The 71,927-nt window shown below is 46.8% G+C and overlaps 2 protein-coding genes and 1 long non-coding RNA gene across 3 annotated transcripts; all 3 read right to left on the bottom strand.

Annotated features, from left to right (window-relative positions):
• Positions 1-21,057: 21,057 nt before the first annotated feature.
• On the bottom strand, positions 21,058-25,170 carry LOC124699111. The gene is made up of 3 exons (XR_007001273.1): positions 24,991-25,170; positions 22,442-22,593; positions 21,058-21,440 (listed from the first exon to the last, which is right to left on the bottom strand). It is a non-coding gene; the product is annotated as an uncharacterized LOC124699111 (long non-coding RNA).
• A 907-nt stretch (positions 25,171-26,077) lies between these two features.
• Positions 26,078-28,812, bottom strand: LOC124696182 (probable beta-D-xylosidase 2). The gene is made up of 5 exons (XM_047228945.1): positions 28,339-28,812; positions 27,280-28,240; positions 26,806-27,150; positions 26,511-26,718; positions 26,078-26,309 (listed from the first exon to the last, which is right to left on the bottom strand). The coding sequence occupies exons 1-5, from the start codon at positions 28,810-28,812 to the stop codon at positions 26,078-26,080; spliced, it is 2,220 nt and encodes a 739-aa protein (XP_047084901.1).
• Positions 28,813-65,726: 36,914 nt separating this feature from the next.
• LOC124703138 (ATP-citrate synthase alpha chain protein 2) lies at positions 65,727-69,335 on the bottom strand. The gene is made up of 11 exons (XM_047235352.1): positions 69,085-69,335; positions 68,029-68,205; positions 67,703-67,945; positions 67,557-67,608; positions 67,355-67,469; positions 67,200-67,281; positions 66,913-67,008; positions 66,698-66,799; positions 66,501-66,617; positions 66,300-66,416; positions 65,727-66,098 (listed from the first exon to the last, which is right to left on the bottom strand). Exons 1-11 carry the CDS (start codon positions 69,181-69,183, stop codon positions 66,027-66,029), a joined length of 1,272 nt encoding a protein of 423 aa, XP_047091308.1. The 5' UTR covers positions 69,184-69,335; the 3' UTR covers positions 65,727-66,026.
• Positions 69,336-71,927: the final 2,592 nt, after the last annotated feature.

The following is a 71,927-nucleotide window of genomic DNA, read 5'->3' as shown; positions in this document are numbered from 1 at the left end:
GCAAGCCCAAGAGGCCACAACCCTGACAAACAGAAATAGCGTCAGTATGCAGCAGAAAGGATGGGTAAGCCAAACGAAAGGAGTATACCTCTCCTGAGACCAGGGGACAGCCGATGATGAGGTAATCGGCTCTTGTGTTTCTGCTGGGGACTTGGCCAAATTGGCGACCTTGTCAACGACACCTTTAGGGATTACTGGATCCAGGCTTGCGGAGGGCATCAGTACTTCCTCGACTCCCCCACTAGAAGCTGTCATCGGTACGCAAAGGAGGTGGTTAGCCGATGCGAGCAGCAATGGATTAGCATGAAAGATGAGCCGGGGAGAGTATGGAGGGTAATTACATTTGAAGCCTCTTGGTTTGATGAAGGGGCTCGCGGTTCCTTTCGAGTCCTCTTGGTGCATCGGCTCTTTGTGCGTAGACCGCCTTGCCCCGCTTTGATTGGAGCTTGGGGGACAACAGGTTCGGGAACGGCCTTTTCCTGGAAGCCGATGGTGGCAAATCTGGCTGGCTCTGCGTGGTGATTTTCCCAGAGTTACCTGAGCTCGAATCCCCTCGACTGGATTGTGTTTCCTCGCTGGAGTTGTCTTCGGTGGAGGCCTATAAAAGAAGAGTTAGTAAGCACAAGCATGTTTGCAGAAGCCCATAAGGATAGATGAAATCAGTCAAGGCATGGATCAACGTACGTGCAAGCTCTCTTGATCTGGAGAAGGGCTCCGGCGCTTCAAAGTTTTCCTGACGGCTACTTTCCTCACCGTGGTTCTCGCCTTGGTTGAGGCTCGGGGGGCAGCTGGCCCGGGAGATACTTTGCTCTTGGAAGCCGATTTTGGTGAGATCGGCTGGCTGCGCATCAAAACCTTTTTCAAGGGTGGCGAGCTTTTGCGGAAGAGGACCACGGGAGCCGGTGGGAAGAATTCAAAGGGGAGCCGTCATCATGTGTAGGTTACTGGACCATCTTGTTGCTGCAAGGAGACAGAGCAAGGTTATAAAAATCATTGTAAGCCACTTCAAGAAAATTTGCGAGTGGTAGTACCTGTTTTGCGGGAATATTGTATTCAGCATCGAGTTGTTTCAGCAACGGTCCCAGAGCTCTCCTGAAGGCATGAGTTTTCCACATTGACCACCAGGTCTCAAAACCATCGGTCGACGAGGTGAAAGAGAGGTTGTTAGGGACTGGGATGGCTAGAGCATCAAAGAAAGAGTAACACCTCTGACCGGTGAGGAGATCGGGCAAATCAGCTGCTGCTCTACGTTAAGTGGTGGATGAAGAAATGGGGAGACACCTGCCCAAGACCAAAGCTGCCGGGCTGCTACGACCGGGTGATATGACTCATAACCAGGTTTGATTATTCTGTTTGATGTGCTCATGCCAACTGGAAGGAAGCAGGGACGGATCATGGTGGAATACAATTGCCGGCTGCTGGTATCATCGGCAAAGCTGTGTAGCCTGAAGGAGACTGGATTTTCAAAAAATTTAGATTCCGTGTAAGGAAAAAAGAGAGGATTGTCCAGGCCTTGGAAGAAAATGATGAACCACTTTGATGCTTCCTTGGGGATCAATTTGCTACCTGGAAGGCTATACAAGGCTTGGCCGTAGCTAGTGCATCGGATCTGCTTCCCGTTAGCATACGGAAAGGTGCAAGTGGCCAAAAGTGGGAAGTTTGGGACATGGTTCGGGAAATACAGGCTGAGCCCATAGCTGAATAAACCACCGGGGACCTCCTGTTTTGGCTGTTTGTTGGGAGAATAATTTGACGGACATTAGTTGGAGATATCGATAGACCTCTCCAAGGAACGGTTTGCCGAGGCCAAGGCTGGGTGCCTGCGGCAAGTTCATAGGCCAAGGAAAGATAATTCTTGGTCGGAGCAAGTGAAGGGCCACAGAATATGAAGTGTTCCAACCAAAAATTGAGGAAGGCCGTGTGTTCTTTCTCTGTTACAGGGCCTTTATTTTTCATGTGGCGTCGAAGGTAAGCACCCCAGTTTGTGCACTCTGTTTTGGAAGAGAGTTTGAAAGGAACCCTTGGCAGCATAAAAGCGGAGGAGGTGGGAGATGTAATGTCTAGGCCGGTGATCATTACCACATCTAGCAGAGTTGGTGTCATGGGGCCGTGGCCAAACATGAAGCAGTCCAGAGCATCAGACCAGAAGTAGCCGATGGTTTTTAGAAGGTTTTCATGCTTCTCAAGGGGAGATAATGATAAGGACAGAGCATCGGCTATTCCTGTGGTTTCCCATGTGGGTTGGTAAGTTTTGGATATTCTACTATACCAGGAAACCCAATCTTCAGGAGGGTTAGGCCAGGCTCGTAAGCAGTCGGCCCAAGAAGTTAGATCTAAATTTTGGCTCACGAAGGGGATCCTATTGGCCTCGCAAGAAATCGGATGGGCAGGACTCTCGACGGTACGGGGGCCAAGACAAAGAGAGTTTGGAAGAGAAGGATGCGGCAACGGAATGTACGATACCTAAAATTAATGGTGGAATAGAGCATTAATTCGGATGTTTGCTATTAATTCTAACACTATGCTCGGATGGCGAGGGCGGTTAGAGGATTACCTTCAGGCCAGAGACCGTTGCGTTGGCATTGGATGATTCCGCCATCTGATTCGCCGGCGGAGATGAATCTGCGCAGTTGGGGATCTGGGATTCGCGTTGCCGCGAGTTGAATCTGTTTGATGGGCAATTGGAGATCTGAGACAAGGGTCACAGGTTACCGTTTGAAATTTGGGGAATGACCGCTTGGATCGGTCTAAATGGGTAGCGAGTACGGCCTTGCTGGCGTTTTTTGGTAAAAGACCGATGCGTTGCTATCGGCTCTTTGTGCGTTGACCTATTTTGACAATCGGGAAAATCAGACGTAGAAGCATTCTTCATTGATTAAAAGAGGATTTTTACAATAAGAGCCGATTGCTCACAAAAGGAAGATCTGCTACCTAATGTACTACTACTAGCCCTATTCTAGTAGTCCCTAATCTAGGGGCCGGCGCCGTCGCTGCCCTCGTCGTCGCCGTCTTCGCCGCTATCGGCGCTGCTGCCGGCGATGCCTTCGTCGCTGCTGCTGGAGCTGTCGGTAGGGGCTTCTTCTTCGTTGTCGTCGTCGTCGTCGTCCTCCGACCCTGCGGAGAAGCGCTTCGCCGGCGGGTAGTCATAGGAGGAGGTGTCGTCCTCCGCTTCATCCTCTCCGTCGGAGGAGAGGTCCTCGCCCCAGGAGAAGGCGTCGTCGTCGCTCTCTTCCTCCAGCTCCCCGTCCACGAGGAACTGGAGGTTATCCTCCCCGTCGGTCAAGGATTCGTCATACTCGACCCGACGGCGAAGTCCCAATCCACCTCGTCCCACCATTGTGGGGCGCGGGCCTCGTACGCCGCTGTCGGGTCGTACTCCGGCGTCGGCTCGCGGGAGGAGGAGGATTGGAAGGAGAGACCCGAAGAGGCAGAGGAGGAGTCCATGGTTGCAGAGGAGGGTTTTTTCGATTGCTAATGCAGAGCAAGAAGATGAGGAAGCGAACTGCTCGGATGAGATTAAATAAAGGGGATATAGTGGGAGATGATTCAATGCTAGGGGCAGTTTTCGAGGATGCGGTGCCAAAACTGTCAAATCATGCAGTGCGGAGAAGTTGAGAAGGCAAGGCATCATGATGGAAGGGTACTGTAGCGGTTCTGCTCTGCAGCGCGTAACCCGATGAAGGAAAACAGAGTGGTTTTGGAATTATTATTGCCAAAACCAGGGGGCATGTGTTATCGCCGGATTTTAGCCAAAGGAGGAGATGGGCCGTGATTGAGATGGGCTTAGAGGATATGCACATAAAGTGTTTCTGAATCGGCCTCGTGCGAGAAGTTTGGGCTAGATTGCCCGTATATTTGTACATTATGGTAGATCACGTTTCAGTTTAGAATTAAGAGATAGAGTTTGGTTCGTACACAATTAGGTTTATTCCAAAGATAGAAAGTCTACGGACTATAAATATGTACCTAGGGTTATTGAGAAAGGAGGACGATCACGTTCACAACAAACACAATCTAGGCGCATCGCCACCCCTCGTTTCGAGGGTTTCTTCCGAGTAAGCGTCATGCTGCCTAGATCGCATCTTGCGATCTAGGCAGTATCGGTTTATTCGTTGTTTTGTGTTGCTCGTACTGAAGCCTTGTTGATGGCGAGTAATACCGTTATCATAAATGTTTTGGGGCTAACATCGATACTTTTCTGATATGCTTGCTTAGTTATGCTGCCCCTAAATATCTAGCTACCTTTGCACCTATCTTGGGTGTAAGGGCAGTGTCTTGCTTGGTCTTTATTTAGTAGATCTGATCTGTTATGGTTGTTCCTTGTTCTCCAAGGATTAGTTTGATATCCGCATGGTTAGGCCTTGTAAACGGGTTGAACGATCCAGTAGTGCGTAAGGTATGGTTTGCCGATCCTAGAGGGATTGTTCGGGAATCGACTTTGTGTTGGTTTTTAGGCCTCTTCTAGGACTAGTTTTCTATTATCTTTCGTATCTGCCAGGCTCAACTACGCGTAGGATGTTCCGATTATGCGGTGAAAGCCCTAGACTCTCGTAGATTGATTTAACTTGGTTTTGATAAAGCAGGATCCCCATGTGCTCGTAGATCCAATACGAACCATGGGTCAATCGGCTCTTTGAGCCGATTCACAGGGTAACCTGAGAGCCGATCGAGGCTCGGATTTAATGTTTACGTGTACGCCATGCAGGAAACTAATCGAAGCAATCCGTCACCTTCCTGACTAGGTATAGGTCAGGTGGCACGCCCTCGCAACAACCAGGACGTGTGCCGGAGTTTGCGGGCCGTCGCCCGAGGGACCAGGACCCGCCAGCAGTTCTGGGAGCCTCCCGGCTCTTCGTGTTGCTCGTCGCTGCTCGCCGGTGGGTTTTGGCAGGCAACACGATGATGCTATTTCAGAATTTGGAGTTATTGCGTATCGAAGACCTTGTCTGCATAATCTTGCAGTCAAGAAAGGCAAGTTCATCACTTGCTCATGTCATTTGAGTATTTTTACCAAATTACTTACAAAGTACTATGTTTAACACTATTGCATAAAAAGCAAAACCACTATTTTCATAACTATGAATATGACTAAGTGGTGGGTGATGTCTACGGGAGCTTCTATTCTTGTAGACAGTGTTGGGCCTCCAAGAGCAGAGGTTTGTAGAACAGCAGCAAGTTTCCCTTAAGTGGATCACCCAAGGTTTATCGATCTCAGGGAGGAAGAGGTCAAAGATATCCCTCTCATGCAACCCTGCAACCACAAAGCAAGAAGTCTCTTGTGTCCCCAACACACCTAATAGGTGCACTAGTTCGGCGAAGAGATAGTAAAATACGAGGTGGTATGAATAAGTAGTAGCAACGGCACCGAGAAAAGTGCTTTGCCCGGGACGATAAACAAGCGGTAGTAACGCAGCGATAGTAACGCAGCGGTAGTAACGCGAGTAAAACGAGTAAACAAGCAGCGATAGCGATATTTAGGAACAAGGCCTAGGGATTAGACTTTCACTAGTGGACACTCTCAACATTGATCACATAACAGAATAGATAAATGCATACTCTACACTCTTGTTGGATGATGAACACATTGCGTAGGATTACACGAACCCTCAATGCCGGAGTTAACAAGCTCCACAATTCAATGTTCATATTTAAATAACCTTAGAGTGCAAGAAAGATCGACACGACTAAACCAAGTACTAACACAGGCATGCACTACTGTCACCTTCACACTATGTAGGAGGAATAGATCACATCAATACTATCATAATGATAATTAACTCCACAATCTACAAGAGATCATGATCATAGCATATGCCAAGTACTAACACGGATGCACACCACTGTCACCATTACACCGTGCGGGAGGAATAAACTACTTTAATAACATCACTAGAGTAGCACATAGATAAATTGTGATACAAAACACATTGCAATCATAAAGAGATATAAATAAGCACTTCACTACCCCATTCATAACGGTGAGTAAGTATTACGTGAAATATAGCCTAAGAGACCCACACGGTGCACACACTTGTCACCTTTACACACGTGGGACAAGGAGTCTCCGGAGATCACATAAGTAAAATTCACTTGACTAGCACAATGACATCTAGATTACAAGCATCATCATATGAATCTCAATCATGTAAGGCAGCTCATGAGATTATTGTATTGAAGCACATAGGAGAGAGATTAACCACATAGCTACCGGTACAGCCCCGAGCCTCGATGGAGAACTACTCCCTCCTCATGGGAGCAGCAGCGGTGATGAAGATGGATGTGGAGATGGCAGCGGTGTCGATGGAGAAGCCTTCCGGGGGCACTTCCCCGCTCCGGCAGGGTGCCGGAACAGAGACTCCTGTCCCCCAGATCTTGGCTTCGCGATGGCGGCGGCTCTGGAAGGTTTTCCGTATCGTGGTTTTTCGTATCAGGGTTTTCGCGACGGAGGCTTTAAATAGGTGGAAGGGCATCCTCGGAGGGGGCCTGGGGGGCCCACACCATAGGGCGGCGCGGCCCCCTCTCGGCCGCGCCGGGTGTGGTGTGGGGCCCCCGAGGCTCCCTACGGCGGCTCTCGGGTGTTCCGGAAGGCTCCGGGAAAAATAGGACCCCGGGTCTTGATTTCGTCCAATTCCGAGAATATTTCGTTACTAGGATTTCGAAACCAAAAACAGCGAGAAAACAGCAAGCGACACTTCGGCATCTTGTTAATAGGTTAGTTCCAGAAAATGCACGAATATGACATAAAGTGTGCATAAAACATGTAGGTATCATCAATAATATGGCATGGAACATAAGAAATTATCGATACGTCGGAGACGTATCAGTGGGCAATGAAACCATGGATTGTGTTGATATGGTGGAGGTTCCATTGCAAGGGTTTATATCCATCTAGGATTAAACAAAAAATGTCGTCCAGTGATTCTTGTGCCGTAATACCCGTGTTAACCATAAGATCTGAAGTGGGACGGAATAGTCAATCGTATTTCCACCTCTTGTACATCAACGGACGCGCTTTACCGTAGACACTTGTACTCCTAGGGGGCAAGCGGTAGGCTGGGGAAGCCATAAGTTCCCCACGGCATAGTCCGTAGACACTTGTCGCCCGAAGACTAAGCGGTAGGCTGGGGAAGCCATAAGTTCCCCACGGTATTGCGGTCTATTATGGGTTGCATCTACCGGCGAAGGAGTTTGGTTAACTAGTCTCAGACTGTCGTCGTGGTCGGGGTCCATCCTTAATTGGTATAAGAGGACCGGCGAGGACCCAGGCTCGGGGATTGCAACAAAGGGTGGGTGTGCGAGGTAGCGGAGGAATATGATTGGCTATGACCTTATACCGGGCCTCACACCAAAGGAAGTGTGGACGAGCTTGCAGCTCGGTTGGCACCAAGGTTAAGATCTCTTATGGGTAAAGCAACACACCTCTGCAGAGTGTAATGAATCGTGACCTGTCACTCTCTGTTCCGGGTTTTGGAACTGCGAACGCTGCCGGAAAGGAACTCCATGAAGTTCTAGTAAACCGGTGAAGGCTGACGGACATAGTTCTTCTGAATAAAAGCAACCTCTTGAAGAAATGATTATGAAAACCTGCATTGGTATTAGACTTTCTGGTCTAATGCTGTAGCTAGTGCATTAAACACATCTTTCCTATAATGAACTTGTTGAGTACGCTCGTACTCATCCCACTCTTAAATCCCCTGCTTAGATATGGAGGCATCAAAGGAGGATCTACAGTGCAACTCGAAGGCCGAGGAGTCAATAACTACTTCAAGAGACAGGACCCTGCTAGAGGAGTTAGATACCACATCCAACAAGGAGAAAACCTAGATTAGCAATAGAAAGGAACTAGCTTCCTAAACCTAGCTCCTATTTAGCTAGAATCTATTCATAGCCCCTATAGCTAGTCAAATACTCTACAAATAGAGTTCGTGATAGGATTAGACTACGAGTCATTCTTCTGGAGTTTATTTACAGATTTACCTCATTGTACAGTAGGAGGCTGTGCTGATCTTATGTAACACAGTCTGTATGTAATTCTATAGACATGCCTTGGACCCGCATATGTTTCTGTTGTACCACTCTGAGCGATATAATACTAGTGGAACGGTGTTTCATTGGTGTTATATCAGACTTGCATACTACACCATGCAGTGGTATGCCGGGTCACCACACGGAGCCAGGGGACGCAGAGAGGGCGCCCAGGGGTACGTCTCCGACGACGCCATGCACGCCTCCTGCTCGACCAATGGCCGGGGCGAGCGCAAGAAAGGTACAGCACCATCAATTCTTGCATCAATCGCTTCATTCATTTGGTCTGAACGTTTCAATGAAATGCGTTGCTGATCGAGCGCGCGGTAGAACTTCTCCTCGCCTGAATGGTCTTCTCCTTGCCGATTTACCGCGACGAGCGAGCGAGGAGGCTGGCGTCTTTGCTGCCATTAGCGATTCAGTTTCTGCCTAACCCAGTTTCATTACCGACAGGGTTATCTTCTTTTCTCGCCATCACAGAGTGCCACCATACGGTCGATCTCTGGCGGCCGGCGCCACTAACCTCCTCCGACGGGATGAACGGAACCCCCGTACTTTGGTACCTCTCGACGTTGCAGCAGGAGGTCGTCTACTACATCTCCATCTGACTCCATCCAGCTCCTCCCCGCGCCCGGCTGCCTCGAGCACGGCATCCCCTTGGCATCTGCAACACGAGCGTGTTCCTGCCCCATATTCTGTGGGATGTTGACGGCAGTCGGCACTGCGTCGTCTCCGTCTACGAGCTACGGCCTTGACTGCCTCTCACGGATCTAGGGAGCGGCATACCTACGGCCTTGATTGTGGCGGCGTGAGTGCCTGACTGGTGTGGCTTTGCTTCCTTGCCGGCCCTTCCATGATGGCGTCGGTACAAAATTTTCTCCTGAACTGTGTGTCCGTGTTTGCATGTTTGCTATCTTTTTTATTTGCTTTTGACTAGCTTCTGGCACATGAATTCTTGAGTTTGCTACTTCAGTATCCTAAAGGTGTTTGATTGAGTGCCCATGTGATGTCTCCGTGGTGTGTTCCAAGCTGTATAGGTTTATTTTAGCAGTTCGTTTCAACAACAACCATGTGGTGGCGTGATTCTGACTAAAGCCTTTGTCCATTCAGGCAAATCAGGTACAAAGCATTACTCAATTCCAAAATAATCATATCAGTTGTACAACTAATTACTATTAGAAGAATTGTTTATTTAAACCGTGTAGATTGCAGCATGCTAAGTAATTACATAGCACTTCATATGAGCTAAGTACTTCAGAACCTTGCGTACAAAAGTACTAATGACCAGAACTGCTAATTAGAGAGCAGCGAGGAAGTTTGAAAATGATGTAAGTATTGTAAGTATTGTATAAAAGTGAAGGTGACATGGATTCAGCTGGGATTTATAAGTGTTGATGTTAGTATTGTATAAAAGTGAAGTTGTATGCATCAAATTTATTGAATGCTGCAGAGAATTAATTTGCAAGGTTTTGCTTCATCAGATTTCTCTTCTTTGCAAGTACTTGGGATATGTACATAGTACTTGATGAAGAATACATGTTGGTAGTCGTTGGTTAACTCCTGCTTTTCATTTTGTGCAGTGAGGTTGTTATGGTATAATGTTCACCTATTCTCTAATGGATTCAAGAGTACAAGAAGCATTAACGCATGGGCAAAATCCATAATTCTACTGCAGCACCTTTATTCACTAGCCATTTTTTGCAAACAATTAAATTTATTGCAGCTTCCAAATACTTCCTGCAGATCATGGTAATTTTATAAACATCTAGATTCCGTTTCTGCATCTATTGTAGTTTCGTTTCAGATGCAACCTTCAATCAACTATAAATGTTTTAGTTTGTCATGGCCGGTTTCTTCTTTGACAGTCTTTCTCTTGTGTTTGTTCAAAATAAGGTGTACATTGCCTATTGTCTATTGTATCAATGTAGTATCCACCGTGTTCAATGGATGTTTCTGAATGAGAGAACGCCTTTGCATGGCAGGAAACAGGTAAGCAATTAACTGACCGTGAACTTTGTATGTTTCCTCTGCTGCAAATACTGACTTCTTTTCTGCATTCTTGTTCTTCCAATTCACGAAGTATACATTCCCATGCTTGACCCCATTAGCTCAGTTCAGTTAAAACATCCGATATCTCATGTGTTTGTTTTGAGAAATATTATTTCCATCCTCTGATAGGTAAGTGATACTGATATGCATTTTTCTTAACTTCGAACTTTAAAATCTTGTAGAGTTCTGTTGATGATTTTTTGTTCTATAAGAGCAAATATCATTTTTGTTTGGTCACGGAGCCTGAGTTCTCTTAGAACCTGATTACGCCTACATGTTTTATCGATCTGTATACTCACTCATCCTTGTAAATTGTAAGGCATGTCTAATTTTGGAAATCCACCTTATTATCCATTTTATTAGAAAGCCAACACGTTCTTTGTGGCACCAACAATGGCATGGCAATGTGGCTAGGGGGGAGGGAGGGCTAGGATGGAGGCTTTACCATGTAGGTGTCCTTGGAGATACTAATTTAGTGCCTAAATTTAAAAACTTGCAGCGGCTAGAAAGAACACTTCTTCTAACCTAACTTATGATTGAATAGACTAGGCCCTGATCACTAATGGTATTCGTTAGCCAGATCAAGTTTATAATTATAAATACAAGTCAAGTTTACACTGGATCTGGAAAAACATGCATCTTTCTCACGGTACAACGCTACAACTTTTATTATGCCCAATTATTTCAAGTAGCAATCTATATTTGGGACTCATTTGAGTTTGCAGTTAATATTTCTTCACTTTTTTTATACAATTTCTCATAATTGATTTTTTCTATCTTTGTCCTCCCGCCAGAAACTGTGGAACAGTATGAACTGGCTGCCATTTGTGATATGCAATCTTCCAGCAATTCCGGGGCTGCCGCAGCCAACGCTCTGCTCTCGACTGCCCATCTACCGACCCACGATTCACTATGCCGGATGAGAAACACTCCGATTAGTACTGTTGTTGCTTATGTTCGAAGATATTGTCTCATGCTATGTCTAATTTGCATACTATTCAGAAACGTACCGAGTTAACCAGTAAACTCTTGAAGTCTTTTTACATAGTTATTATATAAACAGAAGTTTATCTTATAGTATATGATTTCTAGGGTAGAATTTGTCGTGTGCAGGGGCTCAGACTTCTCCAAGGACTACGAAGGGGCCTCCCTGTAAATGCTGATGTCCTACAACCCTGCCGTGCACTTTTTCCTCATCCTCAAGCAGTGGACCGACTGCATCCTCGCCGGTGCTCTCAGCCTCCTTAGGATCCTCATCTTCAAGTTTCTGTCTTGGTTTCGTTTCAACATGATGTCCTTTGGTGATTTCGCCTGGATTCTCAACTAATCCAACATGAACCTATGCTTTGGTTAGTTCTGTGTGCAGGTTTATGCGGATGGAACTGCCATCATGTACACTCACAAATGGTAAAGCCGGCATTAGGGAATTATACGGTAAAAATCAATACCATTTGTACATAGCTGAACTGAAAGATGGATTATTTCGCTCAGGATTGTCTGGTGTTTGGACTTGTGATAATGATACACATTGTTTGCATCTGTGTTATTTCGTTGGAGCAGTTGCAGGATGTAATCAGGGATGCTGATGACCAAGACAGAAGGCAGTCTGCTCAGAGGGGTAAAGGTGGAGACACGAAGCAGAGAAGAGCAAGATGCTGATTGATACAAAGCAGAGGAGAGCAAGATGCTCAGAGGGGTAAAGGAGGAGACAGGAAGCACATGAGAGCAAGATGCTGATAGATGAGGAGTGCGGGATCTGCATGGAACTGAACAACAATGTCGTATTGCCCAACTGCAGTCACGCCATGTGCTAATGCTTGCTGCAAGTTAGTAGTAATCTCTGGTCCCAAAGGATGGTGCTAATGCTTGTACAAGTTTGGTTCAGTTTAGTTATAGCTTGTAAGATTTTTTTATCCTAATGTCTTTTGCACAAACAATATTTCTTTTACTCTTAGTGCATTTTACTACAATACAAATATCAGATAGGTCCTACTCATATATTTCTTATTTCTGTAGTGTGACGCCTTAAGATTTAGAAGACAACTTTGTCTAGAAAAACTCACTTTTGCTATTGCATCTAAATGGTGTCAATGTATGTCGAACTGTAACCATGGAAATCTAATGTTTAGGTCACAATTGTCTGGCTAGGCATGTTGCCGTGATAACTTCAGATTTTCATTTGGATTTATTGTTTGGGGTGGCGGAGCAGATACTACAATACAATTTTACATCATCAGCGGTGGTGGTGCCTTTTTTTTGTTCCTAAGGCTTGTTGAGTTCGGTGTTGGTGAAACATGTAATGTTGTAATTCATGTGTTGGTGAATAATCGGATGCCTTGAATTATAGGATTTCTTTTCCGTTGTGAACCATGCAAGACACTTATTCTTTGTAATTCTTGTGTTGGTGAATAAAGCTGGAACTTCTATGAGAACTTAGTAAGTTCATCAATGTTGGTGTTCTGGTATTTATTCCGGATAACCTGCAGAATTGTACTGTAGTTAATTAGGACTTGTAGTTGATGAGATTTTGCAGTAAAAGGAAAGATGATAAAAGCTTTTTTTGAACGCTTGTTCCGCAATGCAATTTCTGTGTTTCAATTAGATAGCCACATGAACAATAACAAGATCTGAGGTGTTAAAATAGGGTTTCTGTGGGCCATCAAACATGAAGTGTAGTTAACAAGAACGGTTCACATGAGCTAGACTATCTGGGGCTTATCCCAACATCTCTCGATGCAGATGATTGAGGATGGCCATATCATTCCACCACCGAAGTGTTCAATACACACCTGAAATTTGGAAGGAGGGATTCGTAGTGGGATTTATATTCCCAATGCCGCTCATTCCTAAGGCATAGTTGTCGTGCCATGATAGCAGTTGCAGCAGCTCAAAGATGTGAGGTTTGTATGAATTAAGATGCATATGGAATTATCAGGACTTAAAAATGCAGGCGAAGCGATGCTAATAAGGATGGTTACTTAGCAGGGTAACAACAACATGGCAAATTGTGTGTGTGTTGTGGGGCTACTTGGTGAGTTCACCTAGCGGGAACTTCAGCCGCAGAGATTTAAGGTTAGGAAAATGCACGTTCAATAAAGCAAAAAATGGGAGATGAAGCAATTAATGGGATGCTACTGGTTGGAAATAGAAACACATTGGCTTTGTAACTGACAAGAAGTCGATAGACAGTCTCGGAGAGAGAAATATATCAATATAGGAGAACGAAAGACATCAATATAGTAAACTAATAGTTTTATATACTATATTGTCTCCCGTGGTAACGCACGGGCATTTGTCCTAGTCTATAATCAAATTGATGTCCTACAACTATAGCCTGCAGACAAAACCTCTATTTCTTGTGGTGCTGGGTCTTTCTGAACATTCATATGCTTTAAGCAACAATATACTCTATAGCTAGACCTTCTACGGCTAGCATCCTAATTCAGATAATGCAACTACTGTTTATTACATGATAAATTCAAATTCAACCATCTCAAAGATGTATTTATTTACATTATAAAATAATGAGTCTAATAACTTTCAGTGCTTATATATCACTTATATTTATTCACCTTGAGTCTAAAGCTCAGTTTATGAATAGATAATTTATATTACTGCATAAATCATGAACCTGCAGCATGCAAAATTTATCAAACATCAGATAGATTCACAACCAATGCGGGCTCATGAAGTTTTCATACCCAGCAGAGATTCAACAGAGATTCCATATCCCAAAATACCCATAAAAATAAAATGCAATTTCATGAATAAAGATAAACAATATCTGTTTATTTCAGCGCACCTTGATTCCACCTAGAAGCAAGTTCCCAATGTATCAATAAGAAATATGCAGTAGAGGCACGATAAATACACTGTTAAACTTCGTTTTCACTATTTATCATACAACCAAAGTTTGATGCACTCATGCACATCCCTTTATGTACATACTACCTGCAAAGTAGTATATATACTTCCAAAATAGTTTTATATACTTCATACTACATGTACATACTATCCGGTATGATAGATACTCTCTAGATTATGAGAAACACGCGTGGGTGTAACTACACCCGGGTGTAGGACATATTCATACTACACCCGGGTGTAGTTACACCCACGCGTGTTTCTCATAATCTAGAGAGTATCTATCATACCGGATAGTATGTACATGTAGTATGAAGTATATAAGACTATTTTGGTAGTATATACAATACTTTGTAGGCAGTATGTACATTTTTTTACGTAGACTCATTTTTTACGTGTACATATGCATGTATTTCAGATACGTAGTGCAAACTACATGTTCAAATACATTTTTTTCACCAAACTTGATTTGGAGTATCTTAGATATGTTGTATGAACATACTCAAATAGATGAAGTATCGTACATACTTCAATATGGTAGTATATTAGACATGGGTGTAGTTACACCCAGGGGTAGGAAGCATTTATCCTATATATATATATATATATATATATATATATATTAGAGTGTAAACCTGTATATTTTTCTCAATCTAGAGGGTCTTCTTTTCCAGCACAACCATCTAGTTTCCATTCATGGCTAATGTTCATATCAGAATGTAAATATAAGTCTTTCTGGCAAGCTTCCAACCATTTTAACAACTGGGCAAGAAATCTCTCTCGCATTCATTTTGGTTTATATGAGGTTGTTTTGAGTCGGCTACATAAATCAATACTATCATAAAATGAACAGAGACGAACATCGTGGTTGTTTTCCGAGGGAAGGAAAAAGGCCCACATCGACCATCACATCTGATATGTTGATATATGTATCTATTATTCAGTTATGTTTATCAGTACAAAACAAACCTGATATTTGTATATATTAACCTCCGATATGCTGCACATAACTCACTTATGTTTATCAGTACAAAACAACCTGATATCTTTATCTATTATTCGGTTATAGAAGCTAACTACATAATGATGGCTGAACTTGATCTCACATTCTCTTCCTGATAGATATAAAACCAACTTCAAAGATTTGGGGATATAAAACAAAGAAAAAAGCCTAAAGAGATTCCTTTCATAAATCAAAAGGTGTCAGCCGAGGCAGTGTTACCTGAATTCCCCATAGGCCATAGATGTTCAGTATACACCGGTACTTACTCATGATCATGTGGTTGATACCCGTGGCCAGCTACATGAAAAAAGAAAATGGTGCAATTAACCTACAGCTACACCTTATGTGATGATACTCCCTCCGTTCTATAAAACTTGTCTTAACTTTGTCTAAATTTAGATATATCTAGACACTATTTAGAATCTAGATACAACAATCGGTGAGACGGCGGTAGTACAACAATCGGTGTATATTTCTTTCTTGATCATAACTGGCTAAATTAGTATAGGATGTAAGAGCTCAAATTCTGGGTGTCTCGATGGAAACACCGATTTCTCCTTAACAGATAATAAGTAGCACCAAATACCTCACTATACATTTATGAATGAACTTGACATACAAAGGGTGAAAAGAGCACTGAACAATGGCATGAATCAATTCCGTCATAGCTTATGTTTTCATGTACATTAAATTGGTAGCCTTAATACTGTAATATATCATATAAAGTGAAATCATTGTAGCGTGGATAATTGTATTAGCAAAGTGCTTGTCTGATTATAGTAAAATTAGGATTTATACCTCTCACTGAATGAAAAAATCCCCCACTCTGTCCGCTAATCCTGCTCCCGTCCCTGGTCGACCTTGGTCTCTTGTTCGCCCTCATCCTGGAATCGCCAGCCACGAGATCTGCAGAGATGAGAAATAGAAGATGTGGTATGAGATACGGGTTAGAGAGCGAGCAGCCACAAATTTTCACGCATTAACAAATTCTTCACAGATGCATTATTATTTGTATGCCTTACGACATTCACTTCATATGGCAGTTGCAGGGATTTCCGAACTTTGCTCAATGAGAGCTCTGTAACATGAGTTTGGAGCAACATGGTGTTAGATAGATAGTCCATAATATTTTCATAACCGAGTGAATGCAAAGTGGTAAAACAGACGATTCTGTATGACATTTGGGATTGAAAGGATGATGACGACATTGATTAGCAGGTTGAGAGATTCGTGGATTTCCCAATCGCAGCCTGCCATTAAAGGTTTCATCGCTATCACTGAATCAGCTTGCAAGATTTTGGTCAAAAAACGAAAAGCGGGAGATATCACCATCTATTACCTCAATTGTGCTGTCGGTCGGTGACATCCAGCAAATACGGTGAGGCGCCGAGCGTGCTCCCGCTTGAGCTCCAGGAGCTCAACGGCGGATTCCTAGGCGCGGAACGTTGCGACAAGACGGCCTAGGTGGTTCCTACGTAGCAGCTGCCTCACTGTATGTCGTGGCACGTGGCCGCCAGCGGCACCAGGGCCTTGTTATCGTCGCCCTGGAGGCCTCGATGGAACATGGACCGATCTCCTCCTCGCCAACCTCTGTGAGGAAGTTGGAGGAGGAAGTGGCGCAGGATCACGGGCTCAATGGTGCCCCAGCCGAGCCCTTCTTGTCGACATATGTGACGGCGTTGGAGAAGGAGATGACGCTCAGCCGTGGAGGCACGGAGAAGGACGATAGGGGCGGCGAAGCAGGCCTTTGAGTGCATGGTCACCGTCGCCGCCTGGGAGCCCGAGAGGAGGCGAGCCCACCACACCAACCTGCGCATCCCATATCCAGTCCGGGAGGAGCTCTTCATCTGTAGATCCGAAGCCTCGGATGCCCAGAGCAGGAGGCCGAGATGGAGGGGAGAGGTAGGGGATCTGGGGTCGGCGGCCTACGAGCTGGGAGAGGTAGGGGATCGTGTTGGAGATGGCGATGGCGGCCCGATCCGATGGGTGGAGGCGGCGACAATGTCAAAAGCGTACATCAAAATACCTGATGTTATCGCGCAACACCTACAAAACCTGAGTGCGAGAGATCATGCCATTGGGGATATGCCTTGAATCACAACAATGCACCACCAGCTAAATTCAGGGGCATCACCGAGTCACCTTATGGTGAGCCTGGGCTAGGGAGCACACATCTAGTTCAATGGGCCCAGCACGCTGCATGCCCACACTACAAAAGGCCGCCACCACCATCGTATCGTGGATCCATCTACGGAGTAGAGATCCGCGGAACTCTCACTAGGTCTGCCATCAGTGCCTCCATGGGTCAAGACAGCGGCACCATCCTACACGTATCTATCATTACACGGATGCCTCTGAGACTCCACTGCATCATGCCACCGAAACCCATTAACTTAGACGTAGAATAAACCATGCCGCTCCACATCCCGACCCTCCAAGCTAGGGCCCGTTCCAAACGATGCCCCAGGAAGGATAACAATGTTGATCATCGTTATCATTCAATCTGGGAGATCCGGATCTAAGAGCATCTCCAGTCGCATCCCTCAAAGTGATTTGGGGCGCGCCGGACAAAAAAAACGTTCCCAGCCGCGTCCCCCAAAGCCAATTTTTGTCTGGGGCGCCCCGATACGGTGTCCGGCGCCTCGAGGCCGTCCCCGCCCCACAGGGGACGCACCGGGGATGCCGGACGCACCGAAAAGAGAGGCGGGCTCCCACATGTCGGGGAATATTTCCATTAACTGTTGGTTCGCGCCTTTTTTCTCGTCGCTCCTTCCCTCCTGCGCCTCCCACCCCTCCGCCGCCGCTGGATTTGCCGGCCGCTTCGACGACTGATCTCTTCTGAGAGTCGGCACCATCGTCGCGGCTGGCACTCTCGCCGGTCATCCCGCCGCCGCTGCCTCGCCTGCGCGTCCCAGAACGCGGCACCAAATCCGCCCCACCTCCGCGCACACAAGGTGCTCGACGACTTGCCAGGTACGCGCGATTGGGCGTTGTTCGTTGCGTCGTCTGCCGCAGCCCAATTTTAACCATTGATTTTGCTTCAGACATGGATAGCGACGACGAGATGATTGCCCTACTGCTGGAGGACGAGCAAGCCTTCGACGACGACCTCCGGGAGCATTTGCTGATCATCACGCCGAGGCGGAGAAGAGGAAGAGGCCGCGCCGCGGAGGATCAAGGCCGGGGAGAAAGAAGTCAAAGCCCCGGCAGAGGATGGAGGGGCATACCATGTTGCACAACAACTACTTCGCATGAGCGAGTATACTGCCATTGAGTGCATGTACAAGTTTTGCCGAGCTGTGGTGGGAAAGTTTGGCAAATACAACTTGAGAGAGCCAACTGAGGAAGATACTGCAAGGATCATGGCACAAAATGCTGCCAGAGGATTTCCTGGAATGCTTGGAAGCATCGATTGCATGCACTGGGTATGGAAGAACTACCCGTTTGCTTGGCAAGGTATATACAAAGGGCGTCATGGATATTGCAGTGTGGTGCTTGAAGCTGTGGCAGATTATGACCTCTGGATTTGGCATTTTTTCTTTGGCATGGCCGGATCACACAATGACATCAACGTGTTGCAGCAGTCTCCGGTGTTCAGCAGACTAGTAGAAGGGCATGCTCCACCATGCAACTATGAGATCAATGGCCACCAATATACCAAAGGCTATTATCTAGCCGATGGTATATATCCAGAATGGGCGACTTTTGTCAAAACAATCTCGAATCCATCAGGTCAGAAGAATTCCCACTTTGCTAGACGACAGGAGGCTTGCAGAAAGGATGTCGAGCGGGCATTTGGTGTGTTTCAAGCTCAATTTGCAGTTGTTCGGTACCCTGCTCTAAGCTGGTCTCACGACCAAATGTGGGAGGTGATGCAGGCTTGTGTGATCATGATAAGGTATCAACTTGTCAATGCCTATGGATTTGTAGGCTAGGGTTTAGTTGGAAGTAGAGGGCAAGTAGATCTCGAAGGTTTCAGCCGAAAAGTACTCGACGATTATGAAAACTAGGGTTTGTAAACAATGATTCGATGATCTCTGCGTCCCTCGACCCCCCTTATATAGGAGGCGGAGCCGAGGGATTCGTGCTGTACAAGTTACAAAGTCCGGGAAGGTTTCTAACTCATCCCGTAAGATTACAAATAAGACTTTCTATTACAACTCTAGCTTTCCTTAATAATATCTTGGGCTTCCGAATCTTCTTATTCTTCGGGTAATGGGCCTTCAGTAAACCCCGGGTACTATCTTCGGCAGGCCCATTTGGGATGCATATGTCAGATCATGCACAACATGATCATCGAGGATGACCGCAAGAATCAGACCAGGTCACATGTTGGGTCCGTATGGGTGTCAAGGTCCTCTTGCGGAGGTTGATCAAGAGTTGCCTGCAGATTTTGCTGATTTCCTAGCCATGCACGCAGAGATCCGTGATACCAATGTTCACGGTCAACTTAAAGTTGATCTCGTTGAGCATTTATGGACGGTCAAAGGAAATGCCGCGGCACATTGATGTAGCCCTATTTATTTGTTGTTTTACTGTTCATTGTATTTTAGTTTGAAAACAATCTCCGCAAACATATTTATTTGTATGCCATATTTAATAAATGGTTGTGTTTTCAAAAACCCTTATTTAATGTTTGGGGGTGGCGTTTGGGGGACGCGACTGGGGAGCGATATCCCTCAAACGTGGCACGAACAAAACACATCCCCCAAACGCTCGATCCGGCGCGGTTTGGGGGACGCTTTGGGGGACGCGACTGGAGATGCTCTAAGGTTTCCCCCAAAACAACAGAGAGAGGGGCTAGAACCGCTAGAACGATGCCTCCAACAAGGTAATGATGTATATGCACCAACACATGGTCTGCCTTGAACGAGGTCGCTTGGTTTTCACCGGCAATCATGCCTCCCCGAATCCGTAGTTGATTGGGTCCGTGCAGAAGCTGCGCCGTGGAGGTGTACACAGCCACTGGAACAATGATGGGACTCCAGCAGCCCCTAACCAGCCAATTTGCGCGTCGCCGACCGTTCATGGACCACGCCAGTGGCGGATTCATGTGAGAGCCAGATCCGCAGCTACTGCCTCCATCCATCACCGGATAGCATCTGTTGCCGGCCATGGAGAGGGTCGCCACCGTTGCATGGCCAAGGTGCGATGCCTAAATAGTCGCATGCAGCAACCATCAAATCTCTGCGGGAACAGACCAAGCCAGCCGCCCCCAGGAGCCCGTGCCGCATGCCTCTAACCCTGACACCTTGTCGAGCCCACCTCCACCGCGGCCGATGCCCGCGGTGAAATGGGATCCATCGTGTGGGAGGTCTTTGGCGGCGCCTACGATTTCTGCCCTAGAACTGCTCTGGGGAGGGAATTGAGGGGCTAGGTCGTTCCTAATATCTAGTACCAATGTTCAGGAATCACACGATGGGAAGAAATCTGGTAGGGTGGCCTTGATTTCAGGTGTAGAAGACCGACCTCTTGATTCTCAACCACGTCCTAACTGCTTGCAAAGTGTGATGACCGCTTTGTGCATGTTTGAACTCATGACTCATGAGCTGGTGTTCATGCTGGTGTTCGATGGATAATTTAATGTTCAATGCAATATCACTGCATGTTAGATTAAAAAAAAGTGTTTGCTTGTCTCTCTTATCTCCGGAATGATAGACCATCAGCTTTTCAAATGTAGCTACAATATGAAGATGAGATATTGCCCTTCATTCTAATTATGGAATTTGGGCTGCATATGTTTGTTTGAACTGCGGTGCAAGTTAGTCAGGGTCTGAAATTAAATCTTGAACTCTTTAGTTGCTCCTTCTCATGCTTAACTTTCACTACCTATATTATATGTGCTTCATGCCCATAAGAAATTGAATATCTACATTTTCTATGAAGCCATAAGATCATATAAGATGATTGGTACTCCCTCTAGTCAATTTTTTTTTTGTTTTGGTTTCAGTTTAAAATTAAATTTAAATTAACTATGATAAAACTTATGGAACGGATGAAGTAGTAAATAAAATGGTAAATGATGTTCGAAAATGCCTTTTGTCCAAACATAAGCATCTATGGACCTTGTGATATTCCAACATTTGCAACTGTCCTGAAAACACTGTTATTTTTTTGGACGTGGCTAGGCAGCATCCGGTGCTGGTTTGCCCGACCCAGCACCCGGGTGCTAGTTTGCCAAACCCAGCATCAGGGTGCTCGTTTGTCCGGTCTAGCATCCGGATGCTAGGTTGTCCAGCCCAGCACTCGATTGGTAAAAAGGTTGTGTCCAGACAAAATAGTTTAATACAGACGATGCAAAAACAGAAAGACCTTGTCTTTATCTACCACCTCAGATGGGTACCGCCCCCAACCACCCCTCTCTCTCACCATCCCTCTTGTCCAGATGCTTCTTCTAGATGCTTCTTCTGAAAGAAGAATTCCAGCCCTTCTTCCTCCTCCAGACCTCCTTGGATCTCAGGAATTGTCTGAAGAAGTTACAACTCCAATACATGCTATCCTGCATAAAAAGAATCTCAAAGGTAAACTCTGTTATCCTCCCCTCCATGTTCCTATAAAAGAAAATGTTTTGCATAGAAATAATTCTTTTAGAGAAGTAAAAAGTGCAACTTAGGCTTCCTTGGGAAAATCAACTTGGTTAGTGTGACTCTGCAACATACACTAAAACATACTCTCGCCGATCCAAATTAATTGACTTAACTTTGTCTAGATACAAATATATCTAATCAACAAACACGTTGAGTCAACTAATATGAACTGGAGGAAGTGTTACAATTTAGGTGTCTCCCATTATTCAACTCTGATGTTAATGTTATCTCTGGGCATATCTAAAGTGAATAACATACTCAAAACCAGGACTTGCATATGTACCTAAACTTTTACATTTTGCTAGAAATGACGGGAAAAAATCTAGGGTACTGTGAAAATCCAACTTTAGCAAGATTCTTAAATCAACTTGGGTCTTTACTGAGCCAACTTAAGTATGGTTATGACAAGAACTTTAGTACGCTAGTTAATTCAACTCGGGGTATTATTCACTACTCCAGTTGATCATGTTGCTGAATCCAAGTTGGGTGTTATTTTTGAGGCAACTTAAGCATGGTGATGAAACAACTTAAGTATGGTAGTAGTGAATTCAACTTGCATAGTTTCAGTAGCCGAATTATTTGAAAAAGTAAAATGCAACTTATGCTTCCTTGGGAAACCAACTTGGTTATTATGAACTTGCAACATACATTAGATCAGATTGCAATTTAGGTGTCTTCCATTATTCAACAATGAAAACCATTTTCAAGAGACTAGAGAAGAGAAGTCTGAAAGTAGTTGCATGGCAGATAAAAAAAATGAAATTGCATTGCTACAAAATGTAGATACCTTCTTATAATTGCAAGATAAACTGACATTTTTTTGTTTTTTTAGATTGCTTATCCAGCATGTATTACTTACTAGTTGAATTAGAATTAGACAGGTTAAAGTGAAAGTACAGTAACAAAACACCACCTTAAAGGGTCGTGCAGGAGCAGTTTTTGGTGCCAAATTTGCAGTTGGGACAATGGTAGTCTTCCTAAATGCGCTAGGAACATCTGTTTGGACTGGGACAATGGTAGCCGCAGTCGGGAATGCTTGTCTGTCTCCTTATTCATTATAGCATGCTGCCAAAAAGGAAGAAGTAGGAACTTAGTTAACCCAATAAATATAACCAACTTAAGCATGTTGGATAACTTAACTTAATCAGCTAAGGGTGGCGTGATGAAATACACACAAAGGTGGAAATAAGGAAAATTGGAGAAGCCAACTTGTATGAATAAGAATACATATTAAGGTGTATTCAGGAAGTCAACTTAAGCATGTTTAGTAGCCAAACCAATTGTATCCGTGAAACCAACTTTACCAAGCCGACAAACATTAGGAAAAAGAGGTGTATGAAAGAAACCAACTTAAGCATGTTCTGAAGCCAACTTACATGTATACATGAAAGCAACTTAAGCATGTTCTAAAGCCAACTTAAATGTATACATGAAAGCAACCTAAGCATGTTGACAGATATATGAAAAAGTTGTTGTAGGGAGGAAACCAACTTAAGCATGTTCAATAGCCAACTTAATTATAGACATGAAAGCAACTTAAGCATGTTGACAGAGCTTTGAAAAAATAGTTCTATTGACAAAACCAACTTAAGCATGTTTAGTAGCCAAATTAATCGTATCCATGAAACCAACTACTAACTTTACCATGTCAAGAGAGAATGGAAAAAAGAATTGTACGAAGGAAACCAACTTAAAAATATTCAGAAGCAACTTAAATGTATATATGAAAGAAACTTAAGCATGCTGACAGATATATGAAAAAAATAGTTGTATGATTGAAAACCAACTTAATCATGTTCAGTAGGCAACTTAATTGTTAACATGAAAGCAGCTTAAACATGTTGACAGAGCTTTTATTCAAAAAACAATTTAAACATGTTCATAAAGCCAAATTAATTGTATCCATGAAAACGACTTAATCATGTTCAGCAGGCAACTTAATTGCAGACACGAAAGCAACTTAAGCATGTTGACAGAGCTTTTATTCGGGAAACAGTTTAAACATGTTCAGAAAGCCAACTTAAGTTTATACATGAAACCAACTTAAACATGTTTCGAAGCAGAAACATTTGAACTAGTTGAAATTGTCAGTCCATTGGAAAATTACAAAGCAGTCACACATGAACTAGTTCAAATTGCTACTAATTGTGGTGGCAATCGGCGACCCCAAATCTTCCTCGTGAGCACAAAACTAAAGTAGAATTAGTGCATGACTAGTGAAAAATTCGGCCCGCTAGTAACCCTGCTAGTTAAAATGCCTTGCTACTAAGCAGTTAAAACCTGGGAAATCCCTACTGGTATATGTGTTCTACTTCCCCATTAGCCATCCTATAACTTCAGTAACGTCATATGCTAAACGCCAAATGAAATCATTCATAGCATAACACCATGAAAACATTGCAGGAGATGGTGGTTCTTGGCAGCCGTTCTTGGCAGCGATGGGCGGCGCGGCGGCGTGGTGCTGGGCTGTGCGACGGCTGGGCAGGCAGCGTGGGAGTCGGAGGCCATGGCGGCGGTGTCGGTTGGTGCGGGGTGTTCATGTCTGCGGACTTCGGCGGTCGTCCTCGAGCCCCGTGTCGGTGTTGTCGGCGTCCCCTCTATGTGGCGTTCCGGCGGCGCCCACGGTGATCTTCGGCGGTTCTCCGTTGGCTTCGGGCTGTGTTGCCCTCTGCGCGTCGGCGTCTACGGCTTAGCGGTTGGAGATGGTGGTTTTGTACCGGTCCTTGTTGGCGGGCGGGCGCGAGGTCTTGGAATTCTTCGCTGGGCGAAAGCTCTGTCTTGGCGGTCGGCCAGGACCGACGACGGTGACGCCTGTGGGCGCCGCATACTTCTTGAAGGCGTCGTCGAAGCGGGTGTTCCTTGTTCTCCGCTCGGGTTCTCCGGGGGAAACCCTAGATCCCTCGCGGGATCAGGCGTGGGCGGCGCTCTTGCGTCGTTTTGCCTCTTGAGGCCTCGCTTCGGATGTCCACCGGACAATGGGACTTGTGGAGTGTTTTGGTGGTTTTTCGGCGGAGGCGGGTTCGTCTTCGGCCAGGCGGGGCGCGGCCTCGGGGCCGGTGTGGTAGTTGGAGCGGTGGCTCCGGTTTTTCGCCTCCGCCTGTTGCGTTGAGGTGTGGTGTCGACCTGGTTGGTCGTCGACCCGTGTGGAGCGCAGCCTCGGGGCTGGCGTGTGGTGTCGCGTTGTACGGTTTTCGGCCTGTTTTCCTCATAAATGGGCCAACTCTTTTCTCCTATATCAATGAAAGGCAAAGCTTTTGCCTCGTTTCAAAAAAAAAAAAAACATTGCAGGAGATGTACTTCACTGTAGTTTAAACCAGCGCTATGGGGACCATGGACACACAGCCGAACGGGACATAGACACAGCAGATAAATTCGGACAGAAATTAATGCGTATATGGCCATGAATTGCTCTTCAACACACCAGAATAGCACGTGATTGAAGGAGATTAGCACTGGAGATACCTCTGTAACTGTTGTCGCTAGAATCTTCAGAGAACTCCCGTCACCTCACAGCAGAACGACGCATGCAACTAGATCTAGCTCGTTGTGTTGCTTCCCACCATCGCGCGATCTACGCCTAGAGCTCTCCGCCCGATCGGAAACCTCCCAGCCCGACGGCAGATCACGCAGCTCCACCGCGCAGCTCACTCTTCACCGTCGAGCGAGCCTTCCTCCCCCGCGCTCTCGCCCTCCATTGACGAGCAGAACCGTCGCGGTCGGCCTCCGCCACCGAAATCGCCTCCGTCGCCCGACCGGAAATCTCGCTCCTCGACGAAGGGCACGCCGCACTGCCGTGCGCCGTGCGGCCCACCCTTCACCGCCGAGCCAGCCTTCCTCCTGCGCGCGCTCGCCCTCCGGCGACGAGCAAAACGGCCATGGCCGACCTCCGCCAATCGCCCCCCACAATCTTGAAACCCTAGAGCGATGAGAATGAGAGCAAGAAGGGGAGAGGAGAAATGGGGAACGGCTTCAGCTAGAGAGACGGGTGCAGGAGTAAAACCGCTCGCTAAATGACTTGTGCCACGTAGGGCCCAGGTGAGAATTGACAAAGCGCAGGTGCTCTTTGGTCCGACTTCCTTGCTCGACGCGGCTCGCGATCGATCCATCCAAAAAGAATCCAATGGCCCAGAAACGAGTGCTTGGTTTGACCGGGAGCATCCAAGCACTTTTTAGCAATCGGGTATTTTTTTTGTTTGCTTTCTCTTTCCATGTCGATTGTCATATATATAGGTGTGCGTTCCATGTGCATATATACTTACTATTTTCAGTAATGCTAGAGTTACGGGGTTCACTTTTAACCGTTAGTAGATAAGAAACAAGAGTCAAGATATTTTCACCATTGCAACCTAGAGAATTGTTGTACCAATCCACCATTTGATTCATGGCAACTCGGCCGTAACTAAAATCTGAAGGAACAAGATGTTCTCTTCGGACACTGAAGATACAAAATATTCAGCAGAGTGCTGAATCCACTCAACTCGTTGGTGGTAAATAAAAGAAGGAAGCCATCCTAAAAAGGCACAAAGGAACAAGAAAGAAAAACTATAATCTAAGCATAGAAGCTAATCCTGACGGGGAAAGACACGGACGACGGCGACGAGGAGTCCCCGTTCTCGAGGTGGATGGCGCTGATGCCGGATGGCACGACGGTGTACGCCGTCTTCTCCACGATGCCGAATGCCTTGCACACGTTGAGCTTGAACCCCACGGTCGCGGCGCTACCCGCCTTGACAAACACCCTCTGGAACGCCACAACCTGCTTGATGGGCGCGCCGGCCACATCTCGCGGCGGGATGGTGTACACCAGCACCGCGTGGGCGCCGTCCGCGTCGCCGTGGTTGACGACGCTGACGTTGAAGGCGACGGTCTCCTCGCACGCGTGGCTGGCGACGTCGATCGCCGGGCACGACGGGGTGGCGTGTAGGGTCCCGGCTTTGTAGCTAAGCCGCTTGCAGTGCCGGCCGGCGGCCGAGATCTTGACGGTGGCGCCTTTGGCGGCGTCAGTCAGCTCGTATCGGAACTTGGTGTAGCTGAGGCCGTGGCCGAACGGGTAGAGCACCTCCGGCCCGTCGTAGAACTTGTACGTCCTCCCCGGGTATCCGTGGTCCGGCCGCGGCCGGAGCGCCATGGACGTCATGGGGATCTGGTGGATGTACTTGTTCTTGAACCATGTCAGTGGCAGCCTTCCACCTGCTCGATCGATCATTCAATTACATCCACAACGTTCCAAGATGTGCTTTGATGATCGAAGTGTAAGTAAGTTTGCATTTTCCTTACCTGGATTGTATCTTCCGAAAATGACATCGGCAATGGCCTGCCCACCTTCACCGCCGGGGTACCCTGCCCAGAGGATGGCACCGATCTTGGGGTTGCCATGCGCGAAGGAGATGTCGACGCCGCCGCCGCACAGGATGACGAGGACGATCGGGTTCGGCGAGGCCTCCGCGCCACGGAGGATCTCCTCGGTCTGGTTTTTGGGCAGGAGGATGTCCTCCCTGTCGTTGCCTTCTCTCTCGATGTGCATGTTTATGCCACCGAAGTAGATGGTCACGTTTGCGGCATGCGCGATCTTCACGTCCTTGCTTATGCCTTCCAGCGGCGTCACGTACCGGCACGGAGGCCCTGCATTTACAGAAGAACAAGGGGCAGCAATTAATCGTAAGTTCAAGAGAATGTGCAGCATTTGAGTATGTGATGTGTCGACCAGTAAGTGCAAACTCTGTTCAGTAGTTTCAGAACAAGTGATCTGACCTGTGTAGTCACCGTCCATGACCTTCTCGGGTGCCTCGGCGTGCGGGCCGCGGATGGTGACGGCGCCGAGCTTGTCGGCGTTTAGGGGCAGAAGGTTGTCGTTGTTCTTGAGGAGCACCATCCCTTGCCTAGCGCCATCGAGGGCGAGGCTCTTGTGTTGGTCGGTGCAGATGTCCTTCTCGTTGAGGGTCTCGTACTTTGACATGCCGTCGAAGTAGCCGAGCCTCATGAGCGTCATGTAGAGGTTGGTGAGGGCGTTGTCGATGTCGGTCTCGCGCATCTTGCCCATGCGGATGGCCTCCATGCCGTAGGAGGTGAGGTAGTCCATGACGGGCTTGCCGTCCTGCACGATCCAGCTCATCCCGCAGTCGAGGTCGAGCCCTGCCTTGAGCACGGCGGCGCTGGCCTCGACGGCGGTGTAGCCGAGCCATGTGGCGTTGAGGGCCATGACGCGCACGGCGTCGCAGTCGGACACGATGTAGCCGTGGAGGCCCCAGTCGCGTCGGATGGTGCCGGAGAGGAGGCGCGCGTCGGCGCATGCCGGGATGCCGTTGACGCGGTTGTAGGAGCACATGACGCTGCTGACGTCGCCGTCGCGGACGCACATCTCGAATGGGCGCTGGAAGGTCTCGACCATGTCGCGCTCCTCGACGCGGGCGTCGAACTTGAAGCGGTTGTGGCCGTACCAGTCGTCGACGTCGTAGGCGGCGTAGTGCTTGCAGCAGGCGGCGGTCTTGAGCGGGCGTGACATGGGGTCGACGCCGGCGCCGGCGTGGCCCGGGACGTCCTGCATGCCGCGCACGAAGTTGACGGCGTAGCGGCCGACGACGTAGGGGTCCTCGCCGGGGGTCTCCAGCGCGCGACCCCACCGCGGGTCGCGCACCACGTTGATGTTGGGGCTCCAGTACGTCAGCCCGCTCTTCCCGAGGTTGTACATCGCGCGAGCCTCCGTCGAGATCGCCTGCCAACAAAACACCATTGCCACAGCAAGTTTGTTAGTGCATGAAAAAGCTTACGACGTGGCACTGACATGCGTGACATGTGCGTGACTGTACGTACCTGTCCGATGGACATCCAGAGGGTCTCGTTGAAGGATGCGGCGCTGTTGATGACGTTGGCGAAAACGGTGCCGTTGAAGACGGCGGCGCGGCCGGAGTGGAGGCGAGGCTTCTTGGGGTCGTCGAACTTGGTGGTGGGGCCGGTGCTGGAGAGCCCGTGCAGCGCCTCCGACCACCACATGTAGGGCGGCAGCCCGATGCGGGGCGCGCCGTCGGCCCAGTCGCCGAGGTTGGACACCTTCTCCTCCACCGTCATCCAGCCGATGAGGTCGTGCACGCGGTCGGCGTACGGAATGGACGCGTTGCAGTACGGGTACCGGGACATGACCAGCCCGGCCGCCTCGAACCGCGACTCGTCGCAGACCTTGGTGTACACGGCCTTGCCGGCGCCGCCGTCGTCGTGGGAGGAGACGCGCGGGACGATGAGGGTGGTGGCTAGGAGGAGGAGAAGCAGATGCCTGGACGAGGGCGCCATTGTTCCTACCTGAGATGGTGCCGGTGTGAGATCGATGTGGAGAGTTGGTGCGTGTGTGATGTGTATATATAGGGAGCTAGCGATCGAGATGCGCGTGGACTGTGGAGGGAGAGGGAGGGAACTAACAGATTTTCGAAATTTGAAATTTGGTTCTGCGGGCGGCCGGCGACATCCATGCGTCGATCGCATATGGATAGATAGATAGATAACTCATCGGAATACTGACGTGGAAGGAGCTGGCCGGAGCGATTAACGAACAACCTGAAATCACGGTTTGTTTGTTTGTTTGTTTTATACAGAAAAGAAGAGAGAAAACTAGGCTTAATTTGGTGTTGGATATTTTCACTCACGTGCGGATCGAAGCAAACGTGCTCATTGTGGTGCTTGCGCGGTGTGGACGTGCCGAACGTGATGGATACACATATCGTGTATAAATCACAGCCGCGACGGAGGTTAAAGCTTGCGATGCTTGCTAGTGCTAGTTAGTATATGATCAGAAGTTTCTCAGTTCACGGGAAGGATCACGGCTTGCGATGCTTTCACCCTGCAGTTTGCTCGTGTACATGCTTTTGTATCCAAGAGTGTGTGGCAACTGGCTACATATGCCGGCCTGCACTTCATACAAATTGAATGGTAAAAGATCACCCGTTTTTCGTGACAAGGGAATGCATAACTGTCATTAAGTTCATCACAGTTGCATGCTCCGAACATCAACAACTCTTCCTCTGAAACGTTGAAGAGAAACAGTTTGTGGTAGCTTTGACTAACAGTCATTGGTGTCCACATAGTAAAATCTTCCTCGTCAATCTGGATGAGGTGTCGGAGGAAAACTTCCAACTGGGACTTTTTCCTTTTCCATTACAAGCATAACGGAAATACACATGTTCAGTTTCCACAACAAAACAGGAGAACGGAAAGAAAGAGACAGACCATGCCCAGCAAAGAAAAACAAAGTGGTAGGAAAACCCCTGCTAGTGATAGATTGCGGAATATGATTGTATTGATATGCGGTAATTGGTGATTACATTGAGCCTCTTGGACTGTTTATACAGTAGAGAAGACTTGGAGGGCAAGAAGCCTAGTAGAGATAGATCAAGGTTACAATCATAAACTACCTAATATAATTTAAACGTAATATACTCTAACAGCTAGATCTCGCCATCTCGGCATCGAAAACCAAGCTGCGGGGCACAAAATCTACCCTACACTACAGAGATTCAAAGGGTAACAACACATATCAAGCATACAACTAGCAAAACCATCCAGCCAGAAGAATCTTCCATGAACTACTGCAAAAGATCATCAACAACTATAGGGGATAATCAAACTCCGCCATCCCCGGTCTAGCGGTTGGAGTCGCCAGAGCCGCATTGGAGTGAAGCGCAGCCGCCTGGTGGAGCATTTGGTCCGCTCCCAGCTTGATCCTTTCCCCATCTTCACGCCCGAACAGACAACGAACAGATCATAACAATGTTCACCATAGGGGAACGGATAACATCTTTCTCAAAAGTTATTTTATTCCTAACATTCCAAATCGCCCAGCAAATGGCAGCAAGAAGCAACATATGAAATTTCCTCCCTTGAGGATAAAACTGATAAAATCATGCCACATTTTGCCATGAAGAGGGACACATTGGAGTCCCTTAGATCTCTCCCAGGTTGCCCCAGACCACCTTGGCATTAGAACATTCAAAGAATAAATGTCTCATAGTCTCCTCCTGGTAACAAAAGGAACAGAGAGGAGAACCAACCCACTTTCTCTTTTTAAGATTGGCTCTAATTAAAATAGCATTTTGAAAGAGCTGCCACAAGAAAATTTTAATTTTCAAAGGGATTTTTGCTTTCCAAATCCACTTATTATGAGATCCAGCCAAGTTCTTCTCTATATGTTGATACATCAATTTGGTGGAGAAACAACCATTAGCACTCACGCTCCAGGTAATTATATCTGAATTCAGGGAGCTAGGACTAAGAGCACAGGTTTTAATAAAATCCCACTGAGACACCATGTCAGGTAACATCCTCATCCGGAAAGCAACAATCGAATTACAACTCATGACTTTCTGAAACATCCAATCTTACCCTTGACAAATGTCAAAAGGAGCTGGGAAGGATTCATATAAAGGAGTATCATCAAGCCAAGGGTCCATCCAGAACCTCACAAGGTTCCCTTTTGCAGCATAACTTTTCTCCCCGCAAAATAGAAATATTTTACTTTTAACAGATTTTTCCATCCAGAAGAATCTTGCACTCTCAGCTTAACCGAGGCGACCGACTTATTTCTAAGAAACTTGGCTTTAACGATGGTTTGCTACAGGACATTTTGTCTCTAATTTCCACCACCACTTACATAGGAGACTAATGTTTTGCTTCCTAAGATTCTTGACACCCAGACTCCCTTTATTTTTTGGAGCGACAAATTCTCTTCCATTTAACCAAATGATATTTTCTTTTTTTCTTCTTACCAGCCCCCAAATTTTTTTTTCCTATGCTTGTCAATTTTCTCCACAAATGTCTTGTTCATCAGGAACATAGGCATATAAAAATAGGGGACACCGGATAGGCTAGAATCCAATAGGACCAGACGCCCTCCAGAGGTTGCCGAGTCACCGATCCAGGAATCAAGCTTTTTAAGCATCTTAGCATCCAGGAAGTCCTAGTCAATATTTTTTAGGGTAGCAAAAGTAACTGGCATACCCGGATACTTCATGGGTAATTACCCCACTTGACAATTGAACAAGTCAGAATAAAAATTTGTGTATCATTGTCCGCGTTGATTGAAAAATTTCACTTTTCATAAAGTTTATTTTTAGACCCGGCATGAGCTCAAACATGTATAGCAACAACTTAAGGTTCATGGCATTCTTAGGGTTATGCGACAAACATAAGACCGTGCCATCGCATATTGAAGAATAGCGACACCATTCTCAACAAGATCAAGGGCCAAACCACTAAGCAAACCTTTTTGTTGCGCTTGTAAAACTATTTTCGATAAAGATTCTCCAACCATATTAAACAAAAAGGGAGCCATGGAGTCACCTTGACGCACCCCTTTAGCTCTCTGAAAATAGGGACCCATCTCATTGTTAATTTTCACACTCACTGTCCCATTATGCAACCTTGTCATAGGCTTTTTCGAAATCGACTTTCAAAATGACACCAACTTGTTTTTTAACATGCACATGATGCATAATCTCGTGTAAAGAAAAGACTCCATCCATAAGATACCTATTCTTAATAAAATCATTTTATTGAACACTAAAAATCTTGCTTGCATAAGGTTCTAGCCTGGTTGCCAAATTTTTTGTAATCAACTTATAAATGCAACAAAGAAGGCAAATGGGTCTAACTTGCTGGATTTTGTTGGCATCATCCATTTTTGGTAGCAAGGTTATTACCCCATAGTTAAGGCATTGCAGATCCAAAGTTCCATTATAGAAACTATAGAATAAGTTCATGATATCATCTTTTACTACTTCCCAGAAATGCTGGTAGAACTCGCTAGGGATATCATCCGGACCCGGAGCACGATTAGTTTCCATAGAGAAAAGAGCTTTTTAAATCTCCTCGGTAGTAAAGGTTCTGGTTAGGTCTGCATTATCAGCGGCATTTAAGGTTTCTTCCTCAGTCCACAAGTTAGGAGATAAGTTGAACATGTTACTAGGGGGTGGACCAAACCATTTTTTGTAATAGTCTGTGGCATGAATTTGCAAATCTCCCATGCCTTCTACAAGCACACCATTATCATCCAGGGAATGAACTATGTTTCTTCTTTTCCTTCCATTAGAAATCAAAATAGGAAGTGATCACCATGCAAAAGCCACCTAGCATGAGATATTTGGTGCCAATAAGACTCTTCCTCTGCATGTATGTTATATAGCTCCACCATGATTTGTGTCTTTTTTACTACCTTCTCAGGAGCCAACTCCCTTTTATCCTCCTATTGATCTAAGTGATCAAGCTCTATTTTAACTCTATCTTTCTTTTTTTAAATGACCAAATAAATTGGACCCCCAGCCTTTGAAATATTTTTTAATCTTTTTAGCTTGATGTTTAATACGTCGATAGGATCAGAGTTGCGTCCAAATATATGCAACTTACAACAGGAAATCCTCATTATTTAACCAAGTATTAGCAACTTTGAAGTTGTGTCAGAGGAAAACTAAAGCCAAACCACGACAACAACAGCATATCCAGTAACGAGGCTAAGCAACAGCCTTCCCAACCATCCATGGCGATCTAGAGGCGATCTAGGGTTTTAGCCGTCCCCCACGGCCGGTGCCAGGCGGGCGCTGGCTTCTCTTGTGGGTGGCTGGTCTGCATGGCGGTTCCTCCTGATTGGTTGGAAGATCACATACTCTACCACACGTGATCACGATCGTGGTAGGCCGAAGGAGTATGATGGATCTTTCCATTTCTGGTATTCCAAGAATTGGGTGGTTCTTTTCAATGCCAAGGGAGCACCCTTGGTTGGACGTGGATTCAAAGATGGAGAGGTGATCAGATCTGGATCGAAGGTAACATTCGTAAACCACATTGTTAGGGCTTCTACTTGCATTGTTTCTCCCTCTAGAGATCCAGTAGAAATGGATCATGGACTTGGATCTGTTGAGTCATCGATATTGCATGTGGAGGAGGATGTGTCGGACCCTGGCATTAATTCAAATTCAGATCCCGAGGAAGATTTGGCTGAGTCATCGGTAGTTCATGAATCATTAACTCTTGGCTTTGTACTTGTCAATAGTGCCATCTACTTGTTTCTTGATGTGGTATACCCATTTGCAGTCAATCAAATTTTTGTTAAAACTCGGTGGAACCAAGTGCCATGTTCTATTGTGAATCAAAGCATCATTCTCTTCCTCCATTGCTTTGTGTCAGTTAGAATCTTTAAGAGCTTCGGAAAGGGATGGTGGTTCATCTGTAGAAACAAACATGCCATATCTAACAGTACCATCTTTGTAAATCTTTGGATGTTTTATTACCTTTTTGAAGCCTGGTTTGGACTCCAGCCATAGGGAGAGCAGCGGCATGAATTGACACCGTAGATCCAGCAGGAGCAGTTGTCAGTGACGTGGCAGGCGTGAGTTGGCGAGGACCCCGCAAACGGACCGACGCATGTAGTATTTAATGCGGGGCGGGGACCACGATGGAGACCGAGACCGGGGGTGGCCACGTGCCTGCGACGTCTGTGACGAGATTCTCCCGCCCTCGGGAGCTGTGTGGGTGTCAGGCGCATCCACCTTGGCATCAGAGCGCGAGGAGGCCGAGGTACGAGGAGGATCCTCCTCGGATCGGACGACGGGTTCGTCATTTTGTTCTGAATCTTCTTCTTGAGAGGTCAAATCTTCACTATTTTCACTGAAATTTTCGCTGGGGTCTGTAGGTTCAGAGAGGCTATCATCTGGACTAGTAGGAGGGATGTTTTCCCGGTTATGATTAGCAACAATAGGTAGAAAGGGTAAAGGCATATGTCATCAAAATGTGCATCCCCACTACATGAAGGAGAGTTTGTTGGTAAAAGAAGGATGCCACTACTAAGCCGAGAGCCAGCATTAGGATGCAATGAAGCAAAGGGAAAAATAGTCTCATCGAAAACAACATCTCAAGACACATAGACTCGACCAGTAGACACATCCAAAAAATTAACACCTTTGTAGAGAGGGCTATAGCCTATGAAGACACACCGTGTAGAATGGAAAGCAAGCTTCCCTTTGTTCTAAGGATGAAGATTGGGCCAACATGCACAGCCAAAGATTCTAAGAGATTCATAGTATGGTTTTGTGCCAAGAAGTTTTCCAGCAGGAGTTTGGAAATCAATTACTTTGCTAGGAAGTAAATTGATAAGGAAGTTAACTATAAGGGAAGCTTTATCCCAAAATTTGAGAGGCATGGAGGCATGTGCAAATAAACAAAGCTCAACTTCAACTATGTGATGATGTTTGCGTTCAGCAGAACCATTATGCTGGTGAGCATGAGGGCAAGAAACATGATGAACATACTATGCCAATTTTCTGAAAGAAATCATTGAGTTTTTCATATTCACCACCCCAATCAGTTTGCATAGTAATGATCTTTCTATTGAATTTGCGCTCAACATAATCTTGATAATTAAGAAAGCCTTGATAAACATCAGAACGTTTCTTGAGAAGATAAATTCGTGTAAATTTACTAAAATCATCAATGAAGCTTAAACAATATAAGTGTTTGCCAACAGAGGCATGTGCGGAACCCCATACATCAGAGAACACTAATTCAAAGGGAGCAGTGGACATACTGGAAGATACAGGATATGGCAACTGGTGACTCTTAGCTAACTGACAAGCATCACAAATGTAAGAATTTATTTCGGAGGTGTGTGAAATATGATTTTTTTCTAAAACCTTGTTGCACCACGAAGGAGGAGGGATGTCCTAAGCAGCGATGGCACATAGAAGATGACGGCTTTATTGTGATAAAAACTTGCTTGGAAGACCCGGTAGAGAAATGTACTAGCGGGTAGGGGCCACCATGGCATGGTTCTTTAAACATAATCCTTCGGGTGACCTGATCCTTAATCAAAAAGAACCAAGGGTGGAACTCAATAAACACATTATTATCAAGGCAAAGTTTATGAATAGATAAAAGATTCTTGGAGGCACTAGGAATACAAAGTATGTCATGCAAAGTACTATGGGGAGTATGCAATTTTGAATAACCAATATGACTTATAACCATATCATTGCCATCATACATGTGCACACGATCACGGACCCTTGTACTTCTCCTGAGTAGTGAGCTTGTTGAGCTCACCGGTGATATGATCCATAGCACCCGAATAAGAGTACCAATTCGAGTCCACACCATAGGATGCAACATTGACACCCTTCTTGTTGTCTCTTCCACCATCATCATCACCATCATCATCTGAATCATTTTGAAATGCCACCAGCAATCAGAAGCAAGGTGGCCATGTATTGTACAAATCTGGCAGGTCACATCCACGTAGAGGGTCGACGCACGACCATGCCCCTTGCGACGTCCCTGGCCTTTCCCATCATACCGGTCATCACGGCGACGGTCACGATCATGATCATTAGGGCGGCGACGATTATCTTCACGGTGACGATCCTCCCAGCGATCATCACGGCGCGGTGGTCTTCCCACTTGCCCCCATCCTGGCGACATTCAAGAGACCGGCCACGGTCACCACGGGGCTAGCGGTAGTCAAGTTCAGGGTGTTTTCCGCGATCACCGCGAGGAGCGTGGTAATCACGTTCAGTGTCACAGCGTCGATTGGCAGCATTGGCAGAGGACATGAAGCCAGCACCAGCACCTTGGGCGGTTGCCGAGAGCATCTCTTGGCGCATATCATGAGCGTAGACCTGATCATACAGATCGTCAAGGGTATTGTCGGCATTGCTGTTGACATTGGCAGCGACATCATTGTATGAGGCATCTAACCCATTGACGATGTACCCAACCATCTCATCTTCATCCACTAGTTTTCCCGCGGCAGCGAGTTCAGAAGCGAAACTTTTCATCTTGGCGAAGTAGGTGGCCAGGCTAAGATCGTTTTTCTTTGTGTTGGTGAGAGCGCCCCGCGGCTCATTGAGTTTGGACCGGGAGCGCCCACTGAACATGGTTGTGAGAACAACCCACAAGCCGGCAGAGGAGTCGATGTCGATGACGTGAGCGATGACTTCCGGTGAGAGGGTGTGCAGAAGCCACCCAAGCACCATATGAACCCGAGACAGCCATGCCACATAGGTAGGATTGTGTTGTTGGGTCTTCTTTTTCTCTGAATCGTCCACCTCCAAGGACTTCACCGGCGCATCATTAGTGCCCTCAAGCAGCTCGAGGACTTGGGCACAACGCAGAGGAGGGAGGACCAGGGTTTTCCACAACAGGAAGTTCGCCCTGGTCAACTTGGTGGAGGGTGGATTTCCCCGGGCGGTGGCCAGCGTGATCGACGATGAAGAGGAATCCATGGCATTGGACAAGGGAGCTTCCAATCTGAGAGATCATGACGGGTTATGTGGTTTTCCAATCAAGATGTCTGTGAAGGCTTTCCGATCTGAGGATCGTGGGCATTGTTTTGGACGTGGATTTCCAATCAAGGACGGTCGTGCGAGGTTTTTAGGTCCGTGTTTTTGGTTTTCCGATCAAGATCGATCGTGGGAGAGTTCTGGGATTTCCGGCGACGACGGCTAGGTCATGGAGAGGAGAGCTCGCATACCATATTGACTAACGTAGCGGAACCGGTTAACCTCCTTAGAGGTCCAGGTTGCGTGTTATATACAGGGCAAGAACAACCCTTGCCAGCGTATTACATGTGGGGCACTGTATGTGCGGTGTACTACACCATATCCGTATGGTGCGGTCTTACAACTCTAACACATACAAATTGAATGCAACCCTTTTGTCATGAGAAAGAAATGCACAACTTTCATTAAGTTCATCACAGTAATTTGGGTTTCTATAAATACTACCGATCGCAGTTTACTTGTAGCTTTGCCTAACAACCTTGTATTTCCTTATCAATCCAACCTGCCAATCCATGTGAGTTATTGGAGGAAAGCTAGAGCCAGCATGGCAACATGTATGATAGGTTGTACCGTTGGCCGTTTAGGAACGGATTCGTTTGCGTGGAAAACTTCAGTGAGCAGGACGCTTGGTGTTGGAGTATACTGATCTATGTTAAAGCCGGCAATTAGTGTAAAACTTACCAAAGTAGGCCACAATTTTTTTAAAAAAATTCACCGGGAGGGGGGAGAGAATCCCCACTTGAATTTCATTGATCATAAAAAGTTCAAGTCTGCAAATTGGAATTACATGCGGAGAGGTGATCTCGCCATGACATGGCATCCTCTTTGAGGTTTGGATTTTTGAATATGTATAGCCATAATGAAAGGTCAGAGATTACATTTGATACGGAGTGTTGCGGAGATATGACTTGATTCCGAAACACAAGAGCGTTCTGGTGTCCCAAATCATCCAGCGGATTGTGAGTAGGACCATCGGCCAAGTTGAAGGGGGAAGATGAACGGTGCTGGCATCTTCCAAATTTTTGCTAGACCACTGTGTAAGGGCTGAATGCATGTCCTCTGCCAGATGTGTTGCGCCACCGGGCAGTCGAAGAAGAGGTGCATTTTGTCCTCAATTTGTAGAGGACATCTCGGACAGAAAGGTGAGTGTAGAATTCCTTTATGGTGCAGGTTCTTCCGCGTGTTGAGCTTGTCGAGGTGCATGAGCCATGCGAAGATCTTAACTCTGGCCGGAGCTCTTGAGTCCCAGATAAAAGATGTTGTGTCCTCATTTTGGCTGTCTTGAAGGGCAAGGTAGGCGTTTCTAGTAGAGAATTTGCTTCCATCCAGCATGGTTCTGGAATCCACCTCCTGGTTGTGGTGAACATCCTACATAATTGACATAAGTGAGGCAAGCTCGGTCGTGGCCGGATCAAATAGTCTATTTCACAAGCCATGATGAATCCCATTTTGGAGAATATCACTAACAAGTGCATTTTGTTGTAGGTGGTGGGAGAAAATAGCTAGGTGTGTTTGTGCAAGGGGTTCTGGCAATATCCATCTAAATAGCCAGAAGAAGGTGTTTTTGCCACTGTTGAGCATTGTGTGATTGCTCTGAGTGTTGCAAGGTTTTTGAACATTGTTTTAGCTAGTGAGGAGCTTTGGTGACCATGAGCTATTGAAAGAGGGGAGTGGTTTGTGATCCAGTGTCTCCATGGGGTGTTGACATTTTGCAGAGTTTTGTAACGGAGCAGGAAAACATTTTGTAGTTGTAAATTTTTAATTCCTAGACCTCCAGCCTTCTTAGGTGTGCAAGCTTTTTTTCCAGACAACTAGACATTGAGCCCCTGAGCAGACTTCTTCCCCTGCCCAAAATAAAGCCCTTCGTCGTTTGTCGATTTTTTCCAGGATGAGGATTGGTATTAGCAGCGAGGACATGAAATGAGTTGGCATACTTTCCAATACAGATGACAGTAAAACTAGGCGCCCCCCTTTGGGGAGGAGAGCAGCACACCAACCTGCTAGAACCTTGTCAATTCTGTCAATGAGTGGCTGGAAGGAAGATTGTGGAAGCTTATAAGGAGACAAGGGTGGCCCAAGATAATTTTGTGGGAAAGAATAAATTTTTGTTCCAAGTTCTGCTCCAAGTAGTGTAGACAAATGAGGTTCAACATTCATGGGGATGAGGGTTGTCTTATGAAAATTAATTTGTAGTCCAGTGGCAATGGCAAAGTCTTGTAGAAGATTTTTTATTTTTTGAGCTGGATGAACAGAGGCCTTAGCTAGGATGATTGTGTCATCTGCGTATTGTAGTGTAGCTGGAGGCATGTCCTGCCTAATAGGATGTTGCAGGTCCCCATTGTTAAAAGCTAGCAGGGTTAGCTGTTGTACGATATCAGAGAAAATGATGTAGAGGTATCCAAGGACCAGGACCAGGAACTCCATTTAGCAGAATAGAGGTTTTGCCAGTATTCAGAATGTTTTGTATCCATTGACAGAAGAGGTTTGGGAAACCTCTAAATAAGAAGTTTGTGCAAGGCCTCCCATGAGACAGAGTCAAAAGCTTTTCTTATGTCAAGTTTAATATCCATAGTGGGTGCTTTCCTTTTATGAGAACAATTTAGAAGATCTGTTGCATATGATAAATTTTCAGAGATGGATTTCCCTTTGACAAAGCCCGTTTGGTCCCCATGAATTAAGTTTGGGATGTGACCTTGAAGTCGGTTAGCTAGAAATTTTGCAATTGCTTTCATGGGGCAGTTTTGTAGTGATATTGGTCTAAAATCAGCAGGTGTTCTGGCTGCTTCCTTTTTTGGAATTAGAACTAGAAAAGCCCTATTAATGGAAGTCAGATCTGCAGTTTGGTGATAGAATTGATTGAAAGTTTGAAAGATTCTAAATTTGACAGTTTGCTAATTTTTCTGAAAAATCCTGGGCCAAAGCCATCTGGTCCTAGGCTTGCATTTGAGATCATTTGGAAAAAGGCATCAGTTATCTTTGTTTTAGAAAAAGGTTGAATTAGGGATTAGAGATTTGGAACAGTGATGTTGTATATTTGATTTAGTGCAAAGTTCCATGTAGGATGGAAGGTGTGTCCCAGGAGCTGCTGATAGAAAGCAGTTAGGATTTGCATTTTGTGGTGATGAGATGTGAATTCTGTTCCATTGACTTCTAGAATAGAAATTTTATTTTTTCTATAGCGAGCAAAGGAAATTGCATGGAAGTATTTTGAGTTTTCATCACTCTCTATTGCAAATTTGATTTTACTTCTTTGTTTCTAGTAAGCCACACTTTCTCTGATCTTTGGAGGATTTTTATTAATAGACGGTGGAGGCTAAGTTCCAGAGAATATAGGTTTGTAGATTCTTCAAGGTGATCAAGGAAGGAAATGACAATTTTTGCGTTTGTTTCCCACAAGTTTTGTTTTGGCAGAAGTTGACGCCAGTGTTTGAGTTGTGATCGAGTCCGTTTTAGCGCGGCAACTAATGCCTTTGGAGCGTTCAAATTTTGTTGGGCTGAGGCCCATGCATTTTGGACTATTGGGCTGCACTGGGGGTGAAAGGCCCATGCATTTTCAAATCGAAAGATGGCGGTACGTGGTATGGATGTTGAGACAGAAGTGATTAGGGGAACATGATCAGAAACAAAACGTGTCCGCGATGACACCGATGCGTTTGGGAAAAGAATATTCCAGGCCTGATTTATAAAAACTATATCAATTCGTTGGAGAGTCGGTTCATTTCTCTTACTTGACCAGGTGTATAGTCGATCTGTGAGAGGTAGTTCTATAAGAGCTAGATTGTCGATCAAGTCATTAAACGCATCAGCCTCATCTTGCCTAAAAGAGGAGTTGTTTTTGTCTGAAGCATTCCTCATGAGGTTAAAATCCCCTATAACCATCCAAGGGGAGTCGCTATGAGGCGAAATTTGTGCAAGCTCAAGAAGGAAATCAGTTTTTTTGGTTGTGATCAGTAGGAGCATACACATTTGTGATAGTGATTTTTTGGTTGTTGTGTAGGAACGCGAGTTCAGTTGTTAGAGCGAAGTTGTGTTGGACAGTTTCGTCTAGCGCAAATAGGTTACAGAGTTCGCAGTTAGGGTTCCTCCCGCAGATCCCACTGCAGGTTTGAACACAAAGGATTGCAAGTTTCTAGGAAGGAAAGGTTTGGCTTTTAGAGTAGATATTTCACTCAATTTTGTCTCCTGCAAGAGCACCAGAGAATGGTTTAAGGAGATTTGTTCCGCGAGCACATCATCACATTTTGTTTGTTGTCCAAGGCCCCTCAAGTTCCAAGAGCATATAAGAAAGCTTAGATTATTCATTAAAACTAACAGTTACACCTGACAGAGGAATGGTAGGAGCATACAGGTTAACTGAGCGCGTCGAAAGGATCAGTCTTAGATAGGGAGAACTAAGGTCGGTTCGTGTATTTCTTCTTGCTCGAGTTATTTATATTGACCTACGATGCTGGTCGATCATGGCTGAGGATATGATCTGTTGGCTGTTCAGAGCCATATATATGAACATTCCATTTGGTTGAGAAAAATGCAGAAGTGCCGGACCATAGTTGCAAACAATAGATATGAATTGCAACTTGTATCCAGACGCACATTATGATTTTGGTCTCGCGCTAGTGCGCAACTTTTGAAAAAGTTTCAGTGGCATCCATCTAAATAAAACAAGTTCACCAACACAGCAACAAACCAAACAGTAGGTTCTATAAGGCAGCATGGGCTGCCACACATTCGGGTTGCCATATTTAGGCTTTGACATTTAATGAAATTCCAAAATCTTACATGGGCCAAAGTTCTTGGGTCCATTATTTGAACATGAACTTCCTTGGAAGGTCCCTCAGCGGCATCAAATCACGTGACAATGGCTACGGGGCAGCTCCGCTCGACTACACAACATTTTCCGATGGCGTCCTCATGCGATGGCAAGGCTCCAGTGGTGAACAAACTTCTGGTTCTTGGGCATATCGCCTTGGCACCGGTGGTGATGCAACCCAAGAGAGCGATGTGCACCTACTGTGATGGACAATTAAGTTGGATGTTGGCAACACCTCCTTCGAAAGGTAATGCGGCGAGATCACGCAAAGCTCGAAGAGGAGAAATTTGCAGGATCCACATTTGTTTTTGCAATGTGAAGAGAAGTGAGAGGCTATGGATATCAGACATAGCCGGTTGAAGGGTAGCTCATGTTTTTCACCCAATTCAGATGGCATTCTAGCAATAGAATCTTGATGCATTAGTTGCATCATTGATTTTTGTTTTATCTTTGGTGGCACATTTTGTAATAAATAATTTTAAAATAAAAAATAAACGCTATGTCCGCACTTGGTGCAGTGGCCAGGGGTATAGCCTCCTTTTTTAAAAAAAGTGAGCCTAGCGATTGGTGCTTTGCAGCAGTGAGCTCGGCAAATGCAAGCGGCAGCACTGGCGGGATCTATTTATGGTGGTACCCCTTGAGTACCGAGACTCGATATCAAGGGTGAAACTCCTAGGTCTAGTCTTAATTCATTATACCTGGCAATAGCGAAAACTTCCTTGTTGAAGGAATTGTTTGGAGAGCTCGGCTTTTCTCCTACGTGTTGAAACCTGCAATCTTTGATTAGAGGATGACTGAAGCACGTTTCCTTCTTGGAGGCGTGCTTTTGGAGAAGCTTTTGTATTGTTCGGGTGTTATTTTTTCTGTTGGTGGTTTGGGTCTCTTCTTTCTTTCGTTTTTTTGTTTGGTTCTAATGCATCCTAGATATCTCGACTAATTCTTGATATTATGATGTAGAGGTCGGGTGTAGTTGGTACCGTCTTGATATTAGTATATTCCCCCTTTTCATATCATATTTTAATTAAAATACAATGCCACATTTATATTTATATATATTAATAACTCCAGATTTTTTCCATGCCTATTAACATTTTGTTCGGATACAAAAAATATATCTATTTCATTGTCTTAAAAATGAATATCACATGTTTCGGATTATCCACTGCCACCTTACACCCATGGTGAAGAACTGAAGATGAACGTAGCAGCCAAGCTAACGTGGGACCTACGGAAATCACCTAGATTTGTTCCTTGTATGCCTGTTACGTGCTCTATGAAGAAGAAAATCTCTCAATTGGTTGCCCCGCGAAAACCATTAATTGTATCACATGCTCCTTAAAACAGCCAGGAGCCTATGTGAGGAGGCGGGTCGATTCGATAGTTCTGGTAAGCTAGCCTCTTCTCTTGCTTGTTGGGGGAATTTTACGCCGAGCTCGAGGGAGGGATTTGAGAGCTCTGCGTCCGTGAAAATACCGCAAGAGAAGTTTGGTCACCTCTCGCTAATTCGCACTGCCTATTTACACCACTCCGCCAAACCGCCAAATTCTGCGTCACCATTTTCCCCATTCGAGCTCTTTTTTCGGGGAAGCTTCTTTACTGATGAAAAGGTAAGCAACACCATCTTCTACAGCTGGTGGAGCTCCGCCACGGCAAGTCATCTTCCTCCGCCTCGCCGACATGTCGTTTTCCTTGTTAGATTGTCAGATCACTGTGAGTAACATTGAACTCTTGAAGTGGTAGCTTAGATCTGTTAGCTTTGGTAGCCGGTGGAGTGTCTGTCAGTGTAGACTTGTTAGCTTTGATCTGATGTTGGTATATCTGATTTAGCAACTCTAGTTTCATGCTCTAGTGTTGGTAAGAGGTAGATCGATGTTTTGTGCTTGTGTTGGTTGCGTTGTTTGATCTGCAGCGTTGTGTAGTCCATGTATAAGCGTGATGGCTTGTAGGAGGATTGGTTCTAAATCTGTATTTTGTTCTTCTTGTACTAGTTATCCGCTTATATATGGTAGCATGCAGTGAAGGGGAATTAAAAAACTTCACAGTGCATCATTGTTTTTTCTCCACAAAGCTTATTAGCATGTTAAAAGTTGCTTTCTTACCATTGTTCATGTATTATAGTATTGATATGTTCTAATGTTGGTTGTGTTGTCTGATCTTCAATGATGTGTAGTCCATGTATAAGCTAAATAGTCGGTACGAGGATTGGTTCTACAATGTGTAGTTCTTCTTCTTGTACAAGCTCCGCTTATACATGGTAGCATGCAACCAAGAAGGGAAGCTAATAAGCTTCACAGTTCGGCATTCTTCTTCTTCACAAAGTTTGTTAGAATGGGAAGCTACTTGCTTACCTTTGTTTTTACTATATATGGTGATTTGATTTTTGTTGTAGTACAAAGAATCTCGCCTGATCTTTTGGAAAACTCAGTGCTATTGGCGGTGTCGCTTCGGCGGCATGATAGGTACTACCCCATTCGAAAGAAAAAATTGATGATATGGTTAGCTACTCTGTCCACACTTTCGTTCCGAACAGGGTGTGTGAGTTCATCAAGAATGGGGTTCCAATGAATAAGAGATTCACTATGAAGGACCATAAAGGTGTTGCAGAGGTTGTTCTCAAGTTCTGTCGGCGTAAAGTTCACCTGGAGCATATCTACAAGCATTTGAGACATTGAAGAGTAAGGTGGGCTTATGTGCGATGGGTGGAGGAGACAAAAACTATCATGATGGACGACATTGTCTACTTTGCCCACATCAATGTTAGATCAATGTAGCACTTATTTCAGTTCGTAAGTTAGCACATGACCAAGAACTAACTAACTTCTTGCAAGATAACCTAAAGGACGCTGATTTCATCATCAAGCCCATAGACCACTATGTCCAGACAAAAATCATCTTCGTTGTTCATCTTCCAGCAGCGGCCATCTCTCCGACTATTGTCCACCGTGCTCTCAGCCACCTCATGGAACACAAGGCACATGCCAACACGTATCTTGCGATCATAGTTTTAACTATTAGAACCGTGAGTGAACCGATGAGCCGACTGGTTCAATAGTTTGTTGGTCGGACCAACTGTTCATCCGGTTTGATGGTGACCTAAAACTATTATTTTTAATTAAAATTACCATGAAAGGTATATATAGAGTATATTTCAATATGTAAGCACAAAAGATGGTGGGTCCAAGTGGTATTGGATGTTATATGTGGTACTATTAGTTCCTAGCTTCTCTTTGTCAATGAGTCAACGTTTCCAACTCACGTACTACACTAGTACTAGTAAAAGTTTCTATTTTCGACACCCACAAGCAAGCAAATTAGGAAATGAGAGAAGGCTACCGAAAAAACAAGCAACAGATTTAGCGGTCCAAGACCATAGATATCGATAGATAGAACTTTCATTTATTTGTTGGCCTGTTTTTTGCTCCCTCAATTGATAGATCAGGGGCCCTCGAACAAAAGGCTCTTTAAGGAAGTAGTCCCATCAGTCTCAGGCCCTGCATCTTGCAACATCTTTTTGCTTGGTTTTTTTCTGTTTGGATTGTTGCCACTTAAAAACTGGTGAGGCCGTATGTTCAGTTTTTTTAGGTCGAACCACCGAACCGGTCCAGTTTCTTATACAATACTTGCGATGATCCTTCGGAGCAAGATGAGCTGGTTTAGTGCCTTTTAGGAAACTAGCACAGTGGCCCTCGCAAATGCGAGGGCATCACGTTTACTATCTTGGTATTTTATTTACTATAATGGGCAAGATCGTTACTTTTTTTCTAAATTAATTAATTATAAATTTTATCGATCTTACTATCATTCATAACAAACAATGATATATGGAGTATGGTCTTCATAGACCTAGCTAGTAGTGCATCTTGAAGTATAGAAGCCCTAAAGCATGAACACACTGAATTATTAATGTGATAAAAGTCTCAAAAACATTCATCTCTTTCAAATGATGGATAATCATACATGGAGCCACGTTATGTCAACTGTTATGAAATGACCTCCTCTAATTGGTTGAAGCATGACTACATGTTGGAATATACATAGAAACTCTTCAATATCCATAGGCGCATCTTCAACTACACACAATTTGTACATTATAAAACCCAAAAAATAAATATAAAAATTAGTAGAGAGCTGCAATTTCTTAAGAAACTACAAATAAAAATGATTTGTTCACATCACCTATAATGGATAATATCTTTTTTTCTAAAAGAGAACCTATGAAAAAATGTCGGCAACATTTCAATCACATGTCCTGTTTTTATATATTATCGTACAAAAATATCGTCCTAAGCATATCAAAGTCCATGCACTGGAACTTATCAACTAACACAAAGAAACTCTTATTCTAGGAATATGGGTGCAAAATTGATAACTTGCAAGTGATGAGCATATCTACCACGTTGCATATTTGTGAGCTCTGAAATTATTTCCTTAGGTCGTAATAAATATATGTGCACATCCCATAAATTATTTGGTGATAATCTTTGTAAGACCACAAATTAAAGCTACAGACTGTATTAACCATTTTAATAAGCCTTTTTAAACAAATGCTCCAAGCATAATATCCATTCGTTTTCTTCTTGTTCCCAAATCACTATAAACAGGTTTTGTATTAAATTTTAAACACTCTCATTGAAAGCAACCAACAATTAGACCACGATCCAGTGCTATCGAAGACGTACTGCAGGTAGCATGCATCAGGAACAGTAGATGGTATGAAGTGTACTTTGACATCTGAAAGACATATCGGAAAATTGGTAAGCAACTTAAGGATATGCTGCCAACTAAATCTATGATTCATTGTTAGAGAAAAACACAACGGAGAATAGATTACAACAGACATATTTATTGACTAATTACCTTTGAGAATAATCATTTGGTCAGCACCATTGGACATCAATCAATAATTGATTAAGCAGACCAGTCTAAGTGCATACATAAAGAATTAATTATATATAAATTACTCGCAAATCAATCAAGTACACATCTTCATATGTTTGCTCGAGGACAGAAGAGTTGAGTTTTCCCTATCCTTTTTAACTTCTCTTTGTCCCAAACGCCTGGGCACTTCAGTGCCGTCACGGGGGGCAACACATGGCTACAAATAATATTTACCATCAAAAACGATGCACAAATCAATATGTTGCTTGCTTCTCTACTTTCATAGCACTCACAAAGATACCCTGAATAGTGGAAGATAGGTTTCATTGTAACAATTTGTTTTTTTTTTGCGGGCAACAATTTGGTTTTTTTAAAAGCTCGAAGGAGAAACGTGATTGCCTTTAACATACCTAGCATGGGGACTGGGGAGACAAATATATGAGAAGGACTGGCGATGGATTGGAAACTCCAGAAGTGCGATGCTCCACAGTCCATCCACCTCCAAATAATGATCACATGCCCTACATTCGAAAGCACCCATCGGCGGCATACATTACCGGCCAGCGGACTTTTTTTACATGTCCGAATATAATTGAAGACATAATCTATTTCAGAATTTTAACATTTTAAAGTTTTGTTTTAATTGCATTTTTTATAATAGGTGCATATGCACCTCCACAAAACTAATACTACCTCCTATCGGATTTTATCGACGTGGGACTATACCTACCTATATGCTAGCTATGCCTTCGCTCCACGTCGATCTTTTTCCATCAGAGGGAGTACTTCACAACACAACAATTCGTGGCTGTATGTAATCCATTTGTTGCCGGTTGATAGGAGTTGACTACTTAAGTTGTTGGATCTGACAAAAGTTATAGAGACTATATGTTGTATTGAAAAGGGAGTGATGTTTTGGAACATGGGTGCATATGCTCCCTATATTTTGAAATGCATCTTATGTACATTTTAAATTTTAAAAAAATTGAAACAAAAAATTTGTACGTACATCTCCACGTGCTACGCGCTCACAAAGTCGTTTCATAAAAAATCGACTTATCATGTGACGTGTGTAAAAAAGATAAAATTCAGTGCTAAAAATAATGCTTTTCACAAGATAAAGTTTCTCCTTTTTACATAGACCACAAAAAATATTGGTTTTTCGTGAAACTTAGCGAATGCACATACATTATGGAGATGTACATGTCAAATTTTTTATCCAAATTTTTTGACATTTCCTAATATGTTTTTTTGGTAGAGGGAGCATACGCACCCGGGAGCCGAATTGAATTTCCGTATTGAAAAGAAATACATAGAGCAATCTAAGAATAAAATAGGCACGTGACATTACCTGGCCCTAGTCTGTAGGATGTGTGCTTGAGGCATATTTTCCATCGATCGGTCCATCAATTGCCCAGCTAGCTCCATGGCGCATGCATGAGAGAAGTTCTCGATTGTGGATCCATATTTTTCACGACTACATGATACATGCATGTGGCAAGTCCTCAGTCGATCGAAGTACTGTCTTTTACACGGCTGCATGTCGCATGCATAAGGGATGATTGGAACCTGCCGACGCTGGTGTGTATACACGCCTGAACGGAGAGGATAAAAACGACCCGTCGGCCGGCGGGCAGCAGCATCCATACATGAGGACATGCAAGTGGATCGTAATATGGTGTCAGATGCAGATCGCATGATGTGAAGAAACGCGGCCGACGACGCTGACATAAATATTCGATCCATCTTGGAAGTATGCGTGTCTGCTCGTGATCTGTTCCATCCGCGGGCAAGCTAGATTGCAAGATAAGCCGCTCGATCATTTGCATGGACGTGTAGTGCGGCGGTGTTGGCGGCGTGCGCGAGGAAGATAGGTTTTCTCCAGCTCTTGGAGGGACTCAGTAGCTTTATTTAGATGCAATACCGAAGGGGTATGAAAGACTTATGGAGGGCATTGGTGGGTAATTTTTTCTATCTCTAGTGTCGGTAATTTATCTCCAAGATTCATTGGCTATAACCGGTTAATTAGTATAATCAATGGACAGATGTTTCTGATTATTGTGGAATTTTCTAAGTAATTCTCTAATTTCTGGTTACCCGTAATTTACTTTTAATATATAATAGATAGATATTGCCTTTGAGGTGCCCGCACATGGGGTGCTTGGTCCGGTGGTGATAATGAACATCATGATGATGTATATTTCATGAGTAACTAGGTTTGATGAAAATTGCTGCCTAGTCTGTATATTTTACGAGGTGGTATGTACTAACCTCTCGATTGATCAAACTTATGTTGAATCCTGAGCAATTGATCGTGAACTCGTGGTGCAGCATTGTGATCCACTGCTACAACTATGTTAGTCTAACTGATTGTGTACTACATATTAGCCGTCGGCTAAATTGCTATTACGTCGAACAACTTGTAGTTAATATTTCTTTGTTGAGTAAGCTCACCACATAGCTGACGAGGTTGATGTGTTTTAACCAAACAATGATTGATTAGACGAGACACAAATTGTGTACAACCAATCGACGGGGGCTTGGCTTCTGCTATAATGCCCAGAAGAAATTGTTAGCAATTAAACTAGATGTACTACGTGAATTAGAGGTTACATTTCTACACAGAACTTTCCGAGAGCTAAGTTTCCAAATGCAGAAAAATGCTCTGAGGAACGACCAATCATGCCCATACGGACTCGTAGTCGGTTAAGTGAACTCTTTCGGTCTTGAGAGGGACTTCACCCTTGATGTGTCCAATTCCTTGCAAAGAACAAATTGAATGCCACCTTTTTGGCATGAGAAGGAAATGCAGAACTTTCATTAAGTTCATCACAGATGCATGTTGCAATTCGCGTTTCCAAGACCACTACCTTTCAAACATATAAATAATACTGCCTTCGGCTCATGCTAGTCTCTGTAGTTATCATTAAATGGTTCAAATACCAACTTGTAATTTTTTTAGGGATATTTATACTGTTGTTGATGATTATTGCTAGGTCGGTTAAATTTCGCAAAAAATAATACAAAAAGAGATACAATTTGTTTGTAGCTTTGCTTAACAGTCCTGGATTTCCTTTCCAGTCCTCGCACCAATCCGTGTGAGCTATTGGAGGAAAACTAAAGCCAGCATGGCAACCTATGTAGTACGTTGTACCGTTGGCCGCTTAGGCACGGATTCGTCTACACGGAAAGCCGCAGCGCGCGTGGCGCTTGGAGCTCAAGTATACCGCTCTTTGTTTACAGTCAACAATTGCTGCAGAACTTACTAAAGTAGGTCTCAACTGGGTTCTTTTTCGTTTGCTCTCCCTTGACTCATTTGTATTCAGCTATCTTGCTTGTCAATCAATTTGGTGAGGGACTTCACGAGATGATTTGCTGGCTGTTCAGAGCAATGTACATGAACATTATGTACGGCATTTCATTGCCCATGACTCCTTCGCCCCACCACGTGCTGATGATCTCGGGACCAGAGTTGCAAACAATATATATCCATATACTGCAGCTTCTATCCAGAGTTCCAGACACACCTTATGTTTTTGGTATCTCATCATTCGCAACTTGTGAACAAGTTCAGTGACACCCATCTAAATAAAACAACTTCGCTAACACAGTTATAAACCAAACAACACGTTGTGTATGAGGAACTGGAAGTCGCATTTTGTAATAGAATCCCTTCTGTTCAAAAGATGTAAAAAAATATCGGAAATATAAAGGGCGTAGCACTTGAACTTGGACATAAAGTCAAGAAATGCAGTTTTTCTAGCATATAACATAGGAACCTGAATTTCTGTACATGAGGCAATCGAATCAAGAACATTACAGTATGTTGAGACACGGTGTTCGCAATATAATGCAGCTGAATGAGGGAAAATAAATGCTGATTGCTAAATCTTTCCATTCACGTACTTCACGCGTGTCAAAGCAAACGTACTCATGGTGCTATAGTGTGGACGTGCCGTAGGTGGTGGATACTGGATACACATGCCGTGGGTGGCACTAGGATCAGAACAGCGACGGAGCGATGCTTTGCTAGGGCTGTTTAATTTGGTTACTCGCATGACTTTTTCTTGTTTTTATGATTTGACCCGCAAGCTGCTGCATGAGTGAAAACGGACTCTAAGTCTGTTTATGCACTTAGTTTGGTTCACAACATTTTTTTCGTGCAATTTTGGCTAAGGAGCGGACAAGCAGATTAGTAAGCATGTTTCATTCATATACACCTGCATTTACATTCAGAGGTTCAGACGAACACCCATGATCAAAAGTTTTCAGACTTTCAAAGACTCTGGAGCAACTAGGGTTTATGTTATGGTCGGTTTGACCTATACGCGCAGGAAGCCCATTAGTGGCTAGTTGTGGGCTTAGCCCAAGTAAATTAGGGGCTTAGCCCAAGTAAATTAGGGTTTCGAGGAGGCCGTCCTCCTATATAAACACTTGTATCCCTTCGAGATTAATCAGACAATAATTCACTATCATTATCGTCTCGTCTCTCGAAGGGAGACGGAGAACCCTGCGCCCGCCGCACCAACCCTAGCCGCCGCCTCCTTCCTCCGCGACGGCGCCCGGCCGCCGGCGCCGAGCTCTCCAACCTCTCCGCCCTCACTTCCACCCTTACAACCTCCGCCCTAGACCCGGTAGAACCCTAGCCTCTACCACTTTGGTATCAGATTGCCTAGGTCTCATGGGCTCCAACAGCCCCCCTCCCCCCCGTCGACACCATCGCCGCCACGTCCACCGCCGCCACCAACACCACCCCCGCCGCCATGACCGGCGCCCACGCGCTGCAGGGGGCCGCCGCCGCCGCAACCGGAGACCAGGCCGCCGCCGTTCCCACGGGTCTCGACCTCCTGCCCGCTACCTTGGCGGACCTCACCGACAGCCTCCGCGCCATCCGCTTCGAGCTCGCGGAGATCAAGGCCGGCCAGCACCCGCCGCCCCCACCAGCCGCCGTTCCGCCGCCGCCCCCACCGGCCGCCGCTCCGCCGCCGCCCCCACCGGCCGCCTCCGCCGCCAGCAATGGCCGGCCCGCGTGGTGGCCGACGTCGCCCTCGCCGATCCCCACATGGACCGACGCGTCGCCCGTCTACACTCATACTGCGGCGCGGACGACGGTTCAGCAGCCCGCCCACCGCCCTGGCGGTCCTGGCGGGTTTACGGGCCCCTTCGCCGCGAGCACGTCCTTCAACCCGGGCCGCCAGGAGGGCGCCCCCGAGGTTCCGCCTTTGGCACAGCAGCCGCCCCGCTTCACTAAGCTGGAGTTCGCCACCTACGACGGCGCCACCGACCCCCTGAACTGGCTGAACCAGTGTGAGCAGTTTTTTCGGGGGCAGCGGACGCTCAGCACCGACCGCACATGGATCGCCTCCTATCACCTACGGGGCGCCGCGCAGACTTGGTATTACGCCCTCGAGCAGGGACGAGGGCGGGATGCCGCCCGGGAGCGTTTCCGCGACCTATGCCTCCGGCGGTTTGGGCCGACCCTCCGTGGCAGCCGCCTCGGCCGAGCTGGGACGCCTCGCCTTCACCACCACGGCCCAGGACTTCGCCGACCGCTTTCAGGCGCTCGCGTGCCATGCCCCGGGCGTCTCGGCACGGCAGCGCGCCGATCTCTTCGTCGGCGGCCTCCCCGACTACATCCGCGTCGACGTCGAGATGCGCGAGCCGGCGGACCTGCAGACGGCCATGTACTACGCACGAGCCTACGAGCAGCGCGCCTTCGCCATGCAGCAGGTCTACGCGCAACGTGGCAGCGCTCGTCCCTCGCCCCGACCCGCCCCGACACCCACCGCCCCGCCGCGCCCCGCACCGGCCGCTGCGCCCGCAGGCCCTCCTGCGCCGACTCGCCCCTTCAAGCGGCTGACGGCTGCGGAGCAGCTTGAGCGGCGCCGCCGGGGGCCGTGCTTCAACCGCGACGAGAAGTACGCACCGGGCCACACGTGCGCCCGCCTCTTCTACCTGGAGACCGTCGACGACGCCGACGTGGAGACCCTCACCGCCGAGCTCGCGGCCGCCACCGTCACTGAGGCCGGTGTCACGACCTACGCGCCAGTCGACGTGTCCGCCTTCGTCGTCTCTCTCCATGCTATGGCGGGCATCAAGACGGCAAAGACGATGCTGCTCCCGGTGACGATCAATGGGGAGCGTCTCACTGCGCTGGTGGACACGGGGTCCACGCACAACTTCCTGTCCAACACCGCCATGCGCCGCCTCGCTCTACAGCCGGCGGGATCGGAGAAGTACAGCGTCACCGTCGCCAACGGGGATCGTCTTACGTGCCAAGGCGTGGCGCGACAGGTTCCCATGCTCGTGGGCGACGAGCCGTTCGCCATCGACTGCGTCGGCATCGACTTGGGTTGCTATGACTTCATCCTCGGCCTCGACTTCCTGAGCACTTTAGGCCCCATCCTGTGGGACCTCGACGCGCTGTCCCTCATCTTCTGGCGCGAGGGCGGCCGCCGTGTTCACTGGATGGGCGTGGGCAGCACTGGCACATCCCCGCAGCTCCACCTGATGGCCGGCGCGCTAGACGAGGCACATCCGCTCCTGGCCGACTTACTGCAGCAGCACGACGGCGACCTCTTCGACGAGCCGCGGGGCCTCCCTCCTCGCGACCCCGTGACCACCGCATCCACCTGCCGCCAAACACGGCACCCGTAGGCCGTGCGGCCGTACCGGTACCCCCAGCCGCGAAGGACGAGCTCGAGCGCCGTGTGGCGGTCATGCTAGCACAGGGCATCATCCGGATCTCGACGTCACCGTTCCGCGCCCCGGTGCTCCTTGTGCGCAAGACCGACGGCACGTGGCGTTTCTGCATCGACTTCCGCGCCCTCAACACCGTCACGTCCAAGGACAAGTTCCCCATCCCCGTCGTGGATGAGCTCCTGGACGAGCTACATGGCGCGCGCTTCTTCACCAAGCTCGACTTGCACTCGGGCTATCATCAGGTGCGCATGCACCCGGACGACATCGCCAAGACGGCGTTCCGCACTCACCATGGCCACTACGAGTTTTTGGTGATGCCGTTCGGCCTCTCCAACGCACCGGCGACCTTCCAGGCTCTGATGAACGACGTGCTCAGCCCCTACTTACGCCGCTTTGTGCTTGTTTTCTTTGATGATATTTTGATCTACGGCCGCATCTTGGGCGGAGCACCTGCAGCACGTGGCCATCATCTTCAACGAGCTTCGAGCGCATCGTCTTCACCTCAAGCGCTCGAAGTGCTCGTTTGGCACGACCTCCGTCGCGTACTTGGGCCACGTCATCTCCGCCGACGGTGTCGCGATGGACGCGGACAAGGTCACTGCCGTCGCCGCCTGGCCAACGCCCCAGTCGCCACGAGCTCTTCGCGGATTTTTGGGCCTCGCAGGATACTACCGGCGATACATCCAGGACTTCGGCCTCATCGCCGCGCCCTCACGCGCCCGCTCGCCGCGACGCCTTCTCCTGGGACGAGGAGGCGGCCACGGCCTTCGCCGCCCGCAGGCGGGCACTCACGATGGGTCCCGTTCTTCGGATGCCGGACTTCGACGAGCCGTTCGTGGTGGACCGCGACGCCTCCGGCATTGGCTTCGGTGCCGTCCTTCACCGGGGCGAGGGTCCACTCGCCTTCTTCGCCGCCCCTTCGCCGCGCGCCACCACAAGCTCGCCGCATATGAACGCGAGCTGATCGGGCTGGTCCAGGCGGTGCGCCACTGGCGGGCGTACCTTTGGGGCCGGACATTCCGTGTGCGCACGGACCACTACAGCCTGAAGTTCTTGCTGGATCAGCGCCTCTCCACCGTGCCGCAACATCAGTGGATTAGCAAGCTCTTCGGCTTCGACTTCACCGTCGAGTACCGCCCCGGCCGCCTCAACACAGTCGCCGATGCCCTGTCCCGCCGAGACGTTGACGACACTGCGGACGCGCCCACAGTCGGTGCAGCCCTCTGCATCCACTCCGGGCCATCTTTCGCCTTCATCGACGAGGTTCGCCGCGCTACTGCCACGGCTGCGGATGCGCAGCAGCTGCGCCGGCCGCCTGGCCGACGGCGAGCTGGCCGCGCCATGCCGCCTGGACAAGGGACTACTCCTCCATGGACGCCGCATCTTCGTGCCGGATCATGGAGACCTGCGCCACCAGGCCTTGTCCTTGGCGCATTCTGCAGGTCACGAGGGCGTCCGTAAGACCCCGCACCGTCTCCGCGCTGATTTTTACATCCCAGGGGATGGCGCCCTGGTGCGAGACTGGGTGCGGGCGTGTGTCACATGCCAGCGGAACAAGACGGAGACGCTCCGTCCGGCGGGCTTGCTGCAGCCGTTGGACGTGCCGTCCCAGGTGTGGGCGGACATCTCCATGGACTTCATCGAGGGGCTGCCGAAGGTTGGTGGCAAGTCCGTCATCCTCACGGTGGTTGACCGCTTCTCCAAGTACGCGCACTTCATCGCCCTCGGTCATCCCTATACGGCGGCATCCGTGGCACGCGCCTTCTTCGACGGCATCGTTCGCCTCCACGGGTTTCCGTCCTCCATCGTCAGTGATCGTGATCCTGTGTTCACGGGTCACGTCTGCAGGGATCTCTTTGGGTTGGCGGGCGTAAAGCTCCGCATGAGCACGGCGTTTCATCCTCAGACGGACGGCCAGTCCGAGGTCGTCAACAAGATCATCGCCATGTACCTGCGCTGCCTCACCGGGGATCGTCCACGAGCTTGGGTGGACTGGCTGGCATGGGCCGAGTACTGCTACAACACGTCCTACCACTCCGCGCTGCACGCTACTCCCTTTGAGGTGGTCTACGGGAGGCCACCACCGGCGATGCTTTCGTATGCGTCTGGCACGGCCTGTACTGAGACGGCGGATGACCTGCTGCGTACCCGCGACGAGATACTGGCTGAGGCGCGCCAGCGACTTCTTCAGGCTCAGCAGCTGGCCAGGAAGTACTACGATGCACACCATCGCGAGGCGGAGTTTGCGGTGGGCGATTGGGTCTGGCTACGTCTTCTTCACCGGACGACCCAGTCCTTGGACCCGCGCTCCAGGCGCAAGTTGGGACCTCGTTACGCCGGTCCTTTCCGTGTGCTGGAGCGCATCGGCAAGCTCGCCTACCGCCTTGAGTTGCCTGCGGGCTCGCGCCTCCACGACGTCTTCAACGTCGGCCTCCCGAAGGCCTACCGGGGCGACCCTCCTTCCGCACCACCAGCCTCTTCCACCTACTTCGGATGGGCGTCTCGAGCCCGCCCGGCGAGTGTGGCTCGCGTGTTGAAGGCCCGGCGAGCGCCGTGGGGTTTGGCACGTCTTGGTGCATTGGACCGGCCTCGCCCGAGGATGAGGCGACTTGGGAGAAGCTTGAAGATCTCCGCCGGCCAGCTTCGAAGTTCAGCTCGAGGACGAGCTGTTTGAGAAGGCGGGGAGAGATGTTATGGTCGGTTTGACCTATACGCGCAGGAAGCCCATTAGTGGCTAGTTGTGGGCTTAGCCCAAGTAAATTAGGGGCTTAGCCCAAGTAAATTAGGGTTTCGAGGAGGCCGTCCTCCTATATAAACACTTGTATCCCTTCGAGATTAATCAGACAATAATTCAGTATCATCATCGTCTCGTCTCCCGAAGGGAGACGGAGAACCCCGCGCTCGCCGCACCAACCCTAGCCGCCGCCTCCTTCCTCCGCGACGGCGCCCAGCCGCCGGCACCGAGCTCTCCAACCTCTCCGCCCTCACTTCCACCCTTACAACCTCCGCCCTAGACCCGGTAGAACCCTAGCCTCTACCAGTTTAACTCCATATCAAAAGCCACGACATTAGTAGCTAGGCATGTTCATCACTGTCTCAAACTTGCTCCTGATTCCTTCCATACGTGAAGGCCCAACCCCTCCCCAACCCCTCCTCTCCCGACCCCTCCCCAACCCTAACCGCCGCCGCCGCCAGTAGCGCCGCCGGGGCAAAGACCCACGGGGCGTGGCGGCGGCGGGGGCCTTTCCTCGCCGGCGTGGGGGACGGCGGACGGGCTCTCCTTTCCTCGACGCTCGCGGCGGCGGCCGGCGCGGATGGTGATGGGGCGGCGGCGGCTCTTGCGCTGCGGTCCCCCTCCCTCCCGTAGGCTTCCATCCGCAGCACACCGGCAGGGGCTGGTGGTGGGCGGCGGCCGTGCCCTCGCTTCGCGCCATGCCCTCCCCCCCCACCTCTAGTCGGTCGTGGAGGCGATCTCGGGCTTCTTCCGCGTCACGAGGGCACCCGGGCAGCAGCCTTGGGTTCGACGGAGGAGGTGGCTCTCTTCTGCGCCGGAGAGGGTCGTCCTGCGGTTGGTGGTGGTGGATCTTTTGATCTATCACCGCGATCCGGCGGCGAGATGGAGGAGCGTGGAAGCCAGCGATGGTGTCGCCGGTGGAGGGCTGGATTGGCCAGCCCGGGATGGTCGCCGACGTGGGGGTCCGACCTGTATAAAGGCGGCGGTCCTAGGGCCTCTCTTGCGTGAAGAGGAGGACCTACCGGAGGCCTGAACTCGTGATCCGGCCGGAGGGTTGAGTTCCGGAAGGCTCCGCCGGCGAATGTAACGTTGCTTTGCCCGGAGTTTGCCGGATCGGAGGTATTCGGTCGTGCGCACCCATGCTTTTATTCCGACCGATTGGTTCTGGAGGGAGCGGCACGAAGCTCTTTTTCTCGTGTTGACATCAAGTGACTATGGATCCATGATGAAAGTCGGAAGAAGAGAATTTCATGAAGGCCGGAGGGGAGGACTAGCTAAGGGAGGTTCAAGTCTCCGCGCTGTTGAGAGACTCGGCTTGGTGTTCCGGGCTTCACAAAGCAGCGGTATGAAAGTGGGGGCGACAACACAGGTGAAGTGCGAGTCCTACCTTTCGTGGTGAAAACCCAAGGTCCGGCCTTAACTGGTTGTGCCTGGCAATGGCCTTGGTGGAGGCATTGTTTTGAGAGCAGGGACTATCTTCAGGGTGAAAACCTAAGATCTTTGATCGGGCGACGATGGTGTTTGCACACTGTTCCCTTCTTGGAGGCGTCGTTTTTTGGAGAGTCTGTAATTCAGGTGTTGTCTTGGCGGTGGATGTACTGCTGTTGTTAGGCCCAAGATAGTGTAGCGGGACTTTTGTTTCTTAGTTTTCTTTTCCTTTTTTGGCTGTGTGCATCCGTAGTGCCATTAGGGTGGTGCGTTGTTGCAGAGGCTGGGTGTAATTGGTATCTTCTTGATATTAATATATTCCCTTTATCGAAAAAACATATTTACATAAACACATAGACAGACTAACACTGGCAGGTTGGCGACTAGATGTGGTTAGGGCGGACGTAGGTCTTGGCGTTGGAGCTGTTGCGCTTGTAAATGTTCATCTTCAGGCCAAAGCCTTGATCTTGAACTCCACCACATCGCCACACTCCAGGTCATACTTGAAGACAACCTCTGGCCAGTTCCTCGCCAGCACCACCTGCCCGCTGCGATAAGCGACCTGCACCCACTCGTCACACCACATACAAGCGGAGATGGTGATGCAGCGCAGCATCGGGATCTTGATCCACTCCCTCAAGCCGGCCTGGAACGCCGGTGGAACGATGACCATGTGCAAGTCGTCCTCGTCTAGTTGGATGTAGTAACGGCTGGGGATTAGCGCCCTGGGCAGGTGGCCGAGCTTCGGCCTTTTCCCCATGGCTCGCAGTGGCATCTTCGCTGCCTCGATCCTTCCTGGAACCACCGGCTTTAGCTTCTTTTTTAGATCAAAGGCCAAAGGCCCAACGTTAAATTAATAACGCCACCACGGCGACAAGGTACAAAGAGTTGAGCCCAGCTTACAACACACACCCACACACCCACACGAGTTGCCAACATGGCTACAACCGAAACCTCGAACAACGATCACCACCCTTACGAAGCCTACGAAGATTCGGGGAAGACACCGAACAGCAACAGTGTCGGGCCGGAGCTCACCCTAGAGCGAGCCATTGAACACGCACGCCGTCAACAGAACTTCCCACGGGCGCGCCGTCACTGCCCGGTCCGCAGATCTTAGGTTTTCACCTGGAGCACCTTGCTCGATGAATACCGCGCCTCAGCCACACCACCAACGGAGAGCCGCACACTGTGAACTCCAAGGCGGTATCTTCAAGAAGATCACGACACGAGAGCGCCGCCATCGCCGATCCGATGATCTTGGGCTTTCACCCGGAGCACGTAGAACGATAGGGAGAACCCTCAACAACGCCTTCAAGAAGGGAACGGCGTCCACGGACGTCGCCGTCGTGGCTCGGGTGGGGAAGGGTTTCCCCTCGGCGAACTCTCCCCGCCTTCTACACAGGACACCGACCGACGGAGCGGTCGATCCACTACCACAGCACGCTGCTCGCTGTCCACCACGTCGCCCCCGCGACCATGGTTTCTGGCCAGCTCCTGAGCCACTGGCACGCCCGCCAACCAAAATGGCTCCCACTGACCAGGGCCGCCACCCTGGCACCCAACTCTGAACACTGCAAACTGCTAAGCACGGGAGACACCATTGCGAGGACCGCAGACGCCGACCAAGGACTCTGGGCCGCCAAAGTACCGTCGCCGACCCACTGGAAAGAGCACCCCCTGCCAGATCGACCACCAAACCACCCCCGAGGCGGCCGAAGCACGCAGATCTGGGTAGAGATGGATGGGCTCGAAGGGCCCGGGCCCCTGCCCGGTTCGAATCGAGGCAGCCAGACCTGATCTGGATCCGCACAACCCACAACATGCAGGTCTCCTCCATGGCCGGCCGGACGCGTGCAGTGGCCCACCGCGCCTTGCCGATCTGGGCCTCAACCCGGCGTCCCCGCACACCACCAGGTCGCCGCGCGCAGAGCTCGCGCCGCCCGCCGCCGACCACTCCGGCGAGCAGCCGCCTCGAGCACGCCCAGGCCATGCAGCCGCCACGCTGTTGCAGGAACCGCGCCGCCGCGCCCCACGTCCAGCACGGCTCCCTCACCGGCCGCGCCAGCCCGCGCCGCCGCCACCGCACGTGGGGGGGCGCCGCCGGGAGCCTTAGGCTGCCCGCGGGAGCGGCTAAGGGGCTAGGGTTTTTTTCGATTGAGCGGCTTCAGCTTCTTAGTCCATCGATTGAGCGGTAGCTTGTCCCCGTGCCTGGGTGGAGGATGGCAGCCCTTGCCCACGGTGTCACACTCCAACTTGGTGACAAGACGTGAGTTCATGTCCATGGCATTGCAGATAACTCAGCTAGATCATGTCGATGGCAGTCTTTCTCTGCAATGCCATCGACGTGATCTAGCTGAGTTGTCTGCAATTTTCCCATTTTGGTCAGACACTGATGTAACATGCGCAAAATGTGTGATCCCATATTAGGAAAAGTGGAATCGAACTGCAATCAAATCAAAACGTCTGAATCTACAACGGATCTAGTATGTATAGGTCGAAAGAAGCAATTAAATGGTCGTATGGACGGAGGTCAGGCAAATATTATCCGCGTGTATCCTCTCTAGAAAACCCTAACAGCGCATTGAATCTAGAAGATGGAGAACTTACAGGCTGATGATGACCTAAGTTGGTCCACTAAAGCTCTGGGAGTCATCGATGGAATCAGCCGCGGCACGGAAGGGGGCAGCGCCGCCGGCGGAAAATTCCCTCGAGGTCGGCAACGGTTGCGCCGACGAAAATGGGCGCCTTCCTCGAGGCCGGACTAGAGGTCCCGACCTACAATGAGACCACCTTGGCACGCGGGCCCTCGAGCTCACTGGCGATGGAGCTATGAGAGCCTTAGCTAAATCGAAGTTGTTGGCCGTCCCTAGCATTTGGATATGGTTGGTTGCCCAGCGTTCCTGCGCGGATTGGGCCCGCATGGCGAAGGGCTTCCGCGACGGAGGTGGGGGTGGAGGAACGCCGGCCATGGTGGCAGTGGAGGTGAGAGATAGGTTTTTGGGCGGTGAGGGGAGTGGAGTGGGAAGTTATGTTGCACATCATGTCTCGCGCGCTTCCCAACGCGTGCGGAGGAGATGGCACGTTGCGCTTGCCAGAGCTGCACAAGCAAAACCGGCCAAATCGAACGTGCCTTGCAAGCCAACATTTAGACTGCTTTAATACTCATGCTCGCAGAAAAATGGTACGAGCAGGCCAAACAAACGGACTCAATTCTTCTCCACGCGATGCGGGAAACCTCTTCGCGAGCAACCAAACACGTCCTAGATGTATGATCGATCGCTTCTCATTTCAGGGGTAGATCAAAGTGCTTTCATGCCCACTGTTTGGTTGTGTACATAATTTCGTATCCTTCCAATAGTTTTTGGCAAGTTACGTACCTAGGCCGGCATCTATAATACCTAAATAGGAGCAACCCACTATGTGATTTCTCTCAACATGCAGACTATCCACCTCAGCAAACATGCCACATCATCTTCTGTTTACAAGAGAAGATTTTATTTTTGTTGGCTCACTCCACCGTGAAAATCACGCAGCACCAAATGTCCAAATCTCTGTACATTATGATGAAACTGAACAGACGGCTTGCATGTCTTTTACTATCCCACTATAAGAGACGAATAGTTGTTGCTTCAGTTAATTTCGTCGCTCCATCTCCATTACTGTTTCATTTAGTTAAACATCTTAGTTTCTCTTCCCACAAACCTTCAGTCTGTATTTCTTCACCTTCTTTTCCGTTACCTTTGTCCACTGCATGCATGTGCCAGTTCTTCTCTATTTAATCTGTAAGCATCTTTCCAATTTCCTGCCTCCACTTTGCCTGTAGCACCAATTCAAATGTCGATGCCTCTCTTTCATCTGGCCGGTGATCACCACCGCTAGAAGTCCACAAAGATCCTACTCTCCAGGCCCTGGAGGATATATATCCTCATTGAGTTTGGACTTCGGAGAAGAAAATTTCTGCCTATTAATCTATTATCCTGCAATCCTACCTCAGTCTGTTGATCCACGATCTGCCTTTGCCTTCCCCTCATGTATTGAATTGTATGCTTACTGCTTTGGCTTTTCTTAGGTATATGTACAAATCTGACGGTGCACTTCTTGAAGTTACCAAACAACATTACTGAAATATTAGCGCTCTATTTTTTTGACTCGCTGGTAGAAGCTAAACAAACTGCAGTTTTTCTTTACTAATCGCTGGCAGAGGCTATATAAAATGGTGTGTCGTGCTTGATTTTAGAGTATGATTATTGAGCATTTGTCATTTGTTCACAGGTTATGCTCTTGCTGCACATGAGCATGCCTCAACAACCTATTGTTTTTTATATAAAGCTCTTTCTTTACATAGTAAGACCTTCATTGTTTTATATTCTAATAATTAAGGCGGAACTTCTTCAACTTCATGCAAGCTTGCCCATTGTAATGGAATGATATTTTGGTTCTGAAAAGTTCTTGTGTTGTTATTATTGGATCTAAGATTATTTCCTCTCATCTATCATTCAATGTTTTTATTTTTTATTCAGTTTACTGCTGTGGATTCTATAATAATTTTTCTCTGAATTTGTGGAGTTTTCCAACATTAGAAATAGTTTGTGGCCTGCAAACGGAAGTAAGATTATCCAAGAAATTAATTGTGATGTGTCTTCTTCGTAAGTACTACATATATATTCATGATTACCATTTTGTGTTTTGTTAAGAAATACAAAGCATATACTCCAAATTATTCAGGACAAATGAAAAGAAAGAAAAAACATCGTGATCCGATGCAAGTGTGACTATGCAATTTCCCATATAACTCGAATATTTGACTGTGGCATGATAGTCATGGTAATTGCATCAAGTATTATCTATATGCAGATAACAGGTGAAAATAAAACTACTGCATTCATGTGTAGGTACTGTAGGTATTTAGTGTTTTCAACAGTGGTGTATTAGTACTATCTATACAAGAAATTAGACCATAGGTTTGGATGGGGTATGCCAAGTTTGAAGCTATTCTTCGTTTTAACCAAACTACTAAATCGTTCTTTGTGTACAGTATATTGGATTCATTTTACATTCTCTTACCAGTGCTAAACTGAAGTTATAACTCTTCGTTGGTGTGTGCAGTTGGAGTAAAAATTAGTGGTTTTCAACAAAGGGTTATAGCCAGAAGCAACACTTGGTCTTCTACAGGAAAGTTAAATGCGGGGCGACCCTTATGTTCATTTTAGGTCACTTTAGGTCATCTCAAAGAAGGTTTAAAAGCCTAAGATGACTACCAGGCATGAGAACCTTTTAATGATACCTCTTACGTACTTCTAATTGTATTTGTCCGACATCCAAAAAATGTTAGCATCAAAAAATTCATTTAGTTTATCTTCACTTCCTTCTTTTGTAGTGTGCATATTTCTTTCGGGTATATATAATATAACAAAATATCTCGCTGCAACGCGTGGGGTATCTTCTAGTGTTCATACAAATTGAATGGTAAGTACATCACCCTCCTTGTGTGAGAAGGGAATGCAGAAATGTCGCAAAGTTCACCAAGGTTGGATGTAGCAAACATCGACACCATTTTCTCCAAGGCATATAAATATTGATTGGCTAACACATCCAAGACAAACAATTTGCGATAGCTTTGCCTAACAGCTCTGGATGTCTGGTCCAATCTTCCCCGTCAATCTGTGTTGAGTTATTGGAGGAAAACTAAAGCAGGTATGCCAGCCTGTGTAATATAGTATATTCAAGTGACAGAAACGTCTGCGTGAATAACCGCAGCGACTAGGATGCGTATTGCTGAAGTATACTGATCTTTGCTGAAGCTGGTGATTGACACAGAACTTAATGAAGTCGGCCTACACCGGAGCTGGGTTGCTCCCGTAATCACTGAGCGACTTGTGTGGCTTGGGTGAATGCAGGAGCAATTAATGAGCATGTATTTCTATTGTTGGAAATGGAGTAAAGATTGCATTACCGGTGTACATCTGTCTACGAATTCTGTACTAATTTAATAAATATGGTTGGCTGGTAGTACGTGTTTGAGGAAGTTCGACCTGTACCGGTTACTTGAATTTCATATTTGGCACATCATGATCCGCAGTTTAGAGCAAGGGGCATGTAATTAGATTTATAGTTTTTGATTTAAGAGGCAGCCCATCATGTGCCATGTGTTAGCAGGAAAAAAAATTAAAGCTTTATACTCTTGTGCCTTTAAATTCAAGAAATAAGATTGTCTAGCACTGAGCAGAATACATACCAGCTCACTGATAAAACTTAAGGCCCTAAATAAACTGAAGTTTGCATATACCACTACTTGATTTATAGAAAAAATACATTGTTACAGGACCTAGATAGCGATTACATAATTGGCCTAATCATGCATGCGAAGTTCATCGATGTATGTGATCTTCGGCCAGGCTGAAATGTGTTCCCCTGCAGCGCCATTACTTGGTGTTGTATCATTTGTACGTGGTTATTAACATTATCCTGTGACTGTACCTAATTAGTTTGGTGGTCCACAGCAAAACTACTAGTATACTTTATTTTTGGAAACAGGGGCAAATTTTGCTTTGTATTAATGCAAATATGCCATTTGCGTCTTCCCTACTATATATGCTTCAAAAAACTATATTGAATTGCAAGCTAAGAAAATAATTTAATTTCGAGTACCCAATTCTTTTGAAACTATCTTTGTCATTGTGGTGGATGTGGCGCCCAAGGTTATCTTTTTCTCGGTAACAGTTTTTTAATGGGGGGCATCGGAAAATCTGGTTACTGCGAAATCTCGGGATTTTTTTGTTCAAGATTATTCATAAAAATAAAAAAATAAAAATATTCGAGCACAAAACAAAGAAATTTCTAGCATAAATTAAATGTACAACTTATGCAACGCAAGAGTAAGACTCTTTTATCGAAGACTAGCAGGTCGCGACCTCGAATCATAGTCCTGACAGATTTCTCATTTTTTGACGTAAAACATAGAAAAAATAGACAACAACTCGTGACCTTTCGGAAACTCCTGCGCACCAAGCCACCACACCGCACCAAGCTTTCTGTAAAATACATCATACGTCGTCTATTTGACCAAAACACTAGAGTTTAAATTCAAATATAGCCGATTTTTTTTATCGGTATCAAGATTTGTCGCAGGGTAACTGAATTTTCAGACAAAATTTCAGAAATTCCGGCCGAGAAAAAAAAACTTGGTGGCGCCTAAGAATCTGGCAAAAAAACCACCAAGATTGGCAGCTAAATGTTTAATCACGCTTGATAAATATGAAACAAATGTTATGTTAATGCTTTTGCAAACTACTAATTTCATGTGTTAACCGCCAAGGTTTTTCACAAAGCAAGATGCGCAAATACTGGATTTTTATCACTGAGAAGAGTTCAAGAAAATATGTGATCAGGAATATTATTGTTATAGCTTTATTTCCAAGGAGACAAAAATTCAAGCGGCATTTTTTTACCTCATATAATGGGTGTCCATTAGGATAGGAAAATGACCTGTTGAATTCACCAACTGGCGAGTGTGAGAACTGAGAAGATATGTCAGATGGCTCGTACATGATCGAGCAACCAAACCGCGTCCACCTAATTTAGTTACAGCGTCGCACCGTAGGCTTTTAGGTTTGCTTGGGCTAAGATGCAAAGGACTGAGGTGGTTGGCTTGTCCATACTGTGCTCTGTATTGGTCCATTGATTTACACAAAATTATACAACGGGGGATATGACGTCAGTTGGAGCAACAGATAGTCCGATGTGCAATGGATAAAAGGAGCACACTAGCTCGGGCATACTTCAGAGTTTTCGGCCTCAATCTCGTTTCGCTTTTTTCTCCTCGCCGAGTCATTTGTATTCAGCTATTCTGCTTGTCAATCCTCTCCGAGCATGTGATTGTTGTGTATTTCAGAGCCTTCTATAAAAAAGAATTACAGTATTTCATTGCGTGACTCTTCTGCCCACCACGTGTTGATTCTGGCACCAATTTGTTGAGCAAAATGCAAAAGGGAGTTGCAAACAATGTGTACGAATTGCAACCTCTATCCAGCTGCAAACAAGGTTTTTGGTCTTGCATTATTCACCAAGCTTCAGTCTCAGTTTAACAGTTTTCCTCAATTGTAGTTCCGTCGGTATGCATTTGCAACTTATGAATAAGTTTCTGTAACACAATCTCAAGCCAAAAAGGTGTCTATGGGGCAGTTGAATCAAGAACATCATTTCAATTTGGTTGTTGTAATATGATATGTTACAGGTTCATACCCGTGGCATGCTAATAGAACCCATTTTTGTACAAAAGATGCAACAACTATCGCAAATGTAAAAGGTCATACCAGATGAACTTGAACATAAAGCTGAATAAATGCAGTTTGGCTAGCATAAAAGCACATGAACCTGAAGTTTTGTATACGAGGCAATTGTATCAAGAACATTACAGTATGGTGAAACAGGGTAGTGCAATGCAGCTCAACGAGCAAAACAAAAATAAGAAATGATAAAACCTCCGTTTCTCACATTACAGCAGGAGAGGTTTCTTTGTGACAACAATCTATGTGTTTGGTCAAATAGCTTCCGAAATTACTGATCAACCATGTGACGTGGACTACTCATCAAGTTTCTTGTTTGTAGATCCCAAACTACTAATCAACTGTATCCCGATTTATGCTGCAGCCATGATGCATTCAATTGCTTGCTTGCAGATGCCAGTCATTGTCGCTTCTGGTCCATACACCTGCAGTGGATTGTTCAAGGCATGATCAGTCATCTGCCCCAAGATATCGACTCGGAACCACCAACAAGAAACAGATGGATTTTTTTTTGCTTTCCCATAAACTTCATTTGGAGATTTTTGTTTTTCGTTGAACAGGTCAATAATTAATTTTTCATAGCAAAGATGCATAACATCCGTAGGAGATACTAACTAGACCAGTACCTCAATCGGAACGCCAATTTCTGCACCAAGCTTGCGCATTTTTGCTAGTCCAGTTTGGTAATTTGGACCGCCTCGTCGAACATACAGGTGCATCCTGGATGCCTTTAACTTGGATTCCTGAAAGTAAATTTTGGAGTGAGCTGACAATGAGATGAGTGGCAATGGTGCAACGGGGATTCAAGATTGGTTGGTCCTACATACCTTCTCTCTTAACGCCCGAATAATGCCATTAAATGTGGCAGCAACATCAGTGAAGTTGGCTATACCACCTCCAATGAGAAGAGCTCTCTTGCGGCCATCGGGATCAGCAGTCGCGCACTGCATTGAATAGAATGGTTAGCGGATGAAACAACACAGATTGAAGAGCAGTGTGATAAATAGTTATCTCGAATGCTTACATCAAGTACTACTCTAGCATACTGCAGAACCTCATCTTCCTTGGGGGCACCACTGTACTCTGCATAATTTCCTAACTCTGAAGCATATCCTAGATCTCCAACCTGGTAAATCAACAGAAATCCTTAATTATGTATGCAAACCAATTCTGGTCAACAACTGCTAACATGAAAAGGTTCTACAGTGAACATGAAATCAAGCAAGAGCACGTGCTTACTGTGTCAGCATATATGACACTGGCACCGCCTCCTGCAACCATTGTCCAAATGCGTCCCTTTGGGTTCAAAACTGTGAACTTCAGAGATGCGCTCGTCTGAAAGAATGACGATGTTATATCACACTTGAGCATAATTTAACAAATCATACAGTTCAGTGTAAGCATTTGTAATTTACATTCAAGTGCAAACCTAAGTGACTAGTACATTGGGAAATGGTAATACGTACTTCATGTGGAGAAAAGAAAGAAAGAATTAAAAAAGGAGGTATGATTTCAAATTTGGATACCTTATCATCCAGATCTTGGATAAAACTTTCTGTAGAGCTGAGAACTCTGCCAAATGGTAAAGGGAATTCTAAATCTCCCCACCTGCACATTCATGGGTACTGTTTAATACATCAGTAACAAGGAGAAACAAGTCCCTAGGAAGCAAGACACTCACTTCTTGAAGTTCTTGAAAGATGCTGTGTCATCCAATTCTCCTCTCATGTCCAGAGGATATGGCTCTCCATTCACCATGGTAAATGGGTTCATCTCAATAAATGAGAAATCCAAGTCTGCAAAAAGGAGCGGAGCCATTGTGAATATGGCATGTCAAGAAAGCTAATGGAAAGTAGTAACATACTAGAAATAATCCACAGTACCTTGGAAGACAGCAAACACTCCCTTAATAAAATCACCGATTTTTCCACGTGCCTGGCGCCCAAACAGGCAGTAAATCAATTATGAGCATGCGACCGACAGAAAACGCTTCTGTAATGGAAGGCAAGTAGTGTTACAGTATAGGTACCTCCAGTGGAAGGGTTGCAATCAAGGGAGCACATGTCTCAGGTGTCATTGGTTTCTCAGTGGGAAGAAATACTGTCTTAACCTTGTCCCAGTTCTCCTCAATTTCAATTCCTCCACACTCTGAGAAGCTAATGGTGCTACCCAGCCTCTCTGAGACAACTGAAAGATAGTACTCTTGGTCATGGGGCACAAATGGCTCAACAATGAAGGTTGTAATCGGAGCCTTGCAGCCGCCCATCTCAACCTGGATAAATCAAACATTTATACACAGATCCGAAATAACTCCATCCTAAAGCACATAAAAGGATAAGTGTGGCCATAAACTACCTCGACTCCCAGCCGCTCCTTGACAAACTCCTTGACTTGAGCAATATCCAGGTTGAGGGCCACAAGGCCGCTCTTCCCACGCTTCCCGAACAGCATGTCAGGCTTGACGACCAACTTCATGGTCGACAACCATGGCTGCTGGTTCACAAGCTCTGTGAAGTCTGTTGATTCCGTGATCTTTCAAACAAAAACATTTGCGAAATCAGTCAAACTTACATTGTCAGATGTCAAATATCGATGCACTATCTCAAAACAGAACAACTGTTCCAGACTGAAGTCACTAAGGGGCAATTTGAATAAATCAGTCAAACTTACTCTGACTCTAAAGATAACAAAAGAACTGGAGTTGACTGTTACCTTTCAAAGGATCGAGGTGATGACATAACTAATGGTACACACATACGGCAACAAATAAACTATACAGTGCAAGACAACCTCAGATCTAAGACTGAGAAACAATCAGCTGGGTTGGTGGCTAGAGCTTAGGATGTTGAGTGGCAGGTAAAGCGCTCGGACTAAACAGGGTGCTAACCGCGTGAAGAAAAAAAATCGCTAGAGGTCTCACCTATCTAACATATATCTAACATATAGCCAAGGGAGGGCTCTTTACCCCGTTGATCTACGTTTTTTAGATCTAAGTAAGACATCAATAGTTTGTTCATGATTCGCTGTACCTAACAGACTAACACAAGCACCAGTACCAAACTTCAGCAACAACTGAGCATACTTCAAATGAACAAACCGCACCTTTGTTTTTACCGTTTAATCGTACAATCTCTAACGAAGAACAGTCCCAGGGATAACCTGTGAATCACCAATGTCTGTGACCAGATGAATTGCCTCTTGGCACGATCTCGAGCCAGATCTCCATCCTAGAGGAGGAACTGTTTCAGTCCCAACCTTACCAAATGGCAGTGCCGCATTTTGCTATTCGAACCGAAATTTTGCACTCTTCGGGCCATCCAGATCACGCGAGAAAATGCAGAGATCCAACCAGGTATCGCCCAAAATGGATTTTTTTTTTAAAGATCGAGATCAGGGGAGGTGGCGCCTGACCTGGGCGGAGAGGATGTGGAGGTCGATGGCGGCCAGGCGCTTGAGGTGCTCCTTGAGGAGGCGCTTAGAGTCGTACTCTCGGATCTTCTTGCGCGCCATTGCTTGGGCTCCCGGTGCCGGAAGGTCCTGAAGATTATGGGGAGAGAGCGCGCGACGTGCGGTGGACTGGAAGGCGGAGTAGAACGGTAGTAGGTGCTAGGTGTTCTTGGTGCACCTAGAGTACCACGAGGCTGGAATATATAAAGGAGGATTTGTGTTGGTTTTTTTCTCGGCAGAGTTTGTGTTGGATGGGATCCAAAAAAAAAAGTGGGAAACTCCAGCAGATCTTATAAAATGTCATTACATAAAGGAAAAATGCTAAACATAATGTAACAAAATTGCTAGTTTTCAGCAAACAGAGCTTGGCTCTGGTGGTTAGGTCCCTTGTGGTGGAACCATCCCACCCAGGTTCAAGTCCTAGACTTGACATGGGTGTTTGCATTTACCTGCATTTATTCCAGGATTTAACCGGCGCTATGCTTTCAGTGGGGTGTTTGTACGTGCGTGTTTGTGAGCGTCTGCGTTGTACTGTGTTCTCAAAAAAAAAAATTGCTAGTTTTCAGTTTTAAGTAGACTGAAAACGAAGTTTGTGCTCCTCCAACGTCAGATTTTGCATCGTGATTACACTTGAGTTGCAAGTTATATCGTAACTCAGATTTTTCCAGTTCTAAGTTGGGTGCAACTAAAAAAATTCAGTTCCAAATAAGGTTGCAACTACAAAAAAATGTATTTAAACCGTTAGATTTAGCTTGTAATCCGTGCTAATGATGAGTAGTTGCAACTGAGATTCAATGATATCATTCTAGTGAGAATAAAGTTAGTTTTCAGTAGACCGAAAACTAATCACACCCATAATATAAGTCTATAATCATAGCTCATGCGTCGTTATACGCCTCCTAAGCTCGACGCACGTCCAATTCGTGGCGAGAGAAACTACAGAAAGGGCCACATCTCCTACCTTATCCTCACCTGGTGTCTCTCCCAATCTCGTTTTCTTCCGAGTTTCTCCCACACGAAGGCGGCCACGACCACCTCTCAGCTCTGGTGTGTTGCAGTTGCCTTTCCACCTACATGTCGTCGTCCTCAACCTCCTACGTGTCGTTTCTCTCGTCGAAGTTTGCCGTTTGAACCCCACGTCCGTTGCTCCCCGTTTCGCATCCCTTTTTCCTGCCATGCGGGACTTGATGGCGATGACATTTTTGCATAGGGACATCGGTGATCTCGCTCGACGCCACCATCTTGCCCGATGTTGGTGTCGTACAACTCTCGGCTGGCCCGCGCATGTGCTACTATGAGCATAGGGTCTCTGCAGCTTACGGTGACCTCCGCCGCTCCTCTTGCCCAACGCCGCCATCTTGTCAATGTTCGTCCTTCCCATCTGTTATCTCCTCATCACGACGGTGATGCAAATTGGCGCCCACGATGCTAAAAGCAGTGGGTCATGGTACAACCAGCGCCGGGCGGTGATGCTGCAAGCGGTGGATGGCGTGCTATATAGGTCGTGGGCGGCAGTGCTACATGCATTGTGCGACAATGCTAGGGTACGAGATGTTGCAAGTGAAAGGAAGGCATTGCATCTACCGGGAGAAAATAGTGCTGCAAGCGGCAATCGGCGGTGCTACGAGGAGCTATGAAAGGCATGTGACAGTGTTGCGAGGAATAAGAAACGAGTTTGCTACGGCGAGCGGTGGTTTGCTACATAGTCAAGTTTTTTGCTATCTATGTATGCGGATATGATGAATAGGCATACTCTTTTCTTGCAAAATATATTTGAAAAATGAAGGTACCACTAAAGATTAAGATCTTTATGTGGTTTCTTTATAAAAAAAAGTGATTCTCACTAAAGACAACCTCGCTAAAAGAAATTGAAACGGTTGTAAGAAATGTGCATTTTGTGATGCTGATGAACCTATTAACCATCTATTCTTTGATTGTCCCTTCGCTGGGATTATTTGGAGAACCATTCAATATACTTTTAACATTCCCTCACCATCCAATATTACAAATATGTTTGGAAATTGGCTAAATAGGGTTGAAAAAAATCTAAAGAACAAATCCGAACGGGTATTTGTGCTTTGATGTGGGCTATATGGAATTATGGTAATGGTATTGTTTTTAACAAAAGCACAAATGCTCATTTTCTTCATATTGTTTTTAACAAAAACATGAATGCTCATTTTCTTCATGTTATCTGTATGGTTACGCATTAGATTCACGAATGGTCTTATCTTCTGCCAGAGCCACAACGTGCTCATATGGATTCCGGATGCAGCCGACTGGAGACGGTTGTTCGGGCTATCTACAACCAGGATACAACATGCATAAGAGCCATATCTTTATTTACAAGTTTTACATCCAACGGTAATAAATAGACGGAACCAAACTAACGGAACCAAAAGTGTGAGACGGAACCAAAATCATGTGGGACCGGAACTTCTAATATATTCTGTGAAAATTATAAAAAACAAACGGCCTTCTAAATGGTCAAAGCATCTGATCAAACTGCACAGATCTTAAAGTCACCGGAGAAGAATAGTAGTCAGACATCGTCGTCCCTGGAGGAGTTGCGGCCGTTGATGCTGGCCGGAGTGCCGGACAAGACGAGCGGTCCTAACAGCGACGCCCTTTGACGTGCAGCCTTGGCTGTCCCTGTACCGCATCTCGGCGCACCGGAGCGGCAGCACGGCTAGCTCCCGCGCCTCCTCCAGGGCCACTCACATCCGGTCACGTACGTCCAGCATGTCCGAGAAGACGTTGCCGCCGTTTTCCAGCGCAGCCTCCACGGCGTGAGCGAGGCGGCGAGC

This window comes from Lolium rigidum, chromosome 3 (assembly GCF_022539505.1).
Source record: "Lolium rigidum isolate FL_2022 chromosome 3, APGP_CSIRO_Lrig_0.1, whole genome shotgun sequence".
Taxonomy (NCBI): domain Eukaryota; kingdom Viridiplantae; phylum Streptophyta; class Magnoliopsida; order Poales; family Poaceae; genus Lolium; species Lolium rigidum.
The sequence above is the reverse complement of the archived record's forward strand: the minus strand, read 5'-3'. Positions and strand labels throughout refer to the sequence as shown.

Excerpts from the sequence above, each read along its gene's own strand:
- LOC124696182 (XM_047228945.1), bottom strand. The coding sequence starts at position 28,812 with ATGGCGCCCTCGTCCAGGCATCTGCTTCTCCTCCTCCTAGCCACCACC. Across the intron at positions 27,151-27,279 it reads CATGGACGGTGACTACACAG|GGCCTCCGTGCCGGTACGTG; the intron begins GTCAGATCACTT and ends CTGTAAATGCAG. Across the intron at positions 26,719-26,805 it reads TTTCGGAAGATACAATCCAG|GTGGAAGGCTGCCACTGACA; the intron begins GTAAGGAAAATG and ends TCGATCGAGCAG.
- LOC124703138 (XM_047235352.1), bottom strand. The coding sequence starts at position 69,183 with ATGGCGCGCAAGAAGATCCGAGAGTACGACTCTAAGCGCCTCCTCAAG. Across the intron at positions 67,946-68,028 it reads AGGAGCGGCTGGGAGTCGAG|GTTGAGATGGGCGGCTGCAA; the intron begins GTAGTTTATGGC and ends TGATTTATCCAG. Across the intron at positions 67,470-67,556 it reads AGTGTTTGCTGTCTTCCAAG|ACTTGGATTTCTCATTTATT; the intron begins GTACTGTGGATT and ends TCCTTTTTGCAG.